Here is a 72,089-nt window from a genome sequence, read left to right as displayed (position 1 = left end):
ACACACAAGTCAACAGAATGCTTTGATCAGACACCACTGCTTTTTGGGAAGAGAGCCACCGAGGATGTCTACACAAGCATGGTTAGAGAAAAAGGAGATGTGTGATGAAGGTTTTTTCCCAGGGATGAAGAGACTCTCTCTATGGTACGAGTTACCATATTGGCCCTGACTCATGATGAATCACTTGCTCGATCCAATGCACATATTCAAGAATGTGGGTAATCTGTTATGGGACCATCTGACCGGAAAGAAAGATACTTTGGGAGCCAGGGTTGACCTTAGAAATGTGGATCGTATGGAGAAATATTGGCCGTAGCAGATAGCATCCGATGGATCAATAAAACTCCCTAAAGCGCCATGGATTTTCACAGGAGCCCAAGAATGCGAAGTAAAAGAGACCATTCGATCTGTGCGGACCCCCACTGGTGTAATACACTCGCTCCGAACGTAAGCTTACCGGTTCCAAGTCACACGACTGGCATAAAATGTGTCAGATATGTTTCAAGTGGAATATATCATAGTGGAAATTGTGTAACAAATTCGTGTGTGGAGTTTAATATCATTGTTGCACGTGTTTTCCAGTTTATTTTACTGGTGGCCATTGAGGGAAGTTTGTCTCTTGACGTCCGTAACACAATCTACAAACTTGCGAAGCTAGTGCAATGGATCTCACAAAAGGAGATCAACATAGACTCCATACCATTCACCAAACTAAACGCTGTGGAGGTTGTGTGTATGTTTGAGAAACAATTTCCTATTACCATGCTAACCATTCAGTGCATCTTCTTGTTCACATAGTTGATGAGGTGGAGATAGCTGGCACAGTACATTCCAGATGGATGTTCTTTTTAGAACGTTTCATGAAAACGCTCAAGGGATATGTGCATCAGAAGGCATGTCCGAAGGGTAGCATGGCAGAAGGTTGGCTCGTATCAAAGTCCCTAGTCTACATTGGAGAGTGGCTAGATGGATTTAATAAAGCCCGGGACACGCTACGGCGAACCATAGATGATGAGCACATATCTGGGATTGTCATGTGCAATCTCGGTGTTGAGAAGAAGATCATGGAAGATCTAGAGGCTAAAATCAATCGATTTTGCATGATTCACAATCCAGTGATGCAAAAGTGGATTTTACAATATGAGGATGCAAAGCAAGAGCGACAAAGGACACGAATCCAGTGGAGATGAAGAAGACGACCACCGATGCATTATCCAGCGGGTGTGAAGAGCCTACCAGCATTCATGAGCTTAAGATGGTTGCACAACCAATTGAAAAGCCCACAACAATGCGATGAAGAAGTGACTAAGGAGGAGTGGGAGTACTCTCGGGGTTGCACGACCAAGGTAATTTTGCAATGTACGACTAGTGACTTTCTAGATGTTTGAACGGCCACTCATAATATTTGTTGGTTTTAGTATAAGCCATACACAGCAGCATGGTGTAAAGGTCGACATTTTAGGGTGGAACGGATCGACAAAAAACGTTTTACTCAAGATTGTGGAATCATGGCAAAATTTGAACATTCTAGTCAACGACAATCCTCTGATGCAGATCCTGTGGTGGCAGAACTCACTTACTTCGGCACCATATAAGAGATTTTGAGGATCGATTATAGAGGATTTTTTGTCGACTTATACGACGTGCAATGGTTCAACATAATCATGAAGGGTCTCAACGATACTGTGCGTAGAGGAGGGTATGGTTTCCTTGAGGTGAATTCAACTAAGAAATGGACTGACCTAGGAGACACTTTGTACAACCCGAGCATTCTGAACAAGTATGTAAATAGTTAACATCCAATTTTAGAAGTTATGTGCTTCGAAGCTCTCATGTAAGTTATGTGGCTCTGGAAGGTGATATTTCATCCTACAAAGTCTGCATCAAACTGGTGGTACATCATAGAGGTAGCCCCTCGTAGTGCACGGACATATGAGGGCTATCATTTGCCAATCATAGCGGCATCAATGGAGGAGATTGGAAAAGATACTCAGTTAGAATCCGTTGAGGTGGTGCCAGATGAGCATCAAGCTACTACTCTCTATGGGGTGCATGAGGATCTACAAAATGAAACGGAGGACATTTGTGTAAACGGAGAGCTCTATATAGATATAGGAAGTTATGTTGAGCTATACGCGGATGAGAGAGAGACTTCTTAAAGCCATAAATATTGTATTTGAACAATTTTGCTCCGTTTTATAATATATATTGTATTCACGTGGCTTTTTGTCCATTCCTGTGTATATGCGTCATTGCATCATTGTATTTAATGGTCTTTGTGTCCACTCAAGGTACGTATGCTCTAGGTATGTTCTCACAAGCAGGGATGACGAGCACTACGCTCCGAGTGTGATGGAGCTAGCTGCAATCACGAAGGAAGTGATATGTCTCCATTAGGAGAAATATGAACCTTGCATGGGCCTTGTAAGGAATCCTAATTTTTAGGGACTAAGGCTAATGTTGTGTGGGGTTTAGGGGGCAAGGGCATTGAAGAACGTAGTTTTGAGTAGGCTTTTCTAGCCTTTTTTTTAGACAAATGTAGGATGTGGACCTAAAGGGTTACTTTCTCTCTCTAGCTTTTTTTAAAGTGAAGGAAGCATAGGGGTGTGTCCACATCAGCAAAAACGTGGGTCACAAAGAGACAAAATTTGACTTTTTTTAAAAAAAATCAATTTTACTTGTTTCTAACTTAAAACTCCCTCCCAACATAATCATTTTTTGACCCATTTTTTAACCCACAATCTTAGAAAGTCCATTTTTTCAAAACTCTTTTCTCCCAAAAAGTAATAAACATTTTGTTCTCTCCTCCTCCTCCCTCCTCCCTCCTCTCTCTCTCTCCCTCTCCTCTCCCTCCCTGCCCCTACCTTCCTCCTCCTCCCCAATCTCTCCCTCCCTCCCGCTCCCTCCTTCTCTCCTCCCATCTTCCTCAACCTCTCTACCCTTCCCCCTCTATCTTTTCATCATTTGCTTCCTCACGCAACAACTTCCATGGTGCTCACGAACATCACAAATGGTTTGCTTCCACCACTACGTACTCCGCACACCAAAAGCATACATATTCGCTTACCCACGGCATTTGCACCAAAGACCACTAGTGAAGGTGATCAAAGGTCATCACAGGAACGTCGCACCGCTTGTGAGACCAATGTTGACATTTGGGTGGATGGCCATTTGTACCCTTACGATCCTATAAGCTGCTTCTATCCACCGTTTAATAGACTTTCCACATTTCTTCAATTTCTTGGGAGGGGAGAAGCAGGTTTGTTAGGCTATTGCAAGCGGTTGTGTATGGGTGCAGGTGCTTCTTTGCATATGTGGACGCACGAATGTCAAGCTCTTCACCTCAAGACGACGGCATTACAAGAGAGTGTTGCCTCTTCGGAGAAGGTAGTTAAAACTCTTGAACAACAAATGCAAGAAAAGGAGTCCCACATCCAGAAGCTTACCAACACCATCACATACTTGAAAGAAACACCCCTTGGTGCAAGGGAACGCAAACGCACGTATTCATCCATTGAAACTCTTGCACATTCGGGAGGAGCACGCAAACGACGAGTTACAGCCACAAGGTGATTTGGTCTTTACTTGCATGATGCATTCTTACTTCACACTATTTTCTAACATTTATGTTTATTTGTTGCTAGAAACTTCATCCAAGAGGCATGCGGTGGAACAAGCCAAGATGATCGAGTCAACCTTCTCACTAGTTGTCTCAATACCCAGGATGTGATTTCTATCTTACAATCACCTGGAGGTAAGCACATTAAGGATGCAGTCACCAAGGACCTTATGCGTAAATTAAGAAATGTGTTTAGTGATGATGACGTTCAACAAGCTTGTGATGAGGCTGGAATCAGCACCAAAGCCTATCAGGCTATTTTCCAACTCCTAAAGGATGCCCTCAAAGAACATGGCATTGTGGAAAACCTATTTCCCGTTCCTCACAAGGTCAAGCTCGCAAAGAAGGTCACAAATGAAGATGTGTTCTCCCGCATTGGGACATACCTACACATTGAGGACACAATGCCAACTTCCCTTTATGCTTCGTGCGCAACAAAGACAAGGGGAAAAGGTAAGAAACAATCCATAAGACCTTCGGAGAAGGGCTTTCCTTACACAATGTGGAACAATATTTTCGTGGATCTTAGAAGGCTTCAAGAAGCCATGCTTAGATTTTACGAGTTACCTGAAGAAGGTGACACACTTTACTTTTTTCTTTGGTATTATTCTTATCATAGAATCTGAAGTTTAAGGTCTTAGCACTATTTATTTTGTAGTGCTTGGCACAAAAGTCGCTTTTGTGTTGAAACTCGATGAGTGTCAAATAGTGAAAGGCCGAAGGTTAGAGAGGCTAAGTGTCACTCTAATTAACGAGGCCCTTCTGCAAACCAAGCGAAGGGATTCAGTCGACACCCCATCTTTTAGCGTGCAATCAGAGAAAGACATTTGGTGGTTGGGTGCTATTGAGGTGCCCAAAGAGACCACTGGAGTACTTTCATGGATTTTTGAGAGAAATCCATGGATCACAGAAGTAATACACTCCCAAATTGCAGGTCAGAAGTTGGAGATTGAGGGTTTTGGTAGTTATGATGTGGAGTGGCACTTAGGTGGGGATTTGGAGAAATCCATGGATCACAGAAGTAATACACTCCCAAATTGCAGGTCAGAAGTTGGAGATTGAGGGTTTTGGTAGTTATGATGTGGAGTGGCACTTAGGTGGGGATTTGAAGACCATAAAGTGTTTGCTTGGCTGCAAACAAGGGGCTTCTTTTCTCATGCCTTGTCCATTTTGCACTCGAGGGTACAAACCTAATGGAAAAAAATCATATAAGAGCACTACAAAGGCCGGTTCCATGCTTCCATGGCAAGGGCATGGAGAACAAGGGTTAGATTGTCGTGATGTCGGAGATGAAGGTAGAGAATGGGAAGCGTCTATTCTGAGATGTCCCATGCTCAATGCCCCAGACCGTGATCAAAAGGACCACGCTTGGAATCCAATCTTTCGATTTCCTCTATCGAATGTACATTTTTGTACATTACACGCGTTCATGCGCATTTTTGATAGGCTATTGAAGCTCCACATTGACTATGCTTTCACAATGAAACCGTTGGAAAAGTCCCAGGAAGCGATCGAAAGAGTGGAGGTACTCTTGAATTCCATTGGCTGTCACGGTGGAAATGTGTCTATCGTTGTTGCAAATAACCCAGGGGAGGCCCATGAAATTGCTCAACAAGTGTCAATGAGTGGACAAAAAGCTAAACACTTTTTGAAGAAAGTTTCCCAAGGAAAGCCAAGTCGATATGATGCTCAAAACAGCTCCAACCAGCATGCAGGTAACCTTTGGGAGCTTTGGAAGGAGTTATGCAAAGCTACTACCGACAATGATTCAAATGGCGAGCTTGCAAACAAGCGCAAGCAAGTTTGGGCACATTTTGATAAAATGGTCAGGCTTATGGGCCTTAACAGCACAAAAAAAGAACAACGCCAATCATTTCAAGAAGCCTTGGCAGATTTTACCAAGGTCTTCACCCTTTCTTGGGGTGAAAATAACATCACACATTACATGGTAAGTCATTTTACATGGTGTATTCATTACAAGGGATTGTTTTTATTTAATAATGTGGATCGTTTACTCATGTGAATAGCATATCTTGTTTGCGCATGGTGCATTTTTTATGCACAAGTATGGATCACTTGAAATTTTTAGCACTCAAGGCATGGAGAAGTCCCATTATCAAGCAAGGGGAGTGTACTTCAAAAATACTCGACATGGTGGTGGAATGGTGCAATCCAATTATTTGGAGGAGATGTTCAATTGGTTTTTTCGCACAACATTTGCTCGTAAGCTCACAATGGAGCGTGCGCGACAATCCAAGATTGCTATTGAAGTGCGGAAATGGAGTCATCAAGAGCATAGCAACAAGTGGCAAATGTCGCAAGGTCCCACCAAGCATGTTGCATGGCGGCGATGCAGAGTGCGACAAGGATCAAAGTGGATACTGCGCGAGTCACTAAACGTGAACGCAGGCTCCAACTCTTAGCGACATGTTTATTTAAAAAATAATACTTTAAAAAAAAAAAATAGTGTGAACAGGGCCCTTTTTAAATGGGCCCTTATAAATATGGCATGCTCTCATAAACCACTCATTTCTTAAGAACAGGTGAGCTCTTACCAACGAAATGGCGCGCACCAAACAAACCACAAAAGAGCATCCGCCTGCCAACAAAAACACCCTCCAAGGATGTGAGAAGCCGTCATGGCTTAAAGGCACAAGAAAACGGCCACGAACGCTTGGCCGTTCCAGGAACTCATCTGGTAGTGGGCATGGTGGTAGGGCACGAGAGTCATCAAGGACTGTTGAATCTCCACCTCCTCAAGATATAACACCTAGAAGGAGAATGAAGCAACGTGCCCAGCGCTGGAGAGAAGAAGAGGGCCAGCAAACAACAGAGTCCGATAGGGAGCAGCCATCGCGCCACCAATCACAAGCAGGACCATCTAGGACTCGGGTGGTCCATACAAACACTGAATCAAAGAGTGAGCCACTATGGCTGCGAGAAAAAATACCGCGCACACACCGGGTGGCCGTTGTGGGGAAGACATTGCCTGGAGGCCAAGGAGCTCTCCCCACACGACAAGATCGGCAGCCAAGGGAAGAGGAAGAATCAGAAGACGCTGCAAAACCAGCCCCTAAGCATGTAAACAGGCGCAATTCTAAGTTTTTCAAGAATCCTAAACGCCGCCCGCCAGCAAATGTGCAAGTGCCCCCAAGACAACCGCAGCGGCGCCGAAAAATAGCAAGGGCATTTATAGAAATCCGCCACTACCAGAAGACGACGGAGCTTTTGATTCGACGCGCCCCCTTTGCTCACAATGTGAAGGAGGTGCTTCAAAGCTATGGAAATCAGTATAGAATGCAAGCAATAGCGCTAGCGGCTATTCAAGAAGCTGCAGAGGCCCACATCATTTCGGTGTTGGAAGATACCAACCTATGCGGCATACATGCAAAGCGAGTGACAATACAGCCAAAAGATATGCAGCTTGCACGTCGATTGCGATGAGACTTCAAACATTAGCCAAAGTTACCCCTCTTTTTGTATTGCACACCCTTATCTTTGTAATGATTTGACTTTCCAATGACAATATGATCAACAGTTGTGTCTACTGTGTCTATTATCTTTGTAATGAAATGACTTTGTAATTTCAAGTTCTGTATGTAATTTCAGTCAATTTCAGTAAATTTGTGCTTTTTAAGTACCCTTGGGGGTAGATAAGCCTACAAGGGGCAAAAAAAAGCTTGGCCACAAGGGCGCGCAAATGGCCCATCCATCAGTTTTGGATGGGCCATTTGCGCGCCCTTGTGGCCAGGATTTTTTTTGCCCTTTGTAGGCTTATCTACCCCCAAGGGTACTTTAAAAAATTTTTACTAAAACCTATTGGTTTTGCAACATTATTTTATATGGATCCTTGTGGACACCCTTTTTTGGCCATTCAAGCTTTGAATTCCCTATAGAATATCAAAAAAAATAACATATTGTGAAACCAAGTGTCTATGCAACATTAATTTGTATTTTTCAAATGTCCAATGTAATTGTACTTTTTGGTGCAGGGGTGTACTAGGTAGAGCTAAAGCACGTGATAGTGTGCTGGAAACTTCATTTCATAATTGATTTCACCTTTTCTAGTGTCCTTGAGTGTGAACATATGTTGGAATTGCCATAGAAAGGGTGCATCTAAATTAATGATGCAAAACCAATTCATTTCAATAAATTTGTGCTTTGTAAGTATCCTAGGGGGTAGATAAGCCTACCAGGGGCAAAATAAAGCCTGGCCACAAGGGCGCGGAAATGGCCCATCCAAAACTGATGGATGGGCCATTTGCGCGCCCTTGTGGCCAGGCTGTTTTTGGCCCTTGGTAGGCCTATCTACCCCCTAGGGAACATAAAATACCTAAATTTACTAAAATTGACTGAAATTACATACAGAACTTGAGATTACAAAGTCACTAATCAAAACAATTTTCATATCACCAATTGAAACAATTTTCAAGATTGACAAATCACATTCAAAAGAATTTTCAAGATAGAGAGACAATTTCAAATATTTTTTATTACTTCCAAAACGGTGATTTTACATCATGTATCTGAGGCGTTCATAATTATTTTGACCATTTCCTGGCGTCTACTTTACGCGTAAGGCAACTCCCCAGTCAAGAGGGACTGCGCTATGGCCTTTGGGTCAGTTGAGCCAATGGAAGCATGTATCCCTATCTGGGCAAGCACTTTACCACGAAAGCCAGTGCCAAACGCTATGCATACAAGGGATCTACGCACTAGGAACACTTGATGCGCAGTTTGAGCAATGGTGCTCAAACACAAAAACTTGCTCAAAGCTTTTAACGACCAAGTCATAAAATGGGCTTGGGGAGTAAATTCATTATGGATAATGGCCACATCGCCCGGGGGGAGTTGTCCTAGGTAATGCGCAAGGGAAGCTTGAGGTCCAAAGTCCGCCGTCCGCTTGCCACCCGTCCTTGCAGCAAAATCATCAACCTCCACGACATCCTGTCATAAACCAATGAAGGTTGAGAAAAAAGACAATGAAGGATAAAATAGTAACATGAAATTTAGGATACAGTTTACCTCCTGCTCCTTGTCGTCCTCCTCCCTGTTTCCCTTTGTATCCAAGTCAATGCTCCCATGCACCACAGATACGACCTTTGGATCATCAGATGGGAGGTTGCATAATGGCATAGGCATCCTAGCAGCCTCAACCTTGGCTTGCGTGGCTTGGAATTCTTCATCAGCCACGTGCAACTGCTCTGCTGCCAGGACCTCCGCACATACAACTGCAATAGTGTCAGCAACAGAGTCCCCATCTGGCAAGAGCTTTCTTTCTAGGGCATCTGGCGTATTGTCTAAGGGACATTTGGTGTTGTTGCGTAGCACGCTCAAGCATTCATCCATGCGCAGGCCAAATGCTTTCTCCAAATCATGCAGGAACACATACTCCTCCCCATCCACTAACACTGAGGAGAAGTGGATGATTTCTACCTCTGGGATAGCCACATCCGTCAGTGGTAGTGGCACTGGAGTGTCACTAGGGCCAGCCGCAACTATGGATTTCTCAACCACTTCCTCAAGACCCCTAGGGTACTCAAGCCGGTGTGCCTTTCTGCAGGGTTCATGGGGATAACCTGCTGCTCCTTGGTGTCCTTGATAAAGGATCCAACCTAAAGGTGTGGTAAGCGAAGCTCCTCCAAATCAGGTTCCTCGCTCACCAAGAAGATAAATGTTGCGAGCCGAGAAAGGTACTCCACCCCCAACTTGCGCTTCTTGAGCGCTGACACCCCTGGGGCTTGCTCGTCCAAGTAATGGCCTGCATCGGTTGCAATTTCTTGGAATCGCTGCAACCGCTTGGAGAATGGGCAATTAACTTTGTGTATATAGCGCAAAAGATCGCAAGGCACCTAGATCCCTACATGTGGGGGGATAGATACAGAATATTTTATGATGTGCTCCTCCATGAACGCAAAAATCTCGGCAAATGCATCCATGTGAAGGGCAACTGTGGCATCAAGGTCAGGGAGACGAGTAAAAAAGGTGTGGAGGTCCAACTTCCCTTTGTATTTGGTGTCCTCGAGGAAGAGGATGAAGCGTGAAAAAGGGGTGGATGTGGCTGCAGATGCAGAGGCTGTGGAAGCATCCATGTCTAGCCTAGGGTGTAGATAGAGAGTGGAGGATCTCAAGAGTTGCAAAAGTGAAAATAGTGAATGAGTTAGGTGGCCCCCCTTTTATAATGGACCCTTTTTTTAAGACTTTAAAAAAAAAAAGCACTTTCACCAAAAAATGATTTCTCATCGCAATGCAAAAAATTATATTCAAAGGCATGATTTGCCGAAGCAAATCATGTTGATTACAGCGGAGATCAGTTTGAAAATTGCAAGAGTTACAAAGTTATAAGATCGATAGCATAGTTCCATCCATCCCCCAGTCCTCCTCGACCTTCAATTTTTCTTCCATTCTCTTCCCAATCTGCGGACATTCATTACAATAAGCATCCAATGATCGACAAACCATGATGTATTGAAAATGTGGTGGAAGGATTCTCATCTTGTGACCTTGTAAATGAAATTGTGCTTGTTGAAGGGCCTCAAAACCCATAATAACCAAATGTTCTCGAACATTACTGAGAGTCCAATGCTTGTTCACTTGGACTGCCTCCAAAGCATCGTTGGGCATCTTCACTGCAATGACAAAGCTTGCAATAGCGCCGTCTACACTCTGTAAGGGAGTCCACACTCCAAGCTTGCACATCCAACGATCATAGTGAAATCGTATGTACAAGGAGGTGCGGGATTTCAAATAGCGCATTCCAATAGCTGAAGCTCCAACCTTACAACGGTACCGATCCCCGTTGTGCATGCCCTCCACAAAACCCCTGTCCTCTTCTAAAAGCCTTCCTAACTCCTTGTAATGCGCATCTTTACATACAAGCATTGTGGTAGTCTCCACAAATCCAAACTCTTTAAAAATGTGCACAAAACAATGAATAGGAAAACACCAACTCAAGCCCACAGACCTAGAAGCTTTAGAGTATTTCAAAGAGTTTTGGACATCCATTATCATCTTTTGCTTGAAAGATGCTACCGACCAAAAATCTGGCACAGGCCACTCCATACTTAATAAGGAAGTTACTTTGATGGGTTCAAGCGTTCCAAACGCTTGTGTAGAAGTAGGGACAATATAGGAGTGAGAATAGAAGAAAATCCTTCTTTGAACCAGTTTGGTTGGGCAAAGATGTGGGAACATTATTGCTCCAATAGCCACATGTATAGCATTGAATGTGCCGGAGAGACTATGTAGTGGCTGCTCCTCCACCAACGTGGATGGAAATATGACTATAAATGCATTACAAATCTTAAGTATAAATCCATAATAACATTACACTGTGATTTCACACCTAGCTTTGTATTCTCAAAACATATACTTACAATGTGTTGGAAATCGAGGTGGTTGTTGCAAATGCATGGTTGACATTGAGAAAACATGTTGCACAATGGCTACGGTCCCCTTGTCTTTGCGGTTCTTGAAGCCAAGGAGCTTTCCTTTCCAATGAAGATCCAAGTTTGCACGATTCCGCACACGATGAGGGCCAATAGCAGATGGTTGCATGTATTTCCAAGCACCTTTGGTGAACTCTTGTGGCACCCACTCATCATGTACACCTCTAGTGTTGTGGCATGCAAGTGTTGTGACCTCATCCTTTGGCCGCCTTTGCGAAGTAGAGTTGGCCATGGTTGAGCAAAAAAAACTAGGAGGAGGAGAAGGACCTTGCTTGTTGCTACAATGTACAGAGGATAAAGTGATATGAGAAGGTGGATAACCCTTGTGGCAATGGGAGGAGAAGGTGGATAACCCTTGCTTGGTGTGGCAATGGGAGGAGAAGGTGGATAACCTTTGATTGGTGTGGCAATGGAAGGTGGTAGGGGAGGAGAGAGGAGCTTCCTTGCTGCAGCAATGGAGATGGTGTAGAGAGAGAGTGTGTTGGAGTAGAGGATGAGTGTGATGGTTGCAACCAAGGAGGGGTTGAAAAAGGGGTTCTAGAGAGAGAAAATCACTTTTTGCCTAAGAACTACTTTTGGGGGAGCTCTAGATAGCAAGAAAAGATTTTTCAAATTTTTTTAAAAAATTTGAATTTTAGGGTTTTTGGGTACACGTTTTGACTTTTTGAGGTCAAAAGATGCTTTTCTGACCATAAAATAGTTTTAGGGGGGTTTTAAGAAGATGAAATTTGAGTTTTGAAAATTTTGAAAAATTTCAAATTTTTGAGATTTTTTCAAAACTGGATCAAAAAGGAGGGAAGTTGGAGGTGTTGGGTTAAAGGCCCGTGTGCCCGGCTACCCGTTGTTCAGCCGCCCATGTACAGCCATTCATTTACTCATTCATAATAACTATACTCAAAACTACACATTGTAGTGTGAGTACCGCCCCGCCACACACTGTGTCTATCTCCTTCTTCGTGCTGGCTCTCTGTGTGTGTGCTCTCCGATCCCAACAAGTGGTATCAGAGCTTGGTAGTGAGAGCATTGAGAGCTTCATCATCATTGTTGAGTGTGTTGAAACTTGCTGCTATTTCATTGCCGTTTTTCGGTTTCGCGCACGCACGCATTTCTAAAGAGCGGAAGGTTTTTCTGAGCTTGGCATTGGAAGGTTCAGCACTCCGCGAGTATTTTCATCGGGCGTCCTGGGGTTTAACCCCCCTTTCGGAGCCATTCGTGCCATTAGAAATCCCATCTGAGCTACAGACTAGGAGCTGCGTTTTTCAGCTCTCTTTGGTAATTTTCTGCTGCCAGAGCTTCCATAGCCATTATAGGTGCCATTGTTGTAGTGTCTTCCACTTACGTGAGCCCACAGCTCATTTGAGAGTGTGTAGCCTCTTCTTGGAGTGGCCTCATACACACAGATAGAGTGGGAGTTTTGGCGACATTGTCTTCTTCGACTACAAGTACAGGTACAGGTGCAGGTACAGGTACAGGTACGGGTACAGGTTACAGGTTACAGGGAGCTTTGGATACAGGTTTCTTCTGTGGTTACAAAACATGTATTTTGACTGTGGGACAGCCATGTATATGGTTGTGGTTTGAGTGGGAGATTCTACTCTTCTGGGCAGTCTGTTTATGTGTGTTCTTGAGCTACAGGTTTACATCATCTATGTATGTTGATGGATGTGGATATGGCAGTTTGACAGACACTCTTTATGCATGATATTGTGGAGATTTGGTTCACTTATACATAGAGCGGGTTTGCTCTTGCTTGCAGTGTTGCGGTTTGAGTACGGATAGGTACTTGGTTGACAGTAGAGATTGGACTTCGTTGAGCTTGTGCATTGGTTATATGCTCACTTGGATCCATTTATGCTCATGGATTTTTGTAAGCTTGGTCAGCTTATGTCTCTATTGTGGTTAATCAGACATGGAGTATGTTTATGCCTCTATGACAGCTCATTGTTGATGCATTTTGTGGCACAGTTTGCCTAGGCCGGTTGAGTTACAGGTGTCACGGGTTTATGCATTTGTTTGTGGATTTCTACGTACGTTTTTTGACCATATTATGGGCTGATTTATACTCTATGCGTTTGCTCTTTGATTGAGCAGCAGGTGTTGTCAGATTTGCAACACTACTTTGTTGTGGCACTTTGTTGGTTGGTTACAGGTTTCTCATTGTTGCATTCTTGTTGTAATGGGCACTAAAGAGGACACAGTTTTCAATATTGAGAAGTTGGATGGTGCTAACTTCTCATATTGGAAAGATCAGATTTGGGATGTCTTGGTGCAGAAGAAACAGATTCGACCTCTAAAGCTGCAGGGAGTTAAGCCAGAGAACATGGAGAGGGATGATTGGGAGGAGTTGGATGAGATGTGCAGGTCTACCATTAGGCTTTCCCTTTCAAAGTCTGTTTATTACAATGTGAAAGATGCACAGGGTGGAGCTTATGAGCTATGGCAGCGGATTTGCGATATGTATGATAAGCATTCGGCTGCTTCTATGGTGTATTGGATTAAAAAGCTTATTGATTTGCGAATGGAGGAAGGTGCTTCCATGAATGCGCATTTGAATGAGTTCAATACAATTTTCAGCCAACTTGCTATGCAGAAAATTACGTTTGAGGACAATGTAAAAGCTATGTTTTTACTTGTCACGTTGCCTGAGTCATGGGACACATTTAGGACAGCCATAAGTAACTCGGTTCCTGCGGATGAGTTGACAAGTACTAATGTGGAGTCTAGTCTTCTCACGGAAGAGATTAATCGAAAGAATAATGCAGGTAGTAAGTCTTCTAGTGCAATGGTTGTCAGAGGTAGGACTATAGACAAGTATAAGTCCAACAGGGGTAAATCTAGAAGCAAGTCCCGTGCAGGCACAAGTAAAAAGGATGTGGAATGTTTTCATTGTGGTAGAAAAGGCCATTTCAAAAAGGATTGCTACAAGTGGAAAAGGGAAAATGGAGATGGTAAGAACAAAGACCATGATGCTAAGGACAAGCCTAAATCCAATGTCAAGATTGAGGAGTTAAATGCAACACAGGGAGAGTGTAGCTCTCAAGATGACCATGTATGTGCTCCGACTAGTGCTACTAGTGAAGAGCTTGGTGATGTGTTGCTTGCATCCTATTTTGATGACGCTTTTCTTCTCACTCATGAGCATAGTATGCCTATGGATTGGGTCATTGACAGTGGTGCTTCTTTTCACGTTACGCCTCATAGGTCGTGGTTTCATGACTATGATGCTTCGAGCACAGGTACTGTCAGGATTGCCGATGGGCGTTCTATGCAGATTCATGGCATTGGGGATATTCATTTGGCTATGCCAAACTCTACTACGTTTGTCTTGCAGCGTGTGCGTCATGTGCCGGCTCTTGCAAAAAGCTTGATTAGTGTGGGTCAGTTGGATTCACTTGGTTTCAATGTATCTTTTGATGATGGAGGTTGGAAGCTCACTAAGGGCAGCCTTGTTTTGGTTAAAGGTGCTAAGAGTAATACGTTGTATTCCCTTTGTGTAGCTAGTGTGGCTGATCACATTGTGGGGAACACTGAGCAACCTCCTGCTTCTTTATGGCATCAACGTTTGGGGCATATGTCACTGAAAGGTTTGCAGTTGTTGGCACGTGCGGATTACATTCCCGTTTCAGATTTTGGTGGTTTTGAGTTTTATGAGCATTGCCTTTATGGTCGACATGCTCGGTCTTCTCATAAGAAAAGTGTTCCACACAGATCTTTGGAAAAGCTAGCTTTGGTGCATAGTGATGTATGTGGGCCGATGCCCAATGCTTCTCTTGGAGGTGCTATGTACTTTGTTACGTTCATTGATGATGCTAGCAGGAAGGTATGGGCATACCCCATTCGTAAGAAGGATATGGTGTTTGATATATTTAAGCAATGGTTGGCTCTTGTTGAGAACCAATCCGGTTGTAAGTTGAAGTGCTTACGTACGGACAATGGGGGTGAATTTATGTCTCATGCTTTCACAACATTATGTGTTGAGAAGGGTATACGGCGCCAGCTTAGTGTTCCCTATACACCTCCTCAAAATGGTGTGGCAGAGCGCATGAACAGGACTATACAGGAAAAAGTCCGTAGTATGCTTTCTATGGCTAGTTTGTCAAATGGATTTTGGGCTGAAGCTGTTGCCACTTCTGTGCATTTGATAAATCGTTCACCTAGTGTTCCTTTGGGCTTCAAAGTGCCTGAAGAGGTATGGACAGGTTTGCCACCTTCGTATGGTCACCTTCGTGTTTTTGGCTGTGAAGCTTATGTACATGTACCTAAGGCAAAACGCAGCAAATTGGATCCAAAGAGCAAGAGATGTATCTTCTTGGGTTATGGTAGCTCTGGTGAGATGGGTTATCGATTGTGGGATCCTATTGACAGGAAGATTGTGCGCAGCCATGATGTTGTTTTTCATGAGGACTCTATGTATAGAGCATCACCACGAACGGTTGAGGTTCGGCGTGTGATATTTGAGGAGGATGGTCATCGGTATGATGGTCCCATGGCTGCTCGTGGGCAGCCCATTGACCCTCAAGTGGGAGATCAGCCCTTGTTGGGAGATCATGTAGATGTGGGACAGCCAGATGCACCTCCTGCACAGTCTTTGAGGCGTTCAGAGCGGCGTGCAAGACAGCCTCAGCGTTTTGTGCCTTCTATGGATTATGTATTGTTGACTGATTGCGGGGAGCCATCATGTTATGATGAGGCCATGTCTAGTGTTGACAAGCTCAAGTGGGAGCAGGCTATGCAGTCAGAGATGGATTCGTTGATCCAAAATGAAACGTGGGAGCTTACTCCTTTGCCAAAGGGTAAGAAGGCACTACCATGCAAGTGGGTTTACAAGATAAAATTGTGTTCAATGGATGCAAAGCCTAGGTACAAAGCAAGGCTTGTGGCTAAAGGATTCAAGCAACAAAAGGGCATTGATTTTGACGAGATCTTCTCCCCAGTGGTGAAGATGTCTACTTTGTGTATGTTGTTTGCTTTGGTAGCTACAGAAGACATGGAGTTGAAGCAAATGGATGTAAAGACAGCTTTCTTACATCCGGACTTGCACGAGGATTTGTACATGGAGCAACCAAGTGGGTTTGTTATTCATGGTTCAAAGAAGATGGTATGCCGGCTTCTTAAGACCTTGTATGGGCTGAAGCAATTATCTCGTGAATGGTATCGTAAGTTTGATGCATTCATGAGTTCATTGGGCTATGTACGCAGTTATGAGGACCCATGCCTCTATACTCGCAAGGCTGCAGATGGTAGTCTTATTGTTTTGGTTTTGTATGTGGATGACATGCTGATCGCAGGGAAGTGTATTTCTGATGTGGATGCCTTGAAACATAGGCTACATGAGACCTTTGCCATGAAGGATCTTGGGGATTCCAGTCATATTTTGGGTATGCGGATCACTCGTGATCGTTCTCGCAAGATGCTCTCTCTTAGTCAGAAAGAGTACATTAACAGGGTGCTTGAGCGTTTTCATATGGAAGGGGGGAAGGCCATTAGTACCCCGTTGCCTCCATATGTAAAACTCAGCCATGATGACTGCCCTCAGACAGATTTGGAGACTACAGAGATGTCTTAGATTCCCTATGCGTCAGCTGTTGGTTCCTTGATGTATGCCATGGTGGCTATGCGTCCAGATCTTGCTCATGCAGTTGGTGTGGTTAGCAGGTACATGTCTAACCCAGGCAAGCGTCATTGGGATGTAGTGAGAGGTATTCTCAGATACTTGAGAGGGACTTCAGAGTTGTCCCTATGTTATGGTGAGAAGGATATGTATGTTTGCGGATATACAGATTCAGACTATGCAGGGTCAGTGGACTCGAGGAAGTCTACTAGCGGCTATGTGTTCACAGTTGCAGGTGGACCGGTTTCGTGGGCATCACGTTTACAGCCATGCGTTGCTTTGAGCACTACAGAGGCTGAATATATGGCTGCCACTGAGGCTGCCAAGGAGGCCGTATGGCTCTCACGACTAGTGGGAGATCTTGGTATGGCTGGTGATGCTCCGATTCTACATTCTGATAGCCAGAGTGCCATAGCGTTGGCATAGCGTTGGCATAGAATCCTGTCTTCCATGCGAAGACAAAGCACATTGAGGTAAGGTATCACTTCATATGAGAGGTGCTAGAGGACAAGCGCATAGAGCTTGTCAAGGTACACACTGACGATAACCCTGCTGATCTACTCACAAAGTCGTTACCCTCACAGCGGTTTGCACACTGTAGATCGCTGATGGGTATGGCTTGACTTCTTTTGCTGTACTTTGGCCACTTTAAAGGCACACTGCCTTTAAGTGGAAGATTGTTGGGTTAAAGGCCCGTGTGCCCGGCTGCCCGTTGTTCAGCCACCCATGTACAGCCATTCATTTACTCATTCATAATAACTATACTCAAAACTACACATTGTAGTGTGAGTACCGCCCCGCCACACACTGTGTCTATCTCCTTCTTCGTGCTGGCTCTCTGTGTGTGTGCTCTCCGATCCCAACAGGAGGTTCCATATGGCCCACCCACCCCTCCCCCCCTCCCCCACCCCACCTTCTCACTAGGTAAGAGCCCATTTAAGAAGTGTAAGACTACTTTGTCCCCCTACATTTTTGAGGGCATAGAGTGTGTCCACCACCCTCTTCTCATTGGTTGGCCTCTAATTAACCTTAATCCCAAAGGGCCCCTAGAGGGTTCATATTTTTCCTAATGTTACTCATAGATGTTTCTTGTCCCATCACTAGATCTGCTTCTTAGCGTCTCTTTCACCCGATCAACTAGATCTAGTGGTGGGGCAAGTAGCATCTATGAGCAAAGACGGATTACCTTCGCGATTGTAGCTTCAGTCTCCATCGCACCCGGAGCACAATGCTTTTACAAATTCACAAGAACTTCAATGAAATCTCTCTACACAAGAATCCCTCCCCCTTTATGAGTCCTCTCTCTCTCTCTCTCTCTCTCTCTCTCTCTCTCTCTCTCTCTCTCTCTCTCTCTCTCTCTCTCTCTCTCTCTCTCTCTACTTGTCCATTCATTCAATATTAAGATTAAATGTTCGTGTGTTTAATGAGGTATGGATGATGATGACTTTCTTTCTTCTTTGTCACCCCAGCAGAGGTAGTGGTACGAGGATCGTCATCCCTCTGGATCACCATCACGCGTTCCTACTCCTTTAGCGTCTCCATCTATTTTGGAGCATTCAACACGCTCCGAAGCTTTGATGTCGACGAGACAATCTTCACACTCGTCTAGGCACCGACGCTCTAGTGGTGGCAGCGGTGGTTGTTGTGGGGATGCCGCCGCTGATGCCTCAACATCGCCTCGTGTCCGATGAGGCTCTTTACCCCCCCCTTCTTTGCCCACCCCGACACCAGCCACGACATCGCCATCTATGCTAGGTTTTGCGCAGCTGACGACCATTCCTAGTAGCTACACACCACTACCTACTCCTCCAGGAGTCACCCCATTCGACACTCCTCGCTTTTGGGCCCAGACTCTAGTGGAGACACCTGACATCCGTACCCCCATCGACATGCCGCTAGAGGACCCTGCCGGGACACCCAGGTTCATGCGTCCTTGGCGAGAGGGCTTGCCTTACGCCGTCGACTTCAGTGGCGGCATCATCTTGGATGATGAAGGCAAGAAGGTGATCTCGTGCATGCGCGATCTTTCCTCTCAGGTGTTTAGACACTACATACTAAACACCTGGAGTGAAGTACTAAGTGATTTAAAAGACAGAGTCATCAGCATGTCGCATGACGAGTTTCCCGTTTCAACACGGGATGACCACTTCAATGAAGACCTGATGAAGGTTCGAATGCGCGAATACTGTAAGCACAAGCGTTCTGAAGTGCAAAAATCAATAAAGCATGGGTGGAACATACCTGATTGGCTGGCCAAAGAAGATTGAAAGAATGCGAAGAAAGCAGTGCGCGAGAATCCTGACAAGTGGAAGCAACAAAAGGAGGTAGCCAAAGCGCGAGTAGAGGCAGGGAGCTCGCACCACTTGGGGAGTGGCAGGTGGACATCATTTGAGGTGGATTTTGTAAGTGTTTTTTCATTGCTCTTTAGGTTGTTTAGGGGTTTTTAAATTCTAACATAATGGATTCTTTGTATGTTTTGACAGTGGTCAATGACAAGACGTGACCCCACACCGTATGAGCGCGAGTACGTAGGCAGGAAGGGTTAGTATTAAGGTTTAATCTTTTCTATTTGTTGTGTTGTTTTGTAAATTATATGTTTATACTTGCAGAAATCTCTCTTATTGTTTTCTTTGTAGAAATCGACAGGTACGCCACTTGGATGCAATGAGACGTCTGATTAGACGACGTCAGTCTAGCCGTAGCTAGATAGCATTAGTTTCCTTTTATCATAGCATATGTATCATGAGATGACGTGTATACGTCTTTTTGTAACTATTGGAAAACCATGTATATTTTCTCAATAATGACAATGGTGTTGTATCTATTACATTTGCAAAGTTTAACAATCAAGTGATTTTGCCTATGATGTGTACAATTGTCATTGATTTACTTTCATCAATTTAATTTTTTCGGTTTTATCTTTTTTCAAAAATACTATGGATGATGGAGTTAATGGTTATATTGTCTTGTGGGTGACTACTTTGGGTCTATATTTAAGCTTGCACTTTCTTTCAAAGGTGAATCTGGGCTTACCTTGGATTCATTTAGGTTTACTCTATTATTGAAACACTCAATATGGTTCAATGCCCTGCCACCAAAATCTTTTACCCTCGGGCGTCGCTATAAGTGTCGCTATGAACGTCGCTATAGGTAGCCTGTAAACGTCGCTATGGTCGTCGTTATATGCGTCGCTATATAGCAACGCCTGTAGAGATGCTCATAGCAACATTCCTGTATCGACGTTGTTAGCGACGGTCTTAACGACACCGGGGAGTATAAAAACCCAATGTATGTCCGTCGCTAACAGCGTCACAAGTGCACACAACCTCTTGTAGTGAAGTGGTTTTTGTTTCATGCTTGGCAATTCATGCATATCATGGTTGAGCAAGAAGCAACCTACTCTGGAAACTTTCAGTTGTAAGCTGAGTACAGAGAAGTCTTCACAAATATGGTTGAGTGTCTTTGCCGCAAACATTGTATGATTGACTTGGGTGTTGAACAAGATACTGCTAACATCATCTACACTGATAGTCAAAGCGCATTGATAGTTGCGAGGAACCCAATTTTTCAAAGCACATTGAGGTTCATTAGCAGTATGTTAGGGAGAAAATCTCAACAGGAGAGATCAACTTGGCTTATATGCCTACACAAGACAACCTTGCAGGAAGGCATTGCCTCATGAGAAGTTTGAAGCAAGCCTCCAAAGCTTTGGGCTTGCTCCCCTTTATGGATTGATCATGTCCTTAGGGCATGGAAATTCCATGTATACTCTCTACCCACTCTTGTTCGCTGCATCACTCCCATGAGGGATTTGTTGCCATGCATGTGGTAGTGGTGTGTGTCAACACACTTAGGACTGTCGAAACATTTTTCCCTCACAAGGAGGTTTTTTTGTTCCAACGGTCCTAAGTGTGTGAACACACTTAGGACCGTTGGAGCATTTTTCCCTCACTAGGAGGTTTTTTCCCTTCTGCATTGTATATATGCCCATGATTCTAGGGCTAATCTATCTTTCAATTTGCACATGAAGCAATACACTCTCTGTTGTTTGCCGAGTCTTACGATACACCGAGCAAAATATACCGAGCGAATGGTAGAACCGAGCAAGACCCACTAGAAAGAATGCAATTGAACACTACCCTATGTCCATGCTTAGGGGAGGGACTTATGGTTGCAACACATCGAGTCTGGTTTAGTTGAATAACTTTTATTCAAACTCTACCATATGAGCTGACAATAGGTCACTCTACTAGCACAAACGTAGCCACACCACTTACTACCACTCCCTCTTCTTGTTTTTTCATGGAGCTACGACAATCAAACATCACATACATTCCCTAACTCTCCTCCAAGGCTCCTAGGGTTATAATATTGGACCACTGCTATGTACTAGAGCCAACCCAAGGAGGTTTATAGTACCCACGATGCCGCCATTATTCTTTTGCGCTTATGTTTAGTCAGGGGCCGGGCTTGTGAGTCGAAGAGGTTTATAGAAAAAGGTTTATATTGGATCACTACTATAATAGAGCTATCGCATCACAAGGAAACAGAAAATCAATTTTCAAAACTGCACATTTATGCTTGCTTACCATGAAATTTATTAAAACTCTATATTTTCTTAAAATTTTCATCATGGAGTTATTAAATATTGTTAAATCAAATATCAAACAATCCAATAAATAACAACATTTGAAACTGGTTACATCAATATTTATGGTATTTAATTTGGCGTACCTGGAAGTTTGACATCGGCGAGGTGGCATTTCAGTGTGGTATTATGCCGGGATGGGAAGAACCAACTGCAGGGAGCAACAATAGGAATTATATTTGCAATTTGAATCGTGTGAACCAACTTAGCAATTAAAATTATGCAATTACAATCAAGAATACGTAATGCAGTGCAAATTAACATGCTTCATTAAATTTTTTCTGGAAAAAATATATGCCAACCTTCTACTCCTAAGGCAGCTTAGAAACAATTCCTTAAAAGCTTGATTGGGTGCAGACTGGTTGCAGCACCTAACCAGGCTTTTAAGGAATTGTTCTTAAGTTGGCTTAGGAGCAGAAGGTTGGTGTTGCTTACTCGCTAGAAATGTAAGTCGGCGCAGCAAGAGGCGACCAAAGTCTGATGCTTTAAGGCTTGAGTATGTTTTACTGTAGCGTGGCTTCGCTCACTCACTGCATGTGAACAAATTATATTTTGGGTCCAAATTCCAACACCACCCTCAAACAACACAAAAACCAGTGACCTTGAATTTACACCTCCAAAGAAGTCATTTCCAAAACAGAAATTTGAATTTGATTATACCTGGTTATATGAATTGGACTGTAGGATGGAGCAGAGCCTCCTTCATTGAGCCTCCTAAACTAAAGAATGAAAGGCCTCCAAAAGCTCGCAAAAACAATGACATAAAATAACTACAGTAATGACACCTAATCTTAACAGTCTCATCATGGCCACATATTAAAAAAATCTCATCATGGCCACATATAAAAAAAATGGCCTACTGGTCCAATTTGTGGCCCGGGTCATATGGGTTTTTAACCACTCATAAATCTTTATACATGTATCTCCATCTAAAATCCCTAGAAAAGAAGTCTTAGTACACCAAGTTTCAAGGCCTCAAGACCATTCTCAACAACGTCTAAACTGCTATTAAAATGGCACCCAGACCCGTCGAATGTGGAGAACACTTCACACTTATAACTTAGTACACCAAGTTTCAAGGCCTCAAGACCATTCTCAACAACGTCTAAACTGCTATTAAAATGGCACCCAGACCCGTCGAATGTGGAGAACACTTCACACTTATAACAACATTGGATGCAAGAGTTAGGCCTCCAACAATACAGCTTACTGCAAGAGTAGCAGTAGGTGTCTGCAGTGCAAATTAAATAAAGGGAAAATTACCAAAATACCCCTCTAATTTGTGGAAATTTCCAAAATACCCCTCAAATTTCAAAAATTCCCACAACACCCCCAATATTTTGTCATAAATTCCCAAAATGCCCTTCAAATTTTCCAAAATTCCCAAAATACCCTTGGTTGTGAAATCAAATTTCTCCAAAGATTAAAAAAGTTGTAGCTTTTCATAAGAAGTCTCATTGCTTATCAATATAAGATGCTAAATCCAGAGTTTGAGTCGATTATGTAGGCTTTGGAGATGAATTGCTTCATTATCTCTAGACATAATCGCCTTCTTTTGCAAGGTAATTTGTGGCAAATTACATGTTAAGCATGCAAAAACGGATCTCAATTATCAAAAAGGAATAAAGATTAAACATTCTTGAACAATTCAACCAAAATAGATACAAGGGTATTTTTGGAATTTTGAAATTTGAGGGGTATTTTGGAAGTTTCCAAAAATTAGAGGGGTATTTTGCCTTAAATAAAGATGCTGGCAAAATTAGTTTGCAGCGCATATTAACTAAAATTTCAAAAATAAATCCGCCAATTTTCACCTCCTCAGCACTGCAAAATCAATTTCCAAAAGAATTCTGGTTCGAATTATGCACTGTGCAAAATCAATTCCAAAAGAATTCTGGTTCAAATTAGTCTGTAGTGCATATTAACTAAAATTTTTGTTCGGATTAGTCTATAGTGCATATTAACTACAATTTTGAAAATAAATCCGCAAATTTTCACCTCCTCAGTAGTGCAAAATGAATTCCAAAAGAATCGTGGTTCGGTGCTGTAACCAGTCCGCGCCGGCGCGGACTGGTTGCAGCACCGAACGTGGATTCTTTTGGAATTGATTATAGCGGACACTCGAAGGAGAAGGCATTACTCTAATGCAACGACCAGCCCTGAATCTACTGCCTCGTGATAACTAGGTGGCACGCTTGTCTATTCTGGAAATTGTTGCGCAAGCCAATAGCCACAAGCAGCTACTCAAGGGTGCCATTTGCGCTGGTTGAGGAGGTGAAAATTGGATTGTCTTACCTATCCCATGTCGTGACCACTTGCAATGCAGAAGAGTTCCCAGGAGCCGTCAACTGTCGAGGTGGATAATTTGCTAGTTCACTCGCTAGGATTGCAGATCAACACAGCAAGAGCCGACCACATTCGTATTTAAGCATGTGATGGTTTCATCCAACAAACATCTGAGCATTCATGGGCTTGGCTAAAGTGTATCTGTGGCCGTGATTAGACTATTAACATTAGGCGTTTAACTAAGTTTATTGGTATGTAGCGCAAATTAACTTAGTCATTGAAAAGTCCTCATACCTCCTGCTCCTACGACCAACACAATATCACTTCCAATACACCTTGGTTCGGTGCTGCAACCAGTCCGCACCGGCGCAGACTGGTTGCAGCACCGAACCAAGGTGTATTGGAAGTGATATTGTGTTGGTCACAGGTGCAGGATGTTGGATTGTCTTACCCGCTAGGATTGCAAATCAGTGCAGCAAGAACCATCCAAATTTGTGTGCAAGCTATGGTTTTATTGCAGCGTGAACTAAGGAGAAATTGAATTTTTGATGCTATGCTTGATTCAAACATGGGTGGACTCCCAAATGAGGCAAGAGTAAAATAAGGGTCACGTTTCCCATTTAGTCTAAGAAAATATCTAAGTCTATTTAAAAACACAATTAAATGCTTTAAAAAAATTATGAAACATTGAAGATTTTTAGTGTAATTTTCACATGCTATGGAAATTGTAGTTTCCTTGTTGAATGTTCGATTGTCTGCTTGGTTCAAACATGGCGAAAGCCCAAATGAGGCAAGACTAAAATCAGGGTCATTGTTCCCAGTTGGTCTAAGAAAATAGCCGAGTCTATTAAAAAACACTATTAAATCCTTTTGAAAAATTATGAAATATTGAGAACTTTTAGAGTAATTTTCACGAGCTAAGGAAATTGTATTTTCCATCACTTGAACTCGACACCCACTTTTTGGCTGCTAGTGACACTTCAAGACTTTGATAAGAGGCTCATAGGACCTGCACCTAGGACTTGGGTTGTGGCGGAGGGCACTAATCTACAGCCATCTGAAGTTGAAATGTTGTTGAACAATGGGTTTGTTCTTAAAGAATCACATGCAAATGCTGAGTGCAGCCGCAATGTTAGAATATGTGGTAGCACACCGAGTTCATTTCCTCCAAAATTTAGAGATGGAAAACTTGTTAGATGGAGATCAAAACTTACAAGAGATTTTCAGGATAGGATTGCATAGGGAAGAACTATGGCGGCCAAATTAGTAAGGGAGGTGATTGTGGTCCCGAATGTATCACATGTGTTTCATGTTAGTACAATTGGTCAGTGGAGAACAATGTTATGATGTCACACTTGCAGACTTCCTCGGATGCTCATGTAAGGATTTTCAGAGGCGTGATAGAAAACGTGTTGCATATGTTCCTTGCAAGCACATCTACTTTGTGTTTTTTAGAATCTTGGGTCTGGACTCTATTGCCTATAATTTTGTGCATCAATCTGCACTTACAAAAGTAGAGCTATTTCAAGCTTTGGGAGGTTCTTGGATAGCATCCTAGGTGATAGAGTTCATGTGTTGACTTTTTATGGGAAATGTATGTGCCAAATTTTTGGTCGACTATTTTGGAGAGGATTACCTTGAATTACGCTATGTGTCAAGTATTATGTTTTATGAATGGTTCTAAAATCTAAATTTGTCTCTAATCGGTTCAAAGATTTGTGATACTAAAAATAACATGCATGGAATAATTATTTTATTTCACAATTGTTTCTATTGTGTCAATTTACTTTGGACTTGCTCGGAATATTACTTCGCTCGATTTTTTTTGCTCGACGATTAGAAATTCCCTTGTTTGCCATAAGCTTCATCTTCTACAAGTTGTGTGTGCACCTCTACAACCCTAATTCCAACAAGTTCAGGCAACTTCACCTCTTTGGGATACAGTTTTCCTTACCCCCTTTCAAATAATTGATTATAATAAATATAGCTTACTACCTTGAAAAAGTGCGGTATTGATTGAACTCTAGTGGTTTATGGTTTTTTGGGGGGATTTGTAGCTCTGGTTGTAGGCGGTGATCCGAGCCTATCACAAATTTTCGTTTATCATATTTTGTTGGTTTTCCTTGCTTCTAGAGGTTTACAATAAAAGAAAGAGTGAGAACAACCTCTTGGAAAAATTTTAAAAAAAATGATTTTTTCTTGACTAGTTCACCGGAGGTGAAAGGTAGAGGGAGAACCTAGTGGTAAAGGGAAGGGAGAACCTAGTGGTAAAGGGAAGGGAAAATATGTAAATGTGAAAAGAAAAGATATGATGTGGTTGTGGAGCCATGCACCCATGATTCAAGGGTCATGAGTGGCTCATATCATCATGGCCTTGGAGCCATATGATGATTCAAACAAATGGGACCCAAGTGGAAGACTTGGTAAAGGAAGAAACCAGGCACATGATTTTGTGGAATTTTTAAAAAATACTTCCACTCCGATCCAAGAAAAGTTGTCTTCATCAAAGTTGTAACCGACGGGCTGAAGATTCTGGCCATATTTTTTTTATAATTTTTGCATCTACGGTCTAGGAGATATGGCCAAAATGGTGGACGGCAGTTTTTTCAACTGTGGTGGAGACCACCCCCCTACCTTTACACACACACACCCTTCCTTTTCCACATTGAGACCTTCTTGAAAATCAGCCATTAGTCTTCTCACCCTCCTCTCCTTCCTCCTCTCTCTCAAGCTCAAAAACCCATCAAAGTTCCTCTTCTCATCACCTCTCAAGTCATACTTAATCTTGTTGTAATTCATAAGTTCTCATTCAACCCCTTTCTATTATTACTAGATATGTATTGATTTTATGTAGATTCTTACATTTTAAAATAAGGAAGCTCTTGGACTCAAGCTATGGAGGAAGGAATGAAGACAACACAAGTGATGATGGAGCTAATTGGTCAACAAATCACTTGGAAGGAGCTTCTTCATTGGTTGAATGTCCCTAATCAAGCTTCATTTGTACAAATTACACTTGGATCTTAACCTCACTCCTAATCACTCTCTTTCCTATATAAAGAGGCCTTCCCCTTTGTAATTTCAAGCCTCCCTCAGCCCCATTGAGCCTTTGTATCACTCACCATGAGCCCATAGGCCCATTCATTCACTCTATTCTTGCACATCCTAGAGTGCAAATTATTTCATGCTAGTAACCTCTCCTCCTCTTACTTATGTTAATTAAGAGAAATGTTTTATATGCGTGTGAGAGTGCTTGATGTGATCTTGGCTAATCCTTGAGTGATTGTTTGGTAATCTATATGCTATTTGTGTTGGGAGTGTTTGAAGCCATCCATTCCTTGTACACACACCACGGTTAATGCTTCATTCATAGTGATCTATCTCTCTCTCACTCTCACTCTCTTTGTGTAGCGGTCCTAGTCCACGCTTCCAAGACTAGGTGGTGCCCTCATCTCATTTCCCTTGTGGCGCAATGGAGTTTGTTTTGGTGTAGAGGCCACCATTCCAAATTTCCTTCGTCATAAATTGGTGCCCCCACTGAGGAGTTCTCAAGCAGCGCTCTATCAATCCTATGAAGGAAGATCCATCAAATTCTCCGAGACTTCCACTATGGTCTCCCCAAGAAGCTCGAGAAAAGAAGCGTCTTTATCTACAAACGGCACGTATGCGGGTAAAGAGAGTTAACTACACACACCCTTCTTTGCTTCAAGGAAAATCTTGTAGTCATCAAGTCCCTAGGTCAAAAAACTGTGTTGAGTGCTTTGTGGCTAGTGTGAAGACACTTCCTTTGAAGCCTCGACTTCAGGTGGTGAAAGCACTCTCAAACTCGGGTATTAACAAGTTTTTGGAGGGGGAGCTACACATCAATGGGGTGCGGTATTGGCAAGAGGCTACATATGGTGATGCACTCCAACTACTACTAGCAAGAAGGCTCAAGGTGGTTGAGAGGGTAGCCATCGAACCCTATGAACTCTACAAAGCTGAAGATGGTCACACCAAAGCTAGGCTAATCACCGGTGAGCAAATTCTTCGCATCTCTCAAATGGTGGGATCCAAGAGAGCTCAACTTCAATGAAGTGCTTCATGGAAGGTTGTAATTAATGCACCAATGAATAATCCCATTTTCCACAACTTTCAATCAGTTCAGAATATTAGGGTGAATGTGCGCATTGATAGAAAGATTTTTTTCCAACAAAGATTGGTCTTCTATTTTGGAGCTGAGAGGTTGAGAGAGATATTGTTGTCCCCTGACCCTATAATATTTCCTATTTTGGAGTATAATGTATCTTTTGATGTTCACATCTTCATCTTGCTTTAAGCATACTCCATGAATCATAGGGATTTATATGGACCTTTCCAACCTCTTGCTAGACAAACTGTGCATATAATAGCTAGCACAAAGCTTAGGTTCCAAAACATCATAAGGGACTTACTAGGCCCTCGTCGTCTAGCTGAGATTAATGCATCTATCAATCCATTTATTCTACCCTTAATAAGATATGATTTGGGCCTAGACGTTTTCATCTTTGTGCTGTATTGAGAGGAAGGCAACCCACTTTTATGATGGCTTTCCCAAATTTTTTTGGGCGTAGTGGGGAAAATGCTGGGGATTTTTTGGATAACTTGGAGATGGCTTTCCTTGTCTCCGGGAGGGATGATGAAGCATTGAAATTGAGAGCTTTTCCTTTGGTGCTCAAAGAAGAAGCTAGGGTATGGTTCCAGGCTCTAGATCCACCCCAAAGAATTGATTGGGAGGGATTGAAGGTGGCTTTCCTACGAAGATTTCAACGAGCCAATTCGGCAGAAGAACTATGGCAACGGCTTCTGTCCCTTCATCAAGTTGACCCTCATGGTTATGCAACCTATGAGGAAGGTTTTCTGAAACTTTGGGGGCAATGGTCAGACTCACTAAACCCTGGTGAACGAGCTCCCAATTGCCTCCAAAAGGATCGATTTATCTCAGGTTTGTACCCCTTGCTAAGGGAGAAGGTAAAGGGCAAATTTCCAAATGCTTTTGAAGATGCCTTAAGAATTGCTAGGGAAAAGAATAGAAAGATTCTCTATCAAGCCCAAGCTGGCCAGCTAGCTTTGGGAGGCAATATCACAACTATGGAAGCTTCTCACATACCTCCAAATGTGCCTAATGCACCAGACCTCAATAGAGGTCAACAAGAAGATATGCTCCAACAAAAAAAAAAAATTACAAACCAGCTAGAGGGGTTGAGAGTAAATCTTGTGCAGGGTGCAAGAAGGCCTATTGAGGGAAATGGTGGGAATCGGCCACCAATGCGACGTCAAGCAAGGGAAATGTTGTGTTACAATTGTGGGGAAACTGGCCACGGCATGTATAATTGCCCTCATCCCAGAAGATATGACTACCCTGTCAGAGGTCCTCGACAACAAGTAAGTCCACCCCGTGCTAGAGCTCAAGCACAAGAGCAACCGCAACCTCAAATTTTGCAGCCACCTCGTGCTCAAGCTCAAGCCCCTGCTACTCAACCAAATGTGAGCATCATAAGGATGGAGGAGGTCCTCAAGGGCAGAAGCAACCAAGAAGAAATAGCTAAAGGGAAGATGAAGATAGATGAAGTGGCTACAATGCCTATCAAACGTATGCGTGTCCAAGATGAAGTAGGTAAAGAAACAAGCAAGGATGCAAGCAATGAAGCAAGTACATCTCGGGCAACTAAAGATGAAGCCAAGAAGAGAAAGACCCGTACTAGGTCTCAAATTGACATCTCTGATTTCCCTATGGGATCTCGGACACAACCTTATGACTTGACAGCTGATGTGAGTTCTCAAGGACCAAAGATTACTTGGCCACAACTACTTCATATCTCCCCAAAGCTTCGACGACAATGGTCAAAAATGGTGAGCACGAGGGCAAAGCGAAGTAAGCTAGTAAGTGTAATCAAAGCATATGGTCTCAAGGATATAGTGCCTTTGGTGGAGGCTCAAATCAAGGGACAACGGATTCCAAAAACTTACATTGACAGTGGAGCAGAGGTTTGTGTCATGACAGAAAAGCTAATGCATCAATTGGGTTTAGAGGTAATGGAATCATCAAACTTTAGGGCAAAAATGGCCAATAATGTCTCTGTCACTTGTGTGGGTGTAGTGAAAGCTTTGAGAGTTTCTGTTTTTGGAATCACTACAGAGGTTGATGCTTATGTGATGCCAGTAAAGGGAGAAGGATACCCCCTTATTTTAGGACGACCTTGGCTCATGGGTATAGGAGCTAGACAAGATTGGGCAACAGGAGACTTGGAGTTGAGGCCTCGCATGGGTGGCCATAGTCGGAAGGTGGTTTATAACCTAAAGAATGGGCGACAAGAGAACCTTGAACTAGAGACGTCAGCTGATGAGTGGAGCTCAAGTGGATGCTCCTCATCCATGGACGAGGAAGAGAGTTCAAGTGAAGAGAGTGATAGCACTCTCGAAGTCATGGGTGTCACCATAAAGGAAACTACCTCATCAGAAGACAACCCAAGGATCCAAATGGAGAATGTGTGGGATGCCAGCCTAGAGGAGATGTTATCCAAGGATATAAAGGAAGAAGAAAAGGAGGGTTATGTAAATGTTCTCAAGAAGCATGCATCATTGTTTATTTCTGATTACACTCAAATTACAGGTGTCACTGCAGTGAAGCATCATATCCATCTAAAAGAAGGGAGCAAGCCAGTAGTACAAAAACTAAGAAGATTAGGAGTTGTGCAACAAAATGCACTGTTGTCTGAGGTGAAGAGACTCTTAGAAGCAGGATTCATATACCCAGTAGAAGATTCAGAATGGGTCTCCCCAGTAGTGGTGAGGCCAAAGAAGAATGGTAAATGGCGAGTGTGCGTGGATTACAAGCCACTAAATGCTGCAACAAAGAGGGACCACTTCCCTCTCCCATTTCAAGATGAGATTCTAAATGAAGTAGCAGGCCATGAGAGATACACAGTGTGTGATGGCTACTCTGGCTACTTTCAAATACGCATTGCAGAGGAGGACCAGAAGAAGATTACTTTCATCACACCATGGGGATGTTTTGCATTTCGAGTCATGCCTTTTGGTCTCACCAACGCTCCAGCCACCTTTCAACGATTCATGAACATGGTCTTCCAACCTTACTTTGGTAAGTCCATAAGGGTTTTCATAGATGACTTTTGTATTTACAGCTCCAAAAGTATGCATCTCGGCAAGATTGATGAAGGATTTACTCGTCTAGCTAAGCTGGGTGGACAACTAAACAAGGACAAATGTCACATTGGGGAAAGCAAGGTTACACTATTAGGGCATGTAGTGTCCATTGATGGAATCGAGGTAGATCCTGAAAAGATAGAAACATTGCTAAATCTACCTTCCCCAACTTCCATCAAACAATTAATCTCCTTCTTGCAAAAGCTAAGATATTTGAGTAGATTCATACACTTACTCTCCCAAGTGATATTTCCTCTACAACAGCTGACTCGTCAAGAGACACTTGTTTGGAGTGAAGAAAGTGAAGGGCATTTTAGAGAGATTAAAAAAATGTTAGGGTCACTCCCTGTAATCCTCCAACCTTGTTGGGAAGAAACATTCTTTGTAAACCCTAGTGTGGGAGAAGAAGCCATTGGTGCTGCCCTCCTACAAAAAGATCCAAAAACCTCCTTTATGAGGCCTGTGTATTTTGCTAGCCGCCTCATGGAAAACACAGAGAAGGCCTACACCCTAATGGAACAGCTAGTGTTAGCTCTCATGTTTGCGGTAACCAAATTTCGGCCATACTTGCTGCCGAAGAGGTTTGTAATTATCAATGTGGAGGATATGTTTCCCTATGCACTACAACATATGGAAATCTCTGACAAAATAGCAAAGTGGGTGGTGCGACTTCAAGAGTTTGATTATACAATACAGGTTGAAAGAACAACTCGAGCATGCTTAGCCGACATTTTAACAAACAAGTGCTATGAAAAAGTTTGCCATTTGAAGAGAAAGGAACTTCCACCACCTCCAGCTCTAGAGGCTTTGGTCAATGCTTATAGCCTCTACTTTGATGGAGCATACAAGAGAACCAAGGATAAGGCAGCTGCAGGCATCGTGGTCTTATCCCCATTGGGAGAGAGGATCCATGGTGAAGGGATCACTCTAGAAGATGTCCACTCCAACAATGAAGCAGAATATCATGCTCTAATTCATGGCCTTTGTTGGTGCCTCGATAATTCAATTAAGAGATTAAACGCTTTTGGTGACTCCATGCTTTTGGTAAGGCAAATGCAAGGTACATGGGCTTGCAAAAATGCCCGTCTCTCTACTAAAATGAGAGAAGCAAAAGCTCTTATGAGGAGATTTAGGGAGGCACAAGTACATCATGTACCAAGAGACCAGAACAAGGATGCAGACCACCTAGCATCATCAAAGTTAAATGAGTCAATAGTGGGAGCAGTGGCCATCAAACTTCCACTTCAGCAAGGCAAGGAGGACTTGGAAGATATTATGCACATTCTGGAGCAAGGAGAGGCTCCGAAACACTTGAATGCAGGGGAAAGGCGATGGTTAGCTAGGAAGGCTACCAGGTATCGCATAGTAAATGATGACTTGTATTGTCTTGGTAAGGATAGTGTGCTTAGGAGAGTTCCTTTGAAGAGTGAAATTGAAGAGATTTTAAAAGCTTGTCACGATGATATGTGCGGAGGACACTTTGCACACGACGTCACTAGTAGAAAGGTTCTACAAGCTGGGTTTACTTGGCCAAGTCTTCATCGTGATGTCAAATATTGGTGTCAAACATGTGATGAATGTCAGAAAGCAGGACCACGACGGCTCATAGCTGAACCTCAGAACCCAATAAAGGTATATGGGCCCTTTGAGAAGTGGGGAATTGATGCCATAGGGCCTCTACCACGCACTCAGTCAGGTAAAGAGTACATCATCATGGGAGTAGACTACATGACTAGATGGGCTGAGGCTATGCCGACCAATAGAATTACTGCTAAGGATGTGAGTCAGTTCATCTTTGACCACATCTGTTGCCGGTTTGGCACCCCTCTTGAAATACTATCTGATAGAGGACCAGGGTTTAGAGCAGACTTGGTAGGAGAACTCATGAAGAAGCTAAATATTCAGCATCAACACTCTACTCCTTACTACCCTCAGTGCAATGGTTTGGTGGAAAAGGTAAATGGAATCATTTGTAAAATTCTCACCAAACAGGTACATGCCAGGCGCCAAGATTGGGACAAACACCTGAATGGAGCTCTATGGGCCTATAGAACCTCCTTCAAAACCACATTAGGGTACACACCCTTTCATTTGGTTTATGGAAAGGAGGCGCTTTTGCCCATTGAAGTCAAGTTAACAAGTCTTCGAATATTGGGTAGCCAGGTAGGCTCTCAAAAGGAGAAAGTACATCAAAGGATCATGGATCTAGAGAGGCTGCAATTGGATCGTGAAGAAGCCATCAACCACTATTCTCAAGAAGCAGAGAAGCGCAGAGAAAAGTTCAACAAAAAGCTAGCATCCAAAGACATCAAAAAAGGATCTCTGGTGCTTCGATATGACAATCGCTTCGACACTCGTAAGGATGGAAAGTTTCTTTTCCGATGGGAAGGCCCGTTCTTGGTCACCAAAAAGTTCAAAAATGGCTCTTACAGACTTCAAGACATTGATGGTAAAGTGCACAAGACCAGGACAAATGGATGGCGTCTAAAGCCTTATCACATCAGGATAAGGTCAGCTCAAGATCAAAGAAAGTAGGCTAGAGGCATAAATACCCCTAGCCAGGTTTGGGGGGGCTATGATCCGAGCCTATCACAAATTTTCGTTTATCATATTTTGTTGGTTTTCCTTGCTTCTAGAGGTTTACAATAAAAGAAAGAGTGAGAACAACCTCTTGGAAAAATTTTTAAAAAAATGATTTTTTCTTGACTAGTTCACCGGAGGTGAAAGGTAGAGGGAGAACCTAGTGGTAAAGGGAAGGGAGAACCTAGTGGTAAAGGGAAGGGAAAATATGTAAATGTGAAAAGAAAAGATATGATGTGGTTGTGGAGCCATGCACCCATGATTCAAGGGTCATGAGTGGCTCATATCATCATGGCCTTGGAGCCATATGATGATTCAAACAAATGGGACCCAAGTGGAAGACTTGGTAAAGGAAGAAACCAGGCACATGATTTTGTGGAATTTTTAAAAAATACTTCCACTCCGATCCAAGAAAAGTTGTCTTCATCAAAGTTGTAACCGACGGGCTGAAGATTCTGGCCATATTTTTTTTATAATTTTTGCATCTACGGTCTAGGAGATATGGCCAAAATGGTGGACGGCAGTTTTTTCAACTGTGGTGGAGACCACCCCCCTACCTTTACACACACACACCCTTCCTTTTCCACATTGAGACCTTCTTGAAAATCAGCCATTAGTCTTCTCACCCTCCTCTCCTTCCTCCTCTCTCTCAAGCTCAAAAACCCATCAAAGTTCCTCTTCTCATCACCTCTCAAGTCATACTTAATCTTGTTGTAATTCATAAGTTCTCATTCAACCCCTTTCTATTATTACTAGATATGTATTGATTTTATGTAGATTCTTACATTTTAAAATAAGGAAGCTCTTGGACTCAAGCTATGGAGGAAGGAATGAAGACAACACAAGTGATGATGGAGCTAATTGGTCAACAAATCACTTGGAAGGAGCTTCTTCATTGGTTGAATGTCCCTAATCAAGCTTCATTTGTACAAATTACACTTGGATCTTAACCTCACTCCTAATCACTCTCTTTCCTATATAAAGAGGCCTTCCCCTTTGTAATTTCAAGCCTCCCTCAGCCCCATTGAGCCTTTGTATCACTCACCATGAGCCCATAGGCCCATTCATTCACTCTATTCTTGCACATCCTAGAGTGCAAATTGTTTCATGCTAGTAACCTCTCCTCCTCTTACTTATGTTAATTAAGAGAAATGTTTTATATGCGTGTGAGAGTGCTTGATGTGATCTTGGCTAATCCTTGAGTGATTGTTTGGTAATCTATATGCTATTTGTGTTGGGAGTGTTTGAAGTCATCCATTCCTTGTACACACACCACGGTTAATGCTTCATTCATAGTGATCTATCTCTCTCTCTCTCTCACTCTCTTTGTGTAGCGGTCCTAGTCCACGCTTCCAAGACTAGGTGGTGCCCTCATCTCATTTCCCTTGTGGCGCAATGGAGTTTGTTTTGGTGTAGAGGCCACCATTCCAAATTTCCTTCGTCAGCGGTTTGCGAGGCTTTAGAGTCGGGGCACTCAGGAGGTTTGTAGTAGGGTCTAGGGCGAGGGTCTGCAGATGGTAGCGCATGTTGGCTTGGTGGGGCACGACCCCATGGGCCTGCGGTGTACTTAGGAGGGAGAATCCTAGCTTCATCATCGTGCTCATCCCGAGACCCCATCCCTTCTTTTTGGCTCTTGGTAGCTGACCATCCTACCTCGTCGCTTTGGTGAGGGTAATCAATGGCAGGTCGTTAGCAAGGATCGTCTTTGTGTGTTCGTGCATTGGGTGGCAACCGAGGTTCAGACATGTGGCTGCGAAGGAGGGATCTGTGAGGGGAAAGGCTCCCATAATAGCCAACACTTTGATGTGGTGGTTTGGTCCTTGGTGCCATGCTCTGATGATGGACAATTAGCAGGTGGTATTCTACCTGTGCTTCGGTTGCTAATCGAGGATGGAGTGACTTTTGGGTAGCAACCGACTGTTCCTCTGGTGGCACCTTTGACCAGGTGATGGTTATCTATCTATGCTTTTTTGGTACTGCTAGCTTTCTTGGACATCTCCGGCTCGGTGTGAGAGGGCCGATCGTGGTGGCATCCTGTGTTTTCTCGCTCGATTTTATGTCTCTTTGTATTGGGTTTACAGGCTTCCCTGTAAAACGCCTGGTCTATGAACTGGTTATGTGGTTGTCAACTTGCAAAAAAAAAAAGGACTCTATTGGGTTTTCTACTTTTATGTAAGGAAGTTCTTCTTTTTTTGTTTTTGGAGAACTCTCTCTTCTCCTTGGGGCTTCCTGGTTTGGTTTGGGGGGGGTGGGGGTGGGGGGGATCACCCCACAAAAATGTGAGCATTGCACACGAGTTTAAAATAAGAGGTTATTTTATTAGGCAGAATTGTTGAAAATCAACAAAAAGGAGATTTATTTGTATTTTGGAAAAAAAATCTGTAAATTTTTTAAGAAAAAGGGGGTGTTACCTGACCTAATAGGCTATTGCTGTTTCTCCGCCATTACACTCACGTCCCTAGAGGCGTTCATTAGGCAACACATCTACCTTTTCCTTGGCTTAGAGATTCTTCTCAAGTGAAGGGCTAACACCTTCACTCTTGACCTCATTAGCTCTATCAACATCATTGGCACTATTGAAATTCTCAACCCTTTGTTGTCTCTTCGAATTTGATTGGTGATTTCTTGTAAGTGACCCCCGTGCATGAGCTCTTCTTACTACCTCGGCTTGCATAGAGTGCGACTGAGCTGATAAGAAGTTTTTGGGTCCATGACATGTTAGCAAAGACCTTCCCTATGTAGAAGGCCTTCTCAAAGTAGCCAGGTTATGAGAGCCAGAGTCCCTCATACCTCAATCAACTCTCATCATGGTCCTATAAATGTTGATGCTTGAATTTTGAATCATATTTTGCATGCATTAAGACATAGGCATATTTGTTGCCTTTACAAATTTTGGTTTTTGCATCTTCCACATTATGTGCATCCACTAGTATGCAGTTTGTAAAATTAACAAATGTACATTGTTAACATGATGCTACAAAGCTATCACACAAAGACGATCCTTCTACTCGCCTGCATCGAAGTTCGTAAGAGTGCAAAATGATCGCTACACATTCACATCAAATTGCGCACAAGTGCCTTTTCAATGTTACCCCATAGTGGGCATGGGGCCTAACTTCTTGGTGCTTATTCACATGGAGCGGCAAATGTGCACAGTAGGGGGCACTAGTGGTCACATGGTTTAGCCACATGTAGAGTTCATTTTTCCACTAATGGCCACCAATGGCCAAAAATGACTAGCAGAGAGAGAGAACCCATCAACTAAGAGCATGAAGATGTTCACGCGTGGCGTGAAGTCCAATTTAAGGGTTGGACATTTAAAACCATCGATGGTCTTCAATGGCCCGTTTTTGTGAGTCATATTGTATGTGGAAACAGGCCCTTAGTGGGGTTGTAGGAGGCAAAGGAGAAGGCATAAGGCTATGGTCACGCGAGGCTTAGTTTCGAGGAACACAGCTCGACCAGCGCTCTGACAAAGCAGCCTTTTGCAGGTTTTCACCGGCTCACTTTTGTAATTATACCTTTTTAGGCATAGTTTCAAAACTATTCCGGATAGCTGCCGGTCACACTGCCCGAGTTCTCTCTCCTGCTGCTACCCGTCAACCTCTCTCTCTCTACCCACTGCTGCCCGTCAACCTCTACGGATCCGTACCTACCATGGTCAGCACTGATCGAGGCTTACGAAAAACTAAGCCTCCCGTGACCATGCCCTAAGTTGTGTGGCTATAGGAAGGAACACTTCAACGCATCCACATATAAAAACGTGCCACTTCAACACACAAAAAAAAAAAGAGCCCACGAAAAAGCATAATGCGTGATGGCGATGAGAGAGAAAAGGAGGCTAGATTCTATAACTTGATAGGGGTGTTAACGTATAACAGCCGGGTCGCATCAGGGAAGAGTGGGGACTACTTTCAGCAAAAGCGAGGTACAAGCCAGGAAAGTCGAAGCACAGAATTAATCCAGCTAGCGTCTCTGCTCTAGCGCCTTCCAAGCTCCCATTTCCTAGTAAAATGAGCCTGTGATTGCATGGGACCATTAATTTTTAGCTTTTTCAGTTCTTGCTCATCATCATCATCATTAGTAGAGCTCGTCGTAATACACTAATAATAAATCTAAAGAGAATCCTTTCTTGCAGGTCCTTCATGATTCTCACTTCTTCTTTTTGCATGCAAGATCCTCTGCTTCTGCATGCACGTCCTTTGAATGCAGATGTTTATTGAACATTTTACTCCTACGTGCTTACTCCTTGCCACTCTAGTACTAATGTTCTGGCCCTGATCTTTCCTTCACTCTGCTGCAAGCCATGGATTCCAATGAGCCCCTTGGTGTCAACCTTGATTTTCCTGGTTCGGATCGCAGTCAATCGGATCGCAGTCAATCCTACTCAACGATGCCGATGATGGCGCCACCCTTGCCCCCCCAACCCGAGCGCTTCATACCATGGAGTCAGAAAGAGAAGCTGGGGAAAATGGGTTTCGGAGATTCGGGAGCCCTAAAAGAAGACCAGAATATGGCTAGGCTCTTACCCGACCGCTAAGATGGCAGCTCGTGCCTACGATGTCGCGGCTCGCTGTCTCAAGGGTAAAGCGGCGGTACTCAATTTCCTAGAGCTCATCGATATTTTGCCATGCCCAATCTCGTCCTCGCCTCGCGACATACAAGCAACTGCGGCCATGGCAGCTACACTATCAATCTCAGAAATGCAGATCAGCAGACATATTATTGAGAGACAGCTGAACTTTTCCATTCAAGCTGGTGAAGGCAATGTAGTGAAGTCAAAGCAACAAGAAGCAGGCGGCAATATATCACAGCAAATCATGCAGTGGGAGATCAATTCCCCTCATTATTCATATGTTAGTCCTCAAGTCACTGCAACAGCTGCACATGGCCACTCCTTGTCTACTTTCCTGGATTACAATGCCATGGCCACAGCTGAAACTAGTGAGAATCCTTTTGGCTCTATGTTTAACATGTTTTGTCAACGTGAGGTTCATATGCAGCATGCGGGCGAGATGTCCATGGGGATGCCAATTGCGACGGAATTTCACGACAGCAGAGATCACAATGGGGAGCTTCATAGGATCAGCAATGGCAGCTCCTTGCTAATTATGGAGGGATTATTCTCAATAAGCATTTTTGTTTAGCTGCATAATCAAACCCGAACGGACTCTAAATTGTGTGAACTGATTTTGACATTGTAACTTCACGATGGGAAAAGACCAACTGTTGGCGTTAAAAAGATAACACAACAGTTGTCGAGAATCGAATCGACACAACCATAATGTAACGGTGCAACATACAACACCTATCTAACATTAAGAAATGAATCAATCGACATAACTGTTGCAAATCTGTCTCTGCGCACTTCTTCTCTTTCATTGAACCTGTGTATTATATTTTAATCAATTGTATCTTAAGCGCTCACATGCATTAGGAAAAATATGAACCCTCTAGGGGCCCTTTGAGATTAAGGTTAATTAGAGGTCAGCCAATAGGAAGAGGGTGGTGGACACACTCTATACCCTCAAAAAAGTAGGGGGACAAGGTAGCCTTACACCATGTGATCTCCACCCCGTCATTTTCGCTATATGATTCTATGTACACACCTACATTTCAAGTGGCGCGCGATAGCTTAATGGGAGAGTTGTGGCCTCTGGCTGTGTAGGTGGTGGGTTCGAGTCGTAGAGGCTCAACTGGCCGGAATCCTTTTATTCTTGAGAATAAATGGACGGTCCACATCGTTCGAAGATGCTGGACCATAGATCCCACCTGACAAAGTGGTGTCAAATAGTCCCAAGGGGGGGGGAGGGAGACTACTTTGACCTCTTTTCCCCCACCTTTTGGCCCGGATTTAAAAATACACTAAAAATTTCAAATTTTCAAAAATTTTCAAATTTCAAGTTTTTCCTCCTTAAAAGGTCCCCAAACCTATTTCATGGTCAAAAAAGTATTTTTGACCTTCAAAAGTTAAAAACGTCCACTAAAAAATCCAAAAAAAATATTTTTTAAAAAAACAAATCAAAATATCATTTTCACCCTCCAAAGTCTTTCCAAACGTATTCTATAGCTAAAAAATGTTTTTCTCTCTCTACAAACCCTTTTCCAAGCTCTCCATTGCTGCAACAACCACATACACCCCCTATAGTCCATCATTATCTCTCTGCTAGCTTTCTCCCACCTCCATTGTAGCACCAAGCAAGCTCCTCCTCCATCTCTTCCCCTTGCCCACCACATAGTTTCACACCAAGCTAGCTCCTCTCCCTTATCTCACCTCTATTACAACATGAAACAAGATTCTACTCCTTTTACTTTCATTCACTCACACTACATGGAAACCTCTACTCCCGAAGGTGGCAAAAGTATGAGCTCACATGAGTTGCATACCACAACAATAGGAGGTGTGAATATCGCGTGGGCATTGCAAGGGTTCATTTCCAACATAAAGATAGAATGGTAAGAAAACTACCCTTGTAGCTTACATTCAGAGCTTAACATCATCTCCATCTTTAAGTTTATCATGCTGGAGAGAATTAACCTCTTTATGTCTTTCAGTGCTTAGGCTTCACACCTCATAACACTTGGTGGTGCTATTTTGTTGATGGCTTTGGTGCGCCATCTATAGTTGTGTAGCATGTGATTTGAGTCTCACAATGTAAGTAAGTTGTGTTATCTATGGAGAGTCGTCAAATATTTTTCTTGTAATTTATTCTTTTTATAATTGTCATTAGATAATTGGAATGATATCATTTTGTACTTTATAACTTTGTGCTCACATAATCTTTTTTTTACTTAAGATTCAACTTGTTTTAAGAGGACATGAGCAAGCAACCATGTGCAGAGATGGAAATCACTCTATTTTTGTTCCTTGAGGAACCTTTCACTACCATGTTAAAAGATTTTGATAAGAATAGTAGGTGTTTTTTAGAATCTTGAACCAATAGGGAATCTCTAGGAGCTCTCATAGAAGCCATCCATATAGTACTACTATCTTCCCTAGTGTCATAGGCACACAAATACTCAAGTGTATATGAATCTCTAGATGAGGAAGACAAATACTTGTAAGAGAAGCGTAATAGCAACAACATTGTCTCCATTTGTAATTATTTTTCATGAGGCTGGATTCCTCTATAAATGCAATATAAATATGTTTTTTTGTTAAATGGTGTCGCATTGAGTGAGAGTATTTAATTTAGATTACTGAAGTTTCATACAGATCTGAGAAATATAGTTTACTTTTATGGATATTTTGATTTGCATGTACGATGATTCAAGTCGCAAGTCTTAATCACTCCACCTTGAAGAAATTCAAGCAATATTTTGATTTTAGTTTAATCATTAATGGTTATTCTTATTGAAGTGGATCGTAAACTTTGTCAAGATATCCTCATTTGGGGATGTTGAATATATATCATTAGCAATGTTTCACAAGTTAAGAAAGCTAAACTCTTACTTTCCAACATGTTATTGCTTCCATACTATACATATGTCAAGCTTGATTAGAGAAATGATCACTTGAGATGGAGGTGTCTATATATAGGGGTGACTTATTATTGATTCTTGTTTCATCATACATATATTGTAAAGCCTTTGAGTTTCCAACTTTTTGAGTAGTGTTGACATGTTTTTGGTATGAAATCTTCTTAAATATCCCTATTCATTAGCTATTGGTAGCTATTTCTTTGGTATTGCTAAAGATGATACCAATAGCCATCACCTTGTGAGCTTAACTGTTAAATTCCGGATTTTATTTTTTCCATGTAGCTCATTTGGATAGAGAAATTCTAAACATAAATTATAGATACATGCATTGTTAACATAGAAGATATGTACCACTCGAGCCTATGTAAACTTCCAATCAAGAAACCTTTGGTTGGATACTATAACAATAGGGGTCACATGTGGTTTCAAATACCAAAGAAATGGCTTAACCAAAACATTCTCAAGAACACTAGGTGGACACAAGGAAGTAAAAATTGGCTCCTTGTTTGGTCGATTTCTAGTGTTTAATGTTTAGTGCACAGGATTTGTGAGGCCGTTGACATGGGGAGTTCACTAAAGTATATGTAACATAGCACATGTGTTCAAAAGAAGGGATTTTATATTCTTGTAAAGTTGCAGAAACATGTGTAGATAAGGCATATAAGGGGCACTTTTAATCCATTCTAGTGAACGCACGTGATATAGGAAAATTTTACATAGTGAATGTTCCGGACCTTTGAACACAAAGAAAGGGAGGGGGGGGGGGAGCTCTAATTACATCTGAGTGAAAAGAAGTGGAATTTGTAATGTCATGTTGCATAAATATTTTCTTTCACTTAATCTAAAAAAAATTGGTATCCTGGGGTGCAGATAAGGCCATATAATGCAAAAAAAGGGATGGCCACAAGGGCGCGTAGTGAGCCATCCAAAACTACTGGATGGGCCATATGTGGGCCCTTGTGGCCATCCCTTTTTTGCATAATTAGGCTATTGCTGCACTCCAGGACCCTGGAAAAGATAAGATGAACCTAAAATTGAACTTTTCAAGCACATTATGCCTTCCTTCAACTCAACTTACTAGTTCCTGTTGGAGCTATATATGGCTCACTCTACTGAACTTGGTCTCACCTATATATTTGTATCTTGTCCTCAATATGAATCAGTCTTTGGGAGCATATATGGCTCACTCTACTGAACTTGGTCTCACCTATATATTTGTATCTTGTCCTCAATATGAATCAGTCTTTGGGAGCATATATGGTGTGTCTCTTGTCTCGTGTCTCTCTCTTTCTCTCTACATCTCAACATGGTATCAGAGCGGTAACGATCACGCGCCGATTCAATTCATGGTGACAACAGTATGTGTATGCGATTCGCATGTAAGATTCAAAATTGTTACAAATTTTATTTTTGAGCGTTGATTCTTGTTAACTGTGGTTGTTTTGTGTTAAGAAGAATATGATTAGTATTTTATGTGGCGTTTATTTATAATCAATCTAATCGTTGATTACGTTTTCTTGTTAATGACACCCTGAACTTCATCTCAATTTTTCTTGCTGTTCTGCTCAAAATTTGGAGAAACGGGAAAAGCGCAATGGCTTTTTTTTATCCACTACTTGTTCGTCTCCTCGAGCTCTTCGATTTGAGTTCTAGGTTTGCGTCAATCGGAGTTCGCAGCAGAAAGTTATGTTGTTTTTACTGCAATAGAGCTTGACGCAGCTTTCTTCATCCTACTTCTTCGTGAAGCGTCCGCGATCGTTTTTCTTATTTTGGCGTTAACTTTTTCGAGAAGATTTAGCTTTTTGCTATTCGTATTGTGGCCGTCAATCTTGCGTCTCACGCCACTCTATTTTGAGGACTCGTTTATTATTAACGTCTCCTTTACCCTGCCTTTTTTGGGTGACGTCTCTCACATCTTTGGACGTTCCTTGAGCATCCTTCTTACGTTTATCGTTGACAGAACGCAGTACTCATATCTCTCTCATTCTTGATTGCGGCCTTCACCATATATGGTGTGCAGATTCTACGATCTTATCTTATACGTCTTCTCGCAACAAGATATGGCTATGAATATTCTCGTCAACGGCTTTCCTTCTGGCCAGCGTTCTGTTCCTCCTTTCCAAGGTCAAGGGTTTCCAGGCTGGAAAGCAAAGATGTTGTTAATTCTTGAAGGCGATGAACTCTCCGATGTTGTTCTTGGAAATCGTGTTTGTCTGCCTCAGCCTGTTGATACGGATAATGATAACGTGCTTATCACTGAAGGACCTATATTTGAAGATTGGAATGTTGCCAATACGGATTGGCAACGACGTGATAAAGCAGCTCGTTGGTATATTCTTTCTGCTCTTACTGATTCTCTTTTGCTTGATATGTATGAGCTTCCTACTTCCCATGACGTATGGAAGTACCTTATTGCAAACTTTCAGAAGAAATCTGTTACAGAAATACTTTATTTGAGAGGGTTGCTTAACAAGTTACAATATGAAGTTGGTACTGCCATGACGGGACATATTGAGTCTTTCAAATCTATTATTAATCAACTTGCTGTTGCCGGTGATCCTGTTCCACAAAAGCAACTGATTACACTTCTCCTTGATACGGTGAAGGACTCTTCTTATGATAACATTGTTACTATTCTCTCTAATAAAGATGGTCTTGATTTCGACCAAGCTTGCATGTCTTTAATTGAATACTCTCAACGTCAAGAACGTCGGAATGTTGGTCACGATACAGCTATGATTTCACAAGAGGAGACTGAGTCACAACAGATGGAACGTGCTTTTTATGCTCGAAGGCGTCCATTTCAACGAGGAAACCGTAGAGGTGGCCGTCGCGGTAATATTTTCTCTCGTCTCAAATTTCCTAATAAGCAATGTTCTTACTGCAGCAGAAATGGCCATACTGAAGATGATTGTTGGGCACGTCAATATGATGAAGAACACAATATTACCACAAAACAACCACGTTTATCTAGAGACTCTTCTTCTTCTTCTTGTGAATATTGTGGACGATCTGATCATCCCACTCATATGTGCTATAAGCGTCGATTCGGCACAGATCGGAATAGAGCATATGCTACTGAACATCGAAACAACATTGTACCAGAAACAAGTTGCGTCCTATGTTCAGTTGCTCCAGACAGAATACTTCATGTACGTGATGGATCACTTTTTATTGTCGATTCTGGTGCTATAGGAAATATGACATATCAGTCTAAGTGGCTCCATAACTATCATCCACTGTCAGTTCAACGTGTTGTTTATCTTGCTGATGATACTACTTGTCAAGTAAAGGGTATTGGAGACTTATATCTTGGTACCTTATCTTCTTCCACTCGAATTTTGCGAGGAGTATTACATATACCAGATCTTCAACGTAATCTTCTTTCAGTTGTTAGACTTGTTGATCTTGGTCTGTTTGTTGGATTTGATTATACCAAATGCCAAATTGAGAAAGATGGACAGACTATAGCCACTGCTCCTCGAAACGGTAATTTGTTTGAACTCTCTCTCAACGATGCTGTAGCAAATATTGTCACTACTCCAGGTGATCATGATTGCAAAGTATGGCATCACCGTTTTGTTCATGCTGATTTCTCAAAACTCCTTGATCTTCAACGTCGTGATCTTGTTCATGGCATGGATCTTAAAGCCCATCTCCATATGGGAATTTGTGAATTTTGTGCTCTTGGGAAACACAATCGTAAACCCTTTCCTCTTTCAAATACAACTCATTCTCATGACATATTGGATCTTGTTCATACTGATATATGTGGACCTCTACCTTCTTCGAGATCACAATATCGCTACTTCATTACTTTCATTGATGATTTCTCAAGGTATACGACTGTATTTCTACTTAGACAAAAATCTGAAGCCTTATCTGTTTTCAAACAATTCCACAAGGCTGCGGAACTTCAAACTGGTCGTCGCCTTAAGAAGCTTCGTAGTGACAATGGAGGCGAATATGTTTCTCGAGAGTTTGTGAGTTACTGTGCTGACAGTGGAATACATCATGAACACACTATTCCATATTCGCCTCAACAAAATGGTGTTGCTGAACGAAAGAGTCGCACTATTCTCAATGCTGTAAGATGTATGCTGATTCATTCTGGCTTATCTCATGTTTTCTGGGCTGAAGCTACTTTGACAGCAACATTTATTCAGAATCATCTTCCTACTACTGCACCCTCTGGTAAGATACCCATCACAGCATGGACAGGTGACATTCCTTCTGTATCTCATTTTCGAACCTTTGGATGTATTGCTTATATTCATGTTCCCAAAGAAACACGAACAAAGCTTGATGCTCCTGGTCTTAAAGTTATTTTTATTGGATATTCTGACACTTCCAAAGGCTACAAATTCTATGACCCTTCCTCCAAGAAAGTAATTGTGAATCGTGATGCTCTTTTTAACGAACAGCTTATGGGAGGTTCATGGTCCATGGATGATTCTGATGATACTAAATCATTGCTTCAGGCTTTTCCATTTCTTTCAAAAGATGAAACTCTTCCTATAGAGCAACTTTCCTCCTCACAACCATCCATTCCAAATGTTGCCAATGATGATATTGATATTTTTGTTGATCTGCCTATTGATTTTGAACATGGCTCATGTCATGTTTATGATGACGATATTGCTGATAATGCTTTTTCTACTTCTGAAGATCCCGTTACTTATGATAAAGCTATCTCTTCACCACAAAAGGATCAATGGCAAGAGGCTATGGAAGCAGAGTACGATTCTCTTATCTCTAAAGGTACATGGATACTAACTGAATTACCTCCTGGTCGTACAGCTATTAAATGTAAGTGGGTGTATAAAACAAAAGTAAAAGCAGATGGATCTTTTGACAAGTTCAAGGCACGTTTAGTTGCAAAAGGATACTCCCAAGTAGCTGGTGTTGATTATCAAGAGACTTTTTCACCAGTTGTTCGCATTACAAGTGTTCGAGTTTTATTGGCATTTGCTGTTCAATTTGATTTAGAAGCTCATCAAATGGATGTGCCAACTGCTTTTCTTAATGGTGACTTGGAAGAGGAAATTTATATGGGACAACCAGAAGGGTTTGTTATTCCAGGTAAAGAAGACCTTGTTGCTCAACTCCATAAGGCACTATATGGTCTCAAACAAGCTTCGCGAGCCTGGTATACAAAATTTGATCTTTTTCTCACCTCTAAAGGATTCATCTCTTGCTCGTCAGACCCCAACTTATACATAAAACGCCAAGGTAGCAGTTTTGTGATTCTTGCTCTTTATGTGGATGATACCATCCTTGTTTCCAATGATTTGGGATTTCTTCAGCAAGTGAAAAAGTTATTGTCTTCTGCATTCGATATGGTGGATCTTGGAGAGATTCACTCTTGTCTTGGCATTCAAATCCAACGGAACCGTACAAAAGGTATTTTATTCCTTCGACAGTCAAAGTTTATTGCAGATACTATTCAAAAATTTGGTATGGAATCTGCACATTCAGCCAACACACCTTGTCTTGCGAGCTCTACGAAGAATACTTCTGACAATGGCAATCAACTTGTCACAAATCAACCTTATGCTAACTTGATTGGATGTCTTCAGTTTGTTGGCATGAACACTCGTCCTGATATTCTGTTTGCTGCTAACTATCTTGGACAACATCTTGCATGTCCTTCTCTTAAGCATTGGTCTGCTGCAAAGCGTGTATTGAAATACTTGAAAGGCACTACAGATTTTGGTTTAGTCTATCGACGACAACTCACATCGGATTCTATGCAATCTCTTTCTCTTTTGGGTTACACAGATGCAGACTGGGCAAGCTCACATTTATCTATGCGATCTACTAGTGGAAATTGCTTCTTTATAAATGGTTGTCTTGTTTCTTGGACCAGCAAGAAACAACGTTGTGTTGCAGTTTCTACGACTGAGTCAGAATATGTTGCGGCATCACTTGCAGCTCGTGAGTTGATTTGGCTTCGACAAATGCTGGTTGATATTGGTCACTCTCCTCTTTCTAGCACACCCTTGCGGTGTGACAACCAAAGTGCTATTAGTCTTGCAAAAGACTATGTTCAACATAATAAGTCAAAGCACATTGCTGTCCATTATCATTATGTCAGGTATGAAGTACGCAAGGGAACCATTATGGTTGAACACTGTCCAAGTGACCAGATGATTGCAGACATTTTGACCAAAGGCCTCAATGAGTCACGTTTCATCCTCTTGCGCTCGGAGCTTGGAGTTGCTTCGGCCTCACTCTTTCTAGATTAGCTTCTTTTCTATTGTAATAGCTTTGTACATATGACATTGTAATCTTTCAGGTACCATGCACTATGCACACTCCACATTTGCACCTTGTGATATCTAAGTCACTTGAATATTTGTACATAGATGCACAATTCACTTTCACATCAGCACCGCTGGTTCATATTTCACATTGTATAGGGGCTTGGGTTTTTCCCTTGAACTCCCCAAGGGTTTTTTCATCCAAAGCTAGAGACCTTTGTTTGAGTGGGGGTGTTGGAGCTATATATGGCTCACTCTACTGAACTTGGTCTCACCTATATATTTGTATCTTGTCCTCAATATGAATCAGTCTTTGGGAGCGTATATGGTGTGTCTCTTGTCTCGTGTCTCTCTCTTTCTCTCTACATCTCAACAGTTCCCTGCACCAAAAGGGAAAATCACATTGGACCGTATAAAAATCTAGTCTCATGCTGCATAAACATCTGGTTTCATCAAATATTAACATTCTTGCTATTATAAGGGGCAGACAAGACCATATAATGCAAAAAAAAGGGTGGCCACAAGGGCGCGCAGGTGAGCCATCCAAAACTGTTGGATGGGCCATCTGCGCACCCTTGTGGCCACCCTTTTTTTTGCATAATTAGGCTATTGTTGCACTCTAGGACCTTGGAAAAGGTGAGATGAATGTAAAATTTAACTTTTCAAGCACATTATGCCTTCCTTCAACTCAACTTACTAGTTCCCTGCACCAAAAGGCCAAATCACATTGGACAATATAAAAATCTAGTGTCATGCTACATAAACATCTGGTTTCATCAGTTATTAACATTTTCGCTATCCTAAGGGGCAAACAAAGCTAGAAAATGCAAAAAAAAGGGTACATGGCTCATCTGCGCGCCCTTGTGGCCACCCTTTTTTTTGCATTTTCTAGCTTTGTTTGCCCCTTAGGATGGCAAAAATGTTAATATTTGATTTAAATTTAACTCTTCATGGCCAGAACCACTTAACTTAAAATACATGGATAAACCGAAAAGCCAAATCACTATGGAGACAGTAGACACAACTCTTAATCATTTTGTCATTGCAAAGTCATCTGAAATTATGTGAGCCTCTACAACTTCTTGAATAGCCTCCAACGCTATTGCTTGCATTTTATACTAATTTCCATAGCTTTGAAGCACCTCCTTCACCGTGTGAGCATATTTTTTATGCATGGCCATGATTCAAGTGTTAAGTTTTTTTTTTTTTTTTTTATAAGTGTTGAACTTTTCGGTTGTTTTCAACAGCTTCTAGATTTCAATCGGCTCCGAATCTGTCTGGGCTTGTCTCACATGAATTTGTTCATCTCATCGCGTTCTTCGACCATCATGTGATGAGAAAAAATAATATCTTGCTCGCATTCTCCAAAAATCAACGTGCAAGTTGACAATTTATTTAAAAATGATGTAAAACATACATTTTTTACTTTTTTCTTAATCTACAGGCTCCAACGAGCATTAAAACCATGGAATCTGAAAATACTCAAAGAACCATTGTTTTTTATTGTGTTAAGGACTGTATTTCCTACATACAAAACTTTCTCAAAATCTCGCCCTAACACCTTCAAAAGTGGCTTCCAAGGAGTGCACTCGGTCAAAATTTGAAACTGAAGAAAAACAATCAGAATGAACTCCTAGACTGTGTATAAACTTTAGAATAACCAAAATTTCCATCAAAAAAGAGTTATGCTAAAAATTTGAAAATAGCCCTCCCTTGGACTCCCCACAACGATAGAAGTCAAAGGGTTCAAGGAGAGGTATGGTGTCACAAGTGCATAGTGGGAATCTCATCGAGGTTTATTCCGTCAAGATCTCTTGTACTTTATCATGTCTTCTCATGTACAATCTTACCAAAATAAATAAATTTGACACTTTAAATGACTACAAATCTTATTTAACTTATCAAACAATCTAAAATATGGTAGACCAAGAGTGCTCTTACACATCAACAAACAAAAAAGTCCAAACTTCTTCTCATTAACTTTGATAAACATACATTTGTGAACAACTTCCAAGGGGTAGTGCAGTCATAGTTCTTACATCCATTCCATGACATGGCATGCTCATGGGGTGACATATCATATAAAAATATCTTTGGTGGGGGTGCCCTCATGTTAGGAAAGGGTGTGCTGCTGATGAAAAGCTATTGGATTGTCCTACTAGGGATCTCTCCATGTTAGCATAGTGATTTTTGGTATAGTGGGAGCCACATTGCTTGAGGAGAGCTTTGTTCGACCATAAAAGCTTCATGTTATGCCAGTTCCTTGAACCATTCTTGCAAACAACGCCACTTAACTAGCATAGTAAGAGGTCACCTTGTATCATGACGCATTAGAGACATGTTCTTCAAACAAAAATATGTATGAATTCAACATTTTTAAGTTGTATAATAAAGACACTTGTTAAGTATATGTTGTACAAATTTGCAAGTATTTCCATCCAACTAGGAATAAAAAATCCTAAAATATACATTAGGATGAGATTACCCACCTCTAATAAGGATGGATTTGAAGCACCTACCTGCAAGATGTAACAAAGAAGGTTGTTTTAGAGGAAAAGTGGTGACACTTGACCTCTCTAACCTGCACCCACTGTTTCTTGTAATGCCACTGTTTTGAGCTGAAGAGCTTGACATTCGTGCATCCACGAATGCAAAGAAGCACCTGCACCCATACACAACCAATTGCAATAGCCTAACAATCCTACTTCTCCCCTCCCAAGATATTGAAGAACCATACACATTCGTCTCACCGACAGTATGACGATCTTGGGATGACCTCTACTCACCCTCACGTGCGGCTTTCAGTGCAAACACCGCAGACAAGCAATATGTACACTTTTGTTGTGCGGAGTACATGGTGGTGGAGGCATACGATTTGTGATGTCCGTGAGCATCATGGCAGCTGTTGCGTGAGGAAGCAAAGAATGAAAAGAAAGAGGGGGGAGGGAGAGGGAGGAAATTGGGGGGAGAGAAGGGGGCAGGGGGGGAGAGGGAGAGAGAGGGGAGGAGGAGGAGAGAAGGGGGTAGGGAGGGAGAGGAGAGGGAGAGAGGAGGAAGGAGGAGGAGAGAACAAAGGTTTTTTTCTTTTTTGGGGATTTTTCTTTTAAAATGTGGACTTCTAGTGTTTGTAGGTTTAAAAAAATGTCAAAAAATGATTTTTTGATGTGTATATATGTTGGGAGGGAGTTTTAAGTCAAAAATAAGTAAAAATAACTTTTTTGAAAAAAAGTCAAATTTTGGCTCTTAGTGACCCACGTTTTTGCTGATGTGGCCACACCCCCTTTACTCCCTTCACTTTCCAAAAGCTAGAGAGAGAAAGTGACCTCTTAGGTCCACATCCTACATGTGTCTAAAAAAAGACTAGAAAAGTCTACTCAAAACTAACTTCTTGAATGCCCTTGTCCCCTTAACCCTACACAACATTAGCCTTAATACCTAAAAATTAGGATTCCTTACAAGGCCCATGCAAAGTCCATATTTCTTCTAATGGATATCAATATAGGGCACTGATTTCCAAGGCCCACACGCACTAACTCAAGACTGCTACATGCTTTTGCTTATGAGTTGATCTAGAATTCTCCTCAAACATGGCTGCTGCGTCTTCCTCTTCTTATTCTAAGTATTATCAGATATTTGAAACTAAATGGCATTTCTTGATGCATGGAGAAAGCCATCCGATGACTTGTTGATTGTAGACCTCAAGCTTCTAGAGGAAATTCAAGTTACCACCCTCCTTGCTGCCCTACCAGAAGATTGACAATCTTTGATTAACACTCACTCCAATAATGTTGCCGTAAATGTGGCTGAACTAGTCGCACTTATACACCAAGAAGACCGATTAAGGGCAAGGTCTACCCCAACTGTAACAAACCTCTATGGCCATGGCTGCTGGGGGATCACGATTTCCTAATAGGTCTAGGAATAGACCTCGTGTTAGTGCTAGTCGATCATTTGACTGGCCACTCCCTCGTATGGGTGATGTGAGGACTCCTAGTTCATCATCTCGCAATGTGTGAAGAAATTCCAACTATCATTTAGTTGGCCACTCCCTCGTATGGGTGATGTGAGGACTCCCAGTTCATCATCTCACAATGTGCGAAGCAATCCCAACTATAGGGGGAACGACTACAATCCCTCGTATAACCATGCCTTAGTGTGTAACTTCTGCAGGAGGCGAGGACATTTGGAACATAAATGTCGCACCAAACAAAGACTACACGGAAACTCTTCTTGGTGGCGCAATCAAGTCAACATTACTGAGTTGAATGACTCTAGTACTGAGGATGATGTCTCTACTCTCCATCTGGTCATGACTACTGGACACACACCACCAGATCCTCAAACCTGGTATCTTGATATAGGGGCTACCCACAGCATGACCACAGTTAGCTCTTGGCTACATGACTATAGCCCACTCCAACATCCAATGGAGGTTCTTCTTTGAGATGACAGCGCCTATATGACTGAGGGAAAGGGTAATGCCTACCTTGAGCTACCATCATGCGATGTTAGAAAAGTAACATGTGTATATTATGTTCCTGGTTTTGTGAAGAACCTATTGTCTATGAGTGAGGTCACACAAAACGGGAACTCAGTCAAGTTCTTTAATCGAGTTCTTTCACAAACGTTGCATTATTAAAGCATCAATACCGAATCAACCTCCTATCAGATTAATGTGCCCGCAGAAGGGTCGTCTTTACCCTCTTGGCATCAGTGCCATGCGCTCAGTTATGCACTCTAATTCAACTATTTCACAGGAGGATGTCAACACGAAAACTCTTCAATGGAATTATCGATTGGGAAACCCTCATGTCCGATCCATGAAGACTCTGTAAATGTACAAAATGGTCAAGGGAATGAACCTACCCTTGTCAATCATAGACCTTTGTGAAGCTTGCATCTTTGGCAAGATGACCCGTACAAAGTTTCCTCGTTCCCAAACAAAAACCAGACAAGTGCTAGAACTTGTACACTCTGATATCTTTGGACCTTTACCTATGTCTTCATTGGCTAGTCATAACTATGTAGTGCTCTTCTTACAAGTATGCCATAATCTACTTCATGAAGCACAAATTTGAGGTGTTTCAGCACTTCAAGCATTATCATAACCTTGTTGAGTGACAGGACATTGCCTACAAACTCTTCGCTCTAACAATGGTAGGGAGTATACCTATCACAAATTTCGGGACTACTGACTCAATTTTGGGATAGTACATCAGTTTACTATTCCTCATACACCAGAGCAAAATGGCCTTGCTGAGAGAAAATGGGGCACCTTGTTTCATGCGTCTCGCTCTATGCTGCAGGTTGTTGGCCTTCTTCAATCCTTTTGGGAAGAATCTATTGCCACTTCTTGTTATTTGCAAAATCGACTTCCTTCTAAAACCTTAGCAAATGTTACTCCTTATTAGAGGTGGATCTGGACTCAAGAGAAGCCAGATTTGTCTTCACTTATTCTCGTCGAAGCTCGCACTAAACTTGATCCACGTGCTGAGTGCTGTATCCTTGTGGGATATGGGGAATGTTTTGGTGTTAAAGCCTACCGTCTATACAACCCAAAGACTCGCAAGTTTGTTTTCTCTCAAGATGTATTGTTTCATGAGGATGCCCTCTTATCAGCTTGTGCTTCATATTCTTCTCTAGACTTTTGTTGCTATGATAGGGATTCACCTTCCTCTTCATCTTCAAGTAGACTTCATCCAGCTGATCATCATATGGATGCTGATGACACCAACAATACTTAAAGCTTTGAAGAGTTTACCTTGCATAACTTACCTCCACCTTTTCCTGCACCTGGACCTCCGCCCCCAACCCAAGCTCAACTTCTTGGAGATACTATTGCTGACATTCCTACTCCAACTCGTGAGTTTGTGTCTCAGGCTAGACAGTCGGCTACTAGCCACTCTGGTTTTCGTCTACACTACTCTTCCCTCCCTTACATGGGAATGACTAATCATATCTCATACCCGACAACTCAACAAAGAGCTCATTCTAATCCTCACAGTCATTGTCTCATCTCCTCTACACATCTAACTTCCTCTGTTACTATTGCTCTTTCATTCAAGTATATTCATTGTCGATTCTGTTGTGGTGTACGACTATGCATTACGACTATGCATTAATAGGCTAGATTTGCTATTTTGAGTACGTTAATGATTGTTTTTTGACATTTTGATCATAGGAGAGTGTTCCTAGACCCTAGGGTGACTTTTTTAGTATGTTCTGTTGCAGTTTTCAAGACCTTGGTCATGATGGATCTTGATTTTGGTACCTCCTCGGAATGTGACCAAACTTGGTAGGTTAGTGCTCCTAAGTGTCTTAGACCTCGTCCTAAAGATTTGTAGCATATGGACTTTGTTTGAGTGCCAAAATGAGTCAATGATTGAGTGCGGTGATATAGGAAATATGAAATTGCCGGATCAAAGAGGGATAGATTTGCTATTGATAGAGATATTGTTGTTCAGTAAATAAACTACTTAAGATTGAAACCCTCAAAGAGTCTTCATGCCCCATCCGAGATCCCTGAGTATTGGCATTATGTTAGTGCCAAATATCTATGCTATAGACATCCATTGTAGCAACCCGTTCACATTGGCGCCTTTGCCAAGGATAACAATCCTTAGGTGGTGAGTGACCTAGTCGTAGCTTTTACTTATAGACTTTTGATTTTGATTTCTAATTCATTTACGTTTTAGTAGTCAGGAAAGTAGACATGGGGTTTAGTGCTTGGTAGAGGCTGGAAGTCAAGGACTTGATAGGTCTACTCTTAACAGGTATTACGAGTTTTGAGTGAGATACAAAATCATTTCATTGTGCATATTCTCTGATGCTTTGAAAATACTATTCCATATTCCTTTTTTCTTCTAGTTTTGCACCATTTGTTGATGTTTAGTCCTAGGATCCAATTTTGCAATTATAAGTAGGCTAGGTAATATCTATAACCATCAAATTGAGTAGAAAGGGTCAGAGGAAAAACTTCTAAACCTTATTTTGGTTGCCAAGACCATAAACTCTGAAATTCTAAAAATCTGATGGCAAGTTGAGCTTAAAAGAAAATTCAAACCCAAAAATAAGTGGGTAAAGGGATTGACCAAGCTGCAAAGAGCTGATTTGGAAAGTTTTAGGCCAGAATGTGCAGGAACATGGATCGTGATCCATGATCCCCTGAGACAATTTGGATAAAAATTGATACTAGAGGGTTTCGAGGGGTTCCAAATCTCCAGATATACGCTTTTGACACTAAAAAATCACTCAAATCAGGAAATTGGGCAAAACACACAAAAACCATGGAGATAGATAAAAATTTGACCTTTTTTATTTTTTGGAGGATCTAGGCATACAAACACCAACAACTTATCCAAAAACAAGGGTACCAAAAAACTTCAAGAAGAGACTCAAACAAGGCCAGACTGACAAAGTGACTTTTGGGAAACATAAGGGGAATCAAAGCACCTAAAAATCAATTATCAATTATCAAGAGACCGAGAGAGATGTGTGTGCCAGGTTTCAAGTGATTCTGAAATTGGGGTACATGGATCGCGATCCATGACCCCCTCTCACAGAAATTTCCCAAAGTAATATCAGAGTTAGCACTAGTCCTTGAGAGAATAGGGGTGTTTTCAAAATTCAGTTTGGAGTTGAATCGTGCATGTTACAAGCAAAATAGGAGTTTATGTCAAAAGTTTGATAAAATTATGATTCTAGTAGATTTGAACTAACCTAGCGGCTGTAAAGCTATAGCCACCAAGTAAATTTTGTACAGGTTCTATGGATCAGAGTTGTAGCAATTGCTTTTTGACTGGAGAACTGAATGCACAATAAAAGGTAACATGTAAAGGTTTTAGAAGCTTCAATTTCTTGATGTATTTGTGATCATACAAACTTTATCAAATTAAATAGTTAGCATTCCCGGTTATCTACGTGTACTGTTTAGCATAAGGAGTATGCTATTTTGGCATGCCTAGTAACCTCCTAGCATACAAAGTATGCTAGTTAATGCTCTAGTATTCTTATAGAGTATGTTGTTTAACACAATATGTATGCTAATTAACACTCTTTATGCTAGTTAGCATACCTAGTATGCTCACTAGCATATTGAGTATGATGTTTAATATAATATGTATGCTAATCAACACCCTTTATGCTAGTTAGCATACCTACTATACTCACTAGCATGCCAAGTATGCTATTTAACACAAGGTTTATGCTAGTTAGCACTCCTAGTATGTTGGGTATGTTGTTTAGCATAATGAGTATGCTAGTTCTAGCATGCCTAGTAATCTACCTAGCATACAAAGTATGCTAGTTAATACAATATGTACGCTAACTAACACTATTTATGCTAGGTAACATACCTAGTCTGCTCACCAGCATGTTGCATATGCTATTTAACACAATGTTTATGTTAGTTAGTGTTCCTAGTGTGCATTATATGCTTGTTAGCATAACTAGTATGCTAATTACCATGTTGGGTATGATCAATTGCATTACTGGTATGCTAATCATCACACCTATTATTCTTGTCAGCATTCAAGGTATTGATAGCCGTTTTTCGGCTCTTTGTAATTGCCATAGTGAGTTATCTCACCCTATCAAATTACTCAAACACTGTGGTTACCCTCACCCTTTCACTGTATATAGGTGCGTGTGAGTTAGGGGACTTTTCCCATATCTCCTTACTGAAATAAAAAACCCTCAATTAGCTAGTCATTGGGCTAGTTGAGCCAAAAAAATAAAAAATAATAAAAAATATAAATATATTATGGCCCATGCGTATGTAAATATTTCTTTGTATATAGGGCCTAAATAAAATATTTTTTCAAAATTATTTTGGTATTTATTTAAATATTTTTACCTAGGTGTGTGTTATTTATGCTCTGTACATTGCCTCACCATTACCACAATTTTTCTTACCATTTTTCATACTCTTTATTCCATATAGAAATAATTTCATGTAAGCTTCTCTTATATTTGGTGTAACTCCATCCCAACAAAAATCCAATAAAAACTAGTTCTATTTATGTGTATATTTTTTTCACTATTGTGATTTTTTCCTTCCTACATATATTCTCTATTACTCTCATAAATTAGACAACCAAAAATATTCATCTTTTTATGGTAGACTTATAATGAGAGAGATTTATTTTGACCCCTTTATATTTTTCCACCTATATTATTTATATTTGACATGTACATATTTTTTAGACCCCTCAATATTTGATTTTCTTAGTTGTACTATTCACTTATATCATGATCTCAACAATATCTTCAATTATAGACCTACCAAATAAGGTCAAGGGTAGGTGGCATGCATACATGCACTATGGAGGGCTCACTCTTGGAGGTATTCAAAAGAATCATCCAAAGAAGGACCCCACAAGGACCTTGTGCAGTGGAAAAAAATGGTCGGTTTTGCTGAATTTTTAAAGTTCACTTGCTCTCCGAATTTGAAAAGGTGATACAAACAAAAGTTGTAGCTCGTGGACTGAACTTTTTCCTCAAATTTTTTCATATTTTTTTGAGCTACGAGCTGTGAGCTATGATTTTATTAGTGGACCCCAGTTTTCCCATGTTATGCAGCCACACTCTCTCTTCCACTTTATCATTTTCCTCTTTCACACACACTTCTCCACTCATCATCCCCACCTCTCTCACCCCTCCTCTCTGCACCCTACTCACCTTCTCCTCAACCTTGAAGAATAAGAGAAACCATGGTGAACTCATACCTCCCACACACAACTCCACTCCAAAATTGATCACCTAGTCTCATTTTTCCTCCTCCAAATTACCCATATCTATCAAAAAAACCACAAAATTCAGCCTCTTCTCTTAAAAGACAGCATCATGGTGGTTGATTACTCAGCTTCAATTACCTTGTCTCTCAAGGAAGGTCAAGAGTGGAGAAAAAATGTACCGTCAAAGCTAGTGGACCGTCAATAAGCGTCAAAATCGGCCCTACTCAAGACACTTGGAGCATCAACCTTGTAAGAAATCCACCTTTTCTTACCTCTTAAGAGTTTTTCTTCCTTATTTGTATCCTACATGGATACTCCCATTGTAAATATCCAATTCCATTTGTAAATTAATACTAACTCTACTAACACTAACCCACTATGAAAAGTCCTATCACCTCCATTTCTCTCCTCTCTCTTTCCCCACCAACTTCTTGATAATTCCAAGAAAAAGAAATTAGATAAATTGCTGAAAATCTAACCCAACCATGGTTAGAGGAGTAACCCTAGCCTTCAAAATTTCTATAAAAGGAGGGTGTAGCTAGCACAAAAGGGAGAGACATAAGCAAGAGCACTATGCTATAGCTTGAGAAGCCAAGCTCAACCTCTCTAGAAGGAGCTCTTGAGTGGAAGCTCATTGTCTTATGCATGTGCATGTGTTGTAATAGGGGATTAGCAAGGGAACTCTATGCCATTGTAAGAGAGAGAGTGATCATTCAATTGAGAGTAGGAAATCTATCATTTCTCCTACTAGTGTAAGCCCAACATTTGCTGAATCAAGGAGGGTGGATTTGGACTAAGCTTGGATACTTTGTCTCCTTTCCAACGTGAAGTAATGGACAACAATGATGCGTAAGTGTCTTGGTGTTTTTTGTTAAGTTCTTGATAGCTTGTCTCTGGTGTTGTCATCAATCTAGCCATAAATCCCACATACTGTAAGAAGGCGACAGGGTGGAGAGGACTCCCCTGGCCTTAAGACAGTGATTGGGGTGGCTTTTCTTGTGATGTGTTGTGGTGAAATTTACGCAAGCTATGTTGAACAAATACTAATATCACTTTGATTTGTCATGACAGATTTGTAAGAAGGTATTAATGCAACAAGCACCCCCTCCCCCTTTCTCTCTCTTTCTTAAATATATAGTTGTGTTTGCTTGATCATTGCCGATACGTTTCAAAGCAGCCCGAGCACTCTCTCTCTCTCTCTCTCTCTCTCTCTCTCTCTCTCTCTCTCTCTCTCTCTCTCTCTCTCTCTCTCTCTCTACGCGTCCTAGTTCGCATCCAAAACTAGGTGGTGCCCCAAATTTGTGTAGGGTTAGGTTGCGGGTTTGTGTGTGTGTTTGTTGTTTTTTTCCAACCCCAACCCAATTGAGCAGCATGGGAGCCTAGAAGAGTGTGGAGGCCACTCTTCTTGTTGCCCGCCCCAGACCGCCTCAAATTGGTGCCCCCACTGAGGACGGCTTGTGTATTTTTGTGTAGAATCAACCTTTAGCATAATCAAGTAGCTTGCATGAATCACGAGAATTTGTATGATCCCTTCATTCCCATTTCAAGGCAAAAGGTACACATAATTGTTAGTACTAAGTTGCAATTTCAGCGAGTAATTCGTAGAATTTTAGGTCCTCTTAGGTTAGCCGAGATAAACACTTCGGTAAATCCTTTTATTTTGCCTCTCATTAGGTACGATATTAGCTTGGACGTCTATATTTTTGTGTTATTTTAAGCATTAGGACATGCATAGGCCATGGATAATGGCCCAGGAATAGAGGTTTTTCCCTTTCATTTTACTCCACACATTAGAATAAAAGTTGCAATTAGTAGAAAGATCCATTTTCAACAACGAATGGTGTTCATGTTTGGTGCCCAAAGAGTAGGAGAAATTCTTGCATCACCAAACCCTGTCATTCTACCTCTCATCAACTACCACACTTCTTTTGATGTACATGTGTTCATTTTATTTTAAAATGAAGTGCAGCCCGGCAAAATAGTGTGTATGTTTGTTTTTTCTTTGTCCAAGTTGTTACAAGAAACAAAAAAACGATCATTTGTTCTAACTGGGAATGTGTGTGCAGTGAAAGTTCAATCCTTAGAGATCTAGCTCTATTACCAATTGAGTTGCGGGAGCAAGTAGTAAGGCGTCTCCCTCATAACAAGAGGGTGGTGAAGTTAAGACGGAAGGTCCTACGCGTGGATTCCATTTTCCTCTTGTTGTTGGGCACTAAGGAAGACCGCGCATTCATCCAACTAGTGTGTGCCCTAAGATTGGTAAATAGAGTGAAATTTGGCGTTTGGCGAGTGCATTTCACCATTGAGGAAGACTCTTCAGGAAACTTGCGGCCAGAGTTCATGCTTCATAGACTCACATTTGGTGAATTTTTCCCTCATTTGCGTCTTATTAATAGTCTTCCTTTCGCTTTCAACAAAGGAGATAGGGAGCTATTCAGAGCTTGTCTTAACAAAGAGAGCATAGAGAAGATTGCAAATTTGTATAAATTTTCATCCTTCTCTACCTTCTATGACACTTTGTTCATAGAGACATTGTAAATCTCTTTATGCTTTTGAATGATTTAACCATAATCCTAAGGAGTTTTTGTCCAGGAATTTTGTAGCACAAGTGGAGTCTTTAAATCTTGCAAACTTGATTGGACTTGATGAGGATGTTCTTTATGAAATTGTGAGAAGGTTGCCTCACTCCGACTGTGTGGAACTCGAAGGAAAGGAGCTCCTAGTCAATTGCTACTTTCTCACGGCCTTCGACGAGCATGAAGATCTAGTTTTTATACAAACCGCTTGTGCGTTGCGAATTGTAGAGCAAGTGCAATTTATCACTTGGGACGTGGTTGCTCTTTTGGATCCAGAAAATGAAGTTCTAGAGATTTCTGTTTATCGCCTTAGCTTTGAAGAATTTCAACCCTTCTTAGAGCTCATCAGTAGTCTACCTTTTTGTTTTGATCAAACAAATCGAGACCTTATTGAAGCTTGGATAGCTGAAGAAGAAAACCTAGAGTGGTATTTTCTTACTTCTTCATTTGCAGACGAGTGGTTCTAAATCTCTATTGTATCCCTTATTGTAACTCGTGTTGTAATCTTTCATAATAATGGAGAGCCAACGCCAAATGTCTGGATATCCTCTTTTCTTTGGAGAGCCTGGAGAGGATGCAAAATTATTTTTAGCAAATTTCAAGATGTCTTGCCGTATCAAGAGAATAGTAACCGATCAAGAACGTGTAGAAATGTTTGAGGTGGTCCTTAGGAAAGATGCTAGTACTTGGTTTGACTCTTTGCCTGAGAAAGTTAAGGGGAATTACACAGAAGTTTTGAATCGTTTTAAGAGATACTTCTTTGATCCCCAAAACACTCAAAAACTATGGCAAGACATTGTTTCTCATAAGCAAAAAGACTTAGATGACTACTACTTGTACAAGCAAGAGTTTCTACGTCTTTGGGCTCTATGGATACGAAATGTTGCTAACCCTGGTGATGGTGCAGAATTTCTAAAGAAGGAGAGGTTCATAGCCGAACTCTTTCCTGACCTTAAGGTAAAATTTGAGGCGGGTGCACCTGCTACCTTTGATGCAGCTGAAACTAGGGCTGCTGAGAAATATAGGAAACTCAAGTGTTTAAGGGGAGAGGTTCCAATAGAAGGTCTTAGACCCAAAGGTAAGTCACAAGCATCAACATCAAGGGAGCTTCCTGAGGTAACGGCGGAAGTAATTGAGAAGTTAAACGAATCTTTAAGCAGCCTTTCAATTCACCTTGCACAAGCTGTAGGTCCAAAGGGACAAGCAAAGAAGTCTGAAGAGCGAGATCCACGACCTAGGAGAGTCTTGCAATGTTGGAATTGCGGAGAGTCTGGACATGGGATGTATAATTGTCCTTGGCCCCGTGGGGAGCCAGGGAGACCTAACTTGAATTACCCAGTGATGAATGCAGGTGAAGGAACTGGTCAACAACCAAGGCTTATACAAAGACCAAATGGACCAAGACCACCTCCACAAGGGGTAGAAGGAGTTCCACCTTTGCCAGATCCAAATGTGCATGTGGTAGAGGTGACAAATTCAAATGAGGTTGACATGGAAGCCAATGGCATTAAGCGTGGCCGAGGGGAAGGTAAAGAGAAAGAAGGAGTCACATCACAGAGTGACCATGGACAAGGCAAAAAGGCAAAGGAGACCAAGGAAACCAAGAGGACTTGACGTCGTATCAACCTCCAAGACTTCCCTCTTGGACATGGTATGGCTCCGTACAACTTGTTGGAAGACATGAGAGGTAAGGGTCCTGATATTTCATGGCCTCAATTTCTTGCATTATGTCCACAAGTAAGGAGGGATTTAACAAGGGCAGTTAGCACTAGGAGAAAGGTAAAAGAGAGTTTTCCTGATGTAAAAATTGCACATGCTGAAATGAACGAGGATATTACACCTGTGCTAGATTGTTACATAAAAGGAAGATTGGTTAGGAAAGGTCTAGTGGATGGGGGTGCACAAATTTGCATCATGACAGAAGGGCTCATGCAAAGACTATGCATGCACATCCATGAGACACCTGAAATCAAAGTGAAGATGGCAAACAATAGCAAGGCTAGGTGCGTAGGCATTTGTAAAAATGTTTTTGTGGAGGCCTTTGGCATTAAGAAGGCAGTGGATTTTTATGTTATGTCGACTAAGGGAAGTGGTTATCCATTTATCCTAGGAAGACCATGGCTAATGAAAATGCGAGCTTTGCAGGATTGGGAGAGTGGGAAATTAATTTGCAGGAATGACAATCAATTTAGGTTGTCTTTGACATGAAGGAGCAACGCCAAGAGGAGCTCCATGAAGAATCATCTCAAAGTGAGACGGAAGAAGGTTGGACCGATAGCACTTCAGAAGAAGAAAGTAGCAGCAGCATTACTGAAGAGGAGTCTTCCATCGAAGTCATGGGAGTAAGGTTTAAGCCAAGCAACCAAGAGACCTCTTGTCGAGGTTTGGAAGAGGTAGGTTCCCAAGAGAACCAAAAGGTGGAAGATGAAGGAATGTTAGAAGGTATGTTGTCTACAACACTTACAAAGGATGAAGGAGAGGAGTTCAAATGTGTGCTAAGGAAATTTCCGAGGCTTTTTGCTAAAGACTACACCGATGTGCGTGGAGTAGATGTTGTTCAACACAAGATTGAGTTGAAGCCAGAGGCCACACCTAAGGCTCAAAAGCTACGAAGGCTAGGAGTCATTAAGGAGCAGGCTCTACTCAAGGAGGTAAGAAAGCTTCTAGCAGCAGGTTTCATTTATCCAGTGGAGAATTTAGAGTGGGTCTCTCCGGTTGTTGTCACTCCTAAGAAAAATGGCAAGTGGAGGGTGTGTGTGGATTACCGTCTTCTCAATGAGGCAACAAAAAGAGATCACTTTCCCCTCCCATTCCAGGATGAGATACTAAATGAGGTAGCTGGTCATGAGAAGTACACTGTGTGCGATGGTTACTCAGGTTACTTTCAAGTAGGGATTGCATTGGAGGATCAATTGAAAACAACCTTTATCACTCCTTGGGGTTGTTATGCTTTTAGAGTCATGCCATTTGGTCTGACAAATGCTCCTGCAACATTCCAACGTTTCATGAATATGGTGTTTCAAGCATTCTTTGGAAAGTCAATTAGGGTGTTCATTGATGATTTCTGTATTTATAGCTCAAAATCATTGCATCTACAAAGGGTAGAAGAAGGTTTAAAGAAGCTCTACGACATGGGAGGTCAACTCAACCCCGACAAGTGCCATATAGGTGAGGATGAAGTAATTTTGCTTGGTCATAAAGTTTCTTACAAAGGCATTGAAGTGGATCCTTCAAAGGCAAAGGCTCTTATTAAGCTACCATCACCCAAGAGTCTTAAGGAGGTCATCTCTTTCATTCAGAAGGTGAAGTATATGTCACGCTTCATTCACTTAGCCTCGGAGTTGCTTCATCCTTTGCAAAAGTTGACACAACAAGTAGAATTTGCATGGTCTGATGAGCTTGAAGAGTATTTTTGTAACATTAAAGTCATTTTGTCAGAGCTACCAACACTCATGCCTCCTTGTTGGGAGTACACATTCTTTGTTAGCTCTAGTGTTGGAAGGGAAACGATTGGTTCTGTGTTGCTACAACAAGATCCCCACAGTACAAGGATGCGACCCATCTACTTTGCTAGTAGGGTCATGAATGCTTTGGAGAGAGACTACACAAAAGCAGAACTCATGATGCTTTCTCTCATGTTTGCGGTGAGAAAGTTTAGATCCTACCTGCTACCAAAACCTTTTGTAATTCTCACTGCAGAAAATTTGTTCCCTTGGGTGTCATCTCAAATGAATCTTAGTACTAGGATCTCAAAGTGGATTATGGAGTTGCAAGAGTTCCAATACTCTTTCAAGGTAGAAGATAGTGTGCGTGCACAATTGGCAGAGATTCTCACTTATAGGGTACATGAGAAGGAGATTAAGGTGCCTGAAGTAAAGACCCTACCATTGCCACCACCAAAAAGTATTCCTAATGCTTTTACCTTGTTCTTTGATGGAGCTTTTCGTCGAGCCACAGGAAAAGCAGGGGGAGGGCTAGTGTTGCTCAACCCAAGTGGAGAGGTGGTCATGAAAGAGAAGTTCAATCTACCAAGTTCAGCTAGCAACAATAAAGCAGAATACGACACACTAATTCATGGTTTGAAGATGTGCATTGGCCAAGGGATACAACGTCTCATGGTAAAGGGAGATGCACTTCTCATTGTTAAACAGATTTTAGGTATTTGGGCATGCAAGAATGAAAGCTTACGGACAAAATTTCATGCCATTCGTACATTGTTTAATCAATTTGAAGAAGTGCAACTATATCATATTCCTAGGAAACAGAATGAAGATGCCGATTTACTTGCACAGCAAGTAGTTACATGTGTTGAGAAAGAAGTGCAGGTCATCATGGTGGCAGCAACCGTCAAGCAACCGAGATACCAGGGATTGGAGTCATTGACTCTCATTATTAGCTACATTTTGGAGGGCGAGTTTCCACAAGACTTCACGAAGGCTCAGAAGAGGAGACTCATGAAGAAGGCAAGCGCATATCTCTTCCTAGAAGGCTCCCTCTATCAAAGAGGGAGGGATCAAGTGTGCAGAAGAGTACCAACTATTGAGGAAATTCCAGCCATTCTAAAAGGTTTGCACGAAGAAGCATGTGGTGGTCATTTTGCCCAAGAATTAACTATGAAGAAATTTTGCTTGCAGGGTATGTTTGGCCAAGTCTGCATGTGGATGTCCAACATTGGTGTAAAAGTTGTCACAATTGTCAGGTAAATGGGAATAGAAGATTGATTTATGGTCCAAGGCAAATCGTGCTTGCAAATGGACCCTTTGAAAAGTGGGGCATTGATGCTATGGGTCCTCTGCCTAGGACAAAAAATGGTAAACTCTACATTCTAGTGGCTGTAGACTATATGACTAGGTGGGTGGAAGCACAAAGTGTGGCAAAGGTAAATGAGAGGACAGTGAGCAAATTCGTCTACACTCACATTTGTTGTAGATTTGGCACACCTTTGGAGATTGTTTCTGATAATGGTCCAGGGTTTAGAAAGGGATTGCTCACAGAAGTCTGTGAAGAACTTCGCATTCTACATCGTCACAGTACACCCTACTATCCCCAATCAAATGGTTTGGTAGAAAAAGCTAATGGTGTCATTGCAGGCATCATTAGAAAGATGGTGAAAAACAAGACAAAGTTGTGGAATGACTTCTTGGATGGTGCCTTGTGGGCGTATCGAACCACATATAGGGAAGCCACGGAGTTCACACCATTTCACTTGGTCTATGGTCAAGAGGCTTTACAACCAATTGAACTAAACATTCCAACAATGCGACTTCATGGCAAATTAGCACAAGATGATCAAGAAGCATGGATGGATCGACTTCTTATCTTAGCTGAGCTTGAGTGGAAAAGAGAAGCAGCATACGAGTGCTATAAGAGGAAAGCCACACAGACAAAGGAGAAGCTTGACAAGAAACTGAAGGACAAAGGCATCAATGAAGGAGATCTTGTGCTAAGGTATGACAATCGACTTGACAATCGTTTTGATGCCAAGTTTGAAACTAGATGGCAAGGGCCATACATAGTCAAGAAGGCTTTCAATTCTAGTTACTATCAGCTTATGGACTTGAATGGTAAAGAGCACTCCAGGAAGGTAAACGGGTATCGCTTGAAGCCCTATTTGAGTCGCCTTCTACCAAAGGATCTACCAAAGATCTATCCAAAGACCGCTGTCTCATGTAAGTATTGTTACATGAATCATGAGTGTAACTCCAGCCAAAATTCTGAGGGGCCAAACAATGAAGATCTTGTGAAGGACTCTGAAGCACTCTCTTTGGAAAAGATTCTTTATGATGGTACATGAATATACCATCATCCTGGGGGAGGGCTAATGATAGCCGTTTTTCGGCTCTTTGTAATTGCCATAGTGAGTTATCTCACCCTATCAAATCACTCAAACAGTGTGGTTACCCTCACCCTTTCACTGTATATAGGTGCGTGTGAGTTAGGGGACTTTTCCCATATCTCCTTACTGAAATAAAAAACCCTCAATTAGCTAGTCATTGGGCTAGTTGAGCCAAAAAAATAAAAATAAATAAAAAATATAAGTATATTATGGCCCATGCGTATGTAAATATTTCTTTGTATATAGGGCCTAAATAAAAGATTTTTTCATAATTATTTTGGTATTTATTTAAATATTTCTACCTAGGTGTGTGTTATTTATGCTCTGTACATTGCCTCACCATTACCACAATTTTTCTTACCATTTTTCATACTCTTTAATCCATATAGAAATAATTTCATGTAAGCTTCTCTTATATTTGGTGTAACTCCATCCCAACAAAAATCCAAAAAAAACTAGTTCTATTTATGTGTATATTTTTTTCACTATTGTGATTTTTTCCTTCCTACATATATTCTCTATTACTCTCATAAATTAGACCACCAAAAATATTCATCTTTTTATGGTAGACTTATAATGAGAGAGATTTATTTTGACCCCTTTATATTTTTCCACCTATATTATTTATATTTGACATGTACATATTTTTTAGACCCCTCAATATTTGATTTTCTTAGTTGTACTATTCACTTATATCATGATCTCAACAATATCTTCAATTATAGACCTACCAAATAAGGTCAAGGGTAGGTGGCATGCATACATGCACTATGGAGGGCTCACTCTTGGAGGTATTCAAAAGAATCATCCAAAGAAGGACCCCACAAGGACCTTGTGCAGTGGGAAAAAAACGGTCGGTTTTGCTGAATTTTTAAAGTTCACTTGCTCTCCGAATTTGAAAAGGTGATACAAACAAAAGTTGTAGCTCGTGGGCTGAACTTTTGCCTCAAATTTTTTCATATTTTTTTGAGCTACGAGCTGTGAGCTATGATTTTATTAGTGGACCCCAGTTTTCCCATGTTATGCAGCCACACTCTCTCTTCCACTTTATCATTTTCCTCTTTCACACACACTTCTCCACTCATCATCCCCACCTCTCTCACCCCTCCTCTCTGCACCCTACTCACCTTCTCCTCAACCTTGAAGAATAAGAGAAACCATGGTGAACTCATACCTCCCACACACAACTCCATTCCAAAATTGACCACCTAGTCTCATTTTTCCTCCTCCAAATTACCCATATCTATCAAAAAAACCACAAAATTCAGCCTCTTCTCTTAAAAGACAGCATCATGGTGGTTGATTACTCAGCTTCAATTACCTTGTCTCTCAAGGAAGGTCAAGAGTGGAGAAAAAATGTACCGTCAAAGCTAGTGGACCGTCAACAAGCGTCAAAATCGGCCCTACTCAAGACACTTGGAGCATCAACCTTGTAAGAAATCCACCTTTTCTTACCTCTTAAGAGTTTTTCTTCCTTATTTGAATCCTACATGGAGACTCCCAGTGTAAATATCCAATTCCATTTGTAAATTAATACTAACTCTACTAACACTAACCCACTATGAAAAGTCCTATCACCTCCATTTCTCTCCTCTCTCTTTCCCCACCAACTTCTTGATAATTCCAAGCAAAAGAAATTAGATAAATTGCTGAAAATCTAACCCAACCATGGTTAGAGGAGTAACCCTAGCCTTCAAAATTGCTATAAAAGGAGGGTGTAGCTAGCACAAAAGGGAGAGCCATAAGCAAGAGCACTATGCTATAGCTTGAGAAGCCAAGCTCAACCTCTCTAGAAGGAGCTCTTGAGTGGAAGCTCATTGTCTTATGCATGTGCATGTGTTGTAATAGGGGATTAGCAAGGGAACTCTATGCCATTGTAAGAGAGAGAGTGATCATTCAATTGAGAGTAGGAAATCTATCATTTCTCCTACTAGTGTAAGCCCAACATTTGCTGAATCAAGGAGGGTGGATTTGTTGGACTAAGCTTGGATACTTTGTCTCCTTTCCAACGTGAAGTAATGGACAACAATGATGCGTAAGTGTCTTGGTGTTTATTGTTAAGTTCTTGATAGCTTGTCTCTGGTGTTGTCATCAATCTAGCCATAAATCCCACATACTGTAAGAAGGCGACAGGGTGGAGAGGACTCCCCTGGCCTTAAGACAGTGATTGGGGTGGCTTTTCTTGTGATGTGTTGTGGTGAAATTTACGCAAGCTATGTTGAACAAATACTAATCTCACTTTGATTTGTTATGACAGATTTGTAAGAAGGTATTAATGCAACAAGCACCCCCTCCCCCTTTCTCTCTCTTTCTTAAATATATAGTTGTGTTTGCTTGATCATTGTCGATACGTTTCAAAGCAGCCCGAGCACTATCTCTCTCTCTCTCTCTCTCTCTCTCTCTCTCTCTCTCTCTCTCTCTCTCTCTCTCTCTCTCTCTCTCTCTCTCTCTCTACACGTCCTAGTTCGCATCCAAAACTAGGTGGTGCCCCAAATTTGTGTAGGGTTAGGTTGCGGGTTTGTGTGTGTGGTTGTTGTTTTTTTCCAACCCCAACCCAATTGAGCAGCATGGGAGCCTAGAAGAGTGCTTGGAGGCCACTCTTCTTGTTGCCCGCCCCAGACCGCCTCAGTATGCTAGTCAGAACCTAGTCCATGCTAGTTAGCATACTTTTTATTTTGCTTAGTGCATAGTCTATATAGTTTAGCTTACCTCATGTGCTAAACAAAACATTGATTATGCTTGTTAGCACACCTATATGCTAGTTAGAATCCTAGGTATGTTGATCAAAACATTGTCTATTCTAGTTAGCATACCTAAGGAGCTAGTTAGCATACCTTGTATGCTAGTTAGCACACATGCTATGTTATTTACATATGCTTGTTGCCACACTGAGTATGCTAGCTAGCATACCTATTATGCTAATGAAAACACTATATCCGGTAGTCAACACACTCTGTTACATGCATGTTAGGATGTTGAATGTGCTATTTAACACTCCAATTTGTTTTCATGAACATGTCGGATGTCCTAAGTAACAATCTATGTATTCATGTTTGGGTTCATTTATCCTAGTAAACATATTGATCAAATCTGGATATTGCATGTTGAGATCTTTCATAGATTCAAAGAAAAACATTCAGATTGCAAGATTGGCATGATAATGTTTGAGATGTTGGAGCCATTCTGTTGTAGGTAGCTAAAGGATAGATACACATATTGTTGTGAATACCATGTACAGATGTCCTTTTTAAAGGACTCACTGAACCACATGCGCTCTCGTGCCTTTGGGATGCATGATGTGGGTTACCTGACATGTATCCATGAAGTGGAATTGTGCCATTGTGTCTTAATCTCGCTCTCTACATGATTTCCAGGTCACAACCCACATGATCCGATTGCCCTTGCAACAAGAAACTTGGCATGCTTCTCTGATGCACGCATGCACGGAAGGTGGAATTGTTGCGTCAATAAATCTCACGTGTAGGCTTGATCTTTTGTTTCCATTACCTGATGAGGTTGGTGTAGGAGCAGTTGTGTGAAAATAACCTTGACCCATGAGCAGGTAAAACCACATGGAGATATTTTGTGGTGTGTAGTAGATGTGGTTTCTTATGGCCAAGTCGACCTGTCCTCACAGGGAGCACCTGCATCATATCCTTCAAAAGAAAGGGAATATTCCCATGTGTTTTGGGATGTTTAAGTGGGGGATGTGAACAGGGAAGTCAAGTGGAATTGTGCCATTCTGGCTTAATCACGCTCTATACATGCTTTCCATGGTCACAACCCGCATGATCCAATTGCCCTTGCAACAAGAAACTTGGCATGCTTTTCTAGTGCACGCATGCACGGAAGGTGGAATCATTGCATCAATAAATCTCATGTGTAGGCTTGATATTTTGTTGCCATTACCTGATGAGGTTGGTGTAGAAGCAGTTGTGAAAATAACCTTGATCCATGAGTAGCTAAAACCACATGGATCTATTTTGCGTTGTGTAGTAGATGTGGTTTCTTATGGCCAAGTCAACCCACAGGGAGCACCACCATCATATCCTTCAAAAGAAAGGTAATATTCCCATGCGTTTTGGGAGGTTAAAGTGGGGGATGTGAACAGGGAAGTCAAGTGGAATTGTGCCATTGTGGCTTAATCTCGCTCTCTGCATGCTTTATGAAAGTAGTAGACAATTATTTTGGTGATGTAGCATATGGCCTTGATCCATGAGGAAAGATGCCACTTGTGCTTGCTTACAAGGGCATATGGATCTTGGGCACAACTAGAGAACTAAGCTATTGATTACATTTCAAAATATATTACAAGGTTTTATGAATTTCACTTTGAAGTTTTTACCAAAACAACGGGCATCGCGTAACCATCACTAAAAAATCAATATCATTCGGTTCCATTGTAAAGAGAACCCCACTCGTATGTCCATCATAGTTACACATATATATAGCAATCATATGAATTGTATTGCAAACAAAGAATACAAAGAAAATTGTTTTATTAAGACTGCATAGTACAGTGCAAAATGGAATTAATGTCCTTCTATATCCCCTTTTTGAAGGTTAAAAAAATAAACAATTACAAGTATTGTGGCATTGAAAGTAATTTAAGTCCCAGGAAGAGTTGTTGTCATGATCTATTGTACACTTACTTTCAAGGGACTAGATTGCATACAAAAATATAGGTCTCCTTGCTAATCAAGACATCTTTGTTTTACTTGAAGAAGTTTTATGTGATAGGGTTCAAGGCTTGGAGAAGATCAGCCATCATACTTCATGTCAATATCGTCCCTCCATCTAAGATCCACTATGTAACATGCAAGTAGATAGCACCTTGCATTGGTATGATACACACAACAAATAACAAAAAAAAGAATATTAAAATTAGAATTTGTAGTTGTAGTTGTATGCATCTTATATCACTCAGGGTTTTAGATCCTCTAAATTAATAAGTACCTAGCCAATGGAGAGGTATGTATTTTTATGGAGAGGTAGATGTATTAAAATTAGAATATGTATTTGTATGCCTCTTATATCACTCAAGGTTTTAGATCCTCTAACTAATAAATACCTAGCTAAAGGAGAGGTGTTCAACCTTTTTGAAATCAATGTATGGAAGAGATGGTATCTTGCTTTTGCATCATATGGGATCTTGAAAATCTTCAAACAAACCCTTTTTTGTTGATCCACATTTATTTGTGAAATCATTCTACTCAACTTTCCAAAACATAAATTCAAGGTGTGCGTGAAAGAAGGATTTTGCATGGCAACATTGCAAGAGGTCTCATGACTAATTTTTGCAATAAACTAGTGGTGTAAAGAAAGATTAGGTTATACATACCTTCTGATAAGCGAGTGCTATGTAAATGCCATGAAGCTTGCATTGTGGGGGAGGTTAAGGTTGATAATTGGTGTAACATAGATTAACAATGGTTAGAATAGATATTTGAGGAGTCCCCTTGGTGCATTGAAGTTTGGGAATGACTTGAGAGGTGGAGCTTGCAAGTGCATACTTTTTCTAAAGAAAGACAATGATCCGTGAAAAATGGAGTGGAAAAATGATTGTCTGATATATGTATATATTGAGAGTCATGTTATGCGGGAAAAGAGATCATTTTGAAATCTTTTTAAAAATGTCATTTTTTGGGTCCTTTTGACCCAAGAGTTGATGATGTGTCTTAGTGGGTAGTTATGAGCTATTTAACATCTATCCACTTACAAGCAGAGAGAGAGAGAGAGAGAGAGAGATTGATAAGCTTTTAGGCCTAGTTATAACCTTTTTTTTAGGGAGAGGACTAGAAAAAAGCCTAGAAAAGTAGGAGCACTCATTACCTTTGTCCTTGTAATGATAACCAGTTAACCCTAACCAAGAAAAACATACAAGCCCCATGCAAGGTCCGTATATTTCCTAACGGTTTTATCCAATGTCACATTATCTCCCTTTGGATTTAATGCTTCACGGAGTATGTGAGAGAAACTAGGATAGATATCAACAATGTGGAAATCATGTTACTGCTGATGCAGTCAAGGAATATCATTCTTGGAGAAAGAGGGAGCTACGTTCAAAGAACAAGCACAAACAATTAATATTGGTGGAATAATACAATATTCAAAATGGTTCTAAAGATGTGGCAAAGACTTTGAAATGACCTACTTTCGTTCGTCCCATGTGCACAAAGTCCCCTGATGTTGCTTCACGCTCGGATATTTTTAGAAGGTTTATCAAACAGTCATTCTTGAAAGTCTTTAGCATTCCAACAAAGACACATTACCCATTGAAGCCATACGTGAGACAATTGAGTCAATTAAAATACCCAAGAGTAGACAAGAGTTTTTTTTTACACGGTTCATCACATCAATGCTTGTGAGCATAGAGTCCACATCGGCCTCTAAAGTTTATGGTTATGCTATTTCCAATTTTCTAAATTTGCACAAGAGAAATTTACTTTCTATTAAGAATTTGTAGAAGGCGGCTAGCCGCCAATGGAAATGTGCATATCTCTGTTTGTGTTTGGAAACCAAATAATCATGGTTTTCTATCAGCAAATAGCTGAGGTGAAGGAATTCATCTTGTCTTTTTGTGTGTCCAACACTCATGTTCAACCAATACAAAGGATGTGTGTAGAAAGTATCTTAGAAGAAATATATTTGAAACATCTTGTGCATTTTCTTGAACAATCTCGGGTAAATTCATTTTCTCACATGTAATGCTCAGATATTTTGCATTGGAACTTTTTTTTATTGTCTCATTCTCACCATCTGTCTATATGGTTGCACTTTAGAAAAGAAGAAAGCATCTGGTGTAAAAGTTGTATTAGTAG

The 72,089-nt window shown here is 41.4% G+C and overlaps 1 protein-coding gene and 1 pseudogene across 1 annotated transcript; both read left to right on the top strand.

The window, feature by feature from the left end:
• Nucleotides 1-37,903: 37,903 nt before the first annotated feature.
• On the top strand, nt 37,904-38,642 carry LOC147430242 (uncharacterized). The gene has a single exon (XM_086495917.1). It carries the CDS (start codon nt 37,919-37,921, stop codon nt 38,522-38,524), a length of 606 nt encoding a protein of 201 aa, XP_086352043.1. The 5' UTR covers nt 37,904-37,918; the 3' UTR covers nt 38,525-38,642.
• A 12,123-nt stretch (nt 38,643-50,765) lies between these two features.
• LOC147430241 (uncharacterized) lies at nt 50,766-51,566 on the top strand (annotated as a pseudogene).
• The last annotated feature ends 20,523 nt before the right edge of the window (nt 51,567-72,089 follow it).

This window comes from Adiantum capillus-veneris, chromosome 22 (genome assembly GCF_014529385.1).
Source record: "Adiantum capillus-veneris isolate H3 chromosome 22, ASM1452938v2, whole genome shotgun sequence".
Lineage (NCBI taxonomy): Eukaryota > Viridiplantae > Streptophyta > Polypodiopsida > Polypodiales > Pteridaceae > Adiantum > Adiantum capillus-veneris.
This window is presented reverse-complemented; position numbering and strand designations above follow the sequence as displayed.

Bases quoted from the DNA above. Each gene is read 5' to 3' on its own strand.
- LOC147430242 (XM_086495917.1), top strand. From the start codon at position 37,919: ATGGCAGCTCGTGCCTACGATGTCGCGGCTCGCTGTCTCAAGGGTAAA.